Here is a 72,089-nt window from a genome sequence, read left to right as displayed (position 1 = left end):
ACTTTGAGACCCAGTCACTGAAACACCTCTGCAACATCCATGTGCTCTGACACACATGGAGCCTCCAAGAGTTGGTGTGAATCTGGTGGCATCTGCTTGATTTGGTTCATTTCCAGGGGGAAAATGAATTCTGGCCTCATTTGCTACCCTCAAGGCTGGCAGTTCAACCCCACCAGCAGATCTAAAAGAGGAATATGAGGCTGATTGCTCCTGTATAGATCTCAGACACCTATAGAGGAACACTGAGTCAGAATTGACTTAGTGGCAATGAGTTAGTTTTGGGGGGTTAGGGACAATGAATATTTCTAGGTGGCACAAACAGATTGGACTGTTCCCCCGAGGATTGATAAGGTAAACTCAGCCTACATTACTGTGAAAGAATAGATCTGGTTCCACAATCATGATGCTGCAGAAACAATATGGAGCTGTTCTCCTTTATAACCCATGACATAGACACAAGATGGGACTAACTCCATGACACCTAAGCAAAGGGGAAATTGAACATGATGAGCGCATATCATATCTATGTATACATATGGATATTGTGTTGAAAATATAACTAAATCAGAAATAAACATAATTCCCATTAAGAATCACCATGTCTATAATGAACAAGATGTCAGCGTGGCCTATCTAAATTAGTCTGTGAAGAAGCCCTACTGCTCCAGTAGTTAAAGGACTGGCAGCTCCATGAAATGAAAGCAGTTGTGTTCTATGAGGTGGCCATCTGGTAACACACTATTAAAGCCCAGAAACCCCAAGGAGGAGTTTAAGGTGCTGCAGCATCGCTCACAGAATCCACCGTAGTGCAGTGGACAAAACAAGCCTCTTATCAAGAACACGTGGATAAAAGGCTAGAACATTCAAACGTTACCATGCACTGGGGCACAGAGAAAATGGTATCTTATTTCAAATAAGATCCTATCTTATTACATATGAGAGTTATATATCTGGATGTTGCGTTGTATTAGAAATAATATGACACAATTTTTAAAATGAGGAGCTATTAGTAGGACACATTTCTTGTACAGCAAATGCAAACAAATTGAAGAGACAGCTAACTTATGAAAAAATAAATCAAAAGGATAAAAATAATTTACATACTTAGAATTTGGTTACAAGAAGCTGTTATATCCAGGTCTGAAGACTAATCAGGGCCACACCGAAAAGGACCAAATGAAAAGCTTTACTGGAGCTGGCCGCCAGGAAACAGCTAGAGTTCCATACATCCGGGCCCCAAGCGCACTACTCGAACTCTGGTTTATAAAGCAACAAACCCTGGGCAGGTGGGAACACTTTCCGCCTCCAATCACAACTACATCTGCTGACGCGGGGGGATGGAGCAGCTAGTAAACTTCCTGCTGGTATCCAATATGGGCATGGGCAGCAGCCCACTAAAATTTTGAATCTGGTGGGTCTGGGGACCAATGCAGAAATAGCAAGCTTAAGCAATGGAAAAGTAGAGAGGCGAGTGTCAGCAGGTTAGCAAATGAGACTCAAGGTCCTTCAGTCAAAGTGTGCAGCCCTTAGAATGTGGATGTATGTCCACCATTAATGATTTTAAAATCAGTCAGGTGGGGAGAGGGGTGGGGTGTGGGATGGAGACCAAGTCAATTAAACATAAGCAACAAAATACAGAAGCTACATTCAGCTGGTTAATTAATAAACATCAGGATATTTCAAAACATTTTCTGTATCCACTAGGATAAATTATAAATGACATTTAAATTCTCTGTCACTGTGAAAATAACTCATATTTGAAAAAGAGTGCTGACCTTGATGGCATGTGCCACTAAAATATACCAATTCTGACTCATAGTGACCCTACAGGATAGTGTAGAACTGCCCTTTGGATTTTCAACACTGAAACACTACAGGTGAAGAAAATCTATTCTTTCTCCAGATTAATACATAGAAAGACCTGAAAATAAATAAAATAATTGCTGGATTCTATAAATCAAAAGGATGACAAAGGAAACCAAAATTCCCTATTAAAAATTAGTGGAGGCGGGCGGTGGGCGGGGTGAGAAAAAAATTATTGGATATTAAATCTGGGCCAGAAATACTCTAAGAGCCAAGAGGGATGATAAGGGGGTGGTGTCAGGGGTGGAAGAGCGCAGTGTTAGAGAGATGAGCCATTAACACAACCAATCTCTGAGGTGAGGCTTATTAGGGGAAACATCCCCACATGGGATTCTTCACACTCCAAGTAGAAAGGGAGAGCAGCAGCAGACAAATCTCAGGTGCTCTATTAGAGATTAAAGTCTTAGCACCCTGAGAGGTGAAAACTGAGACACAGAGCAGAGATAGAATTCAGCCAGGAATGTGAAGTTAAGAAAGGCTTTTAGGCGGAGAAAGAAATTGCAGGAAGATTCCACAACCCAAGGAGCTAGGTCAAGGAAGTCACGCCTGGCAGTGGGGCAGTGGGACTTGAACAGGGTCCGAGACAAGGAGACATAAGGGGAAGGAGGCTTTTAGTGTGCAGCTGCAAGGCCTTGAGTCAGGATGTGTCTGTGAATAAATCATGTTGGTTTTTTGCAGACCTGCTTCCCAGAATGCTGGGGGAAGAGGCTGTGTGGACCCTGCCAGGAGAGAGAAGCTCCTCGGAATGCTGGAGGCAGGGAGTGCAAAGTCCAGCAGATCATCCTTCTGAAAAGCTGGGGCAAGGGGACTGCAAAGTCCAGCAGGTCATCCTCTTTCTGAGAGGCTGGGGAGGGGGCTGCATGGTCAGGACCCATCCCAAACACTAACTGGGGTCAGTAAAGGGCTATGGATGGCAGTGTAGACTAAGCCCCCATTGAATTCTTTCTGATCAGTAAGCAAAGAGGTGGATTAAATTTGCCCGGGGGCAGAGGAACTTGGAAAGTGGACACCATCCACCTTTCTCCAGCCAATGGGGGGTTCTATAGTCATGAGCCATGCCTTAGCAGTTGAGCCCTGACTGCCTGGCTCAGATGACCCTGGAACAATCTTGTAAAATGCTCTATCTGGCAATGAAGGTGGCTCAGTTGTGGTCCTGTCCCTGCTTCTGTAGTCCCATTGATAACAATGCTGTACTGATGCTCCATCAATCAGAAACGTGTGACCGTTTCCTCTGTTGCAATCTTATTTCATTAGATTCCCGATTTGACTCTTTCCCTGAACTGCACTATGATCTCCTGTGTCTGTGTATTCTCTTCGTCTCTTTTAAGACTTAATAAATGTTCTCCGTAAATTATATTTGAGATTGGAATTCCATTTTACAGTCTAAATCAGAGCACAAGCTAGTCTCCGATGGGCAGAAATGGTTGAGGGACATGCAGTCAAGATCGGGGTAAAAAGGAGATCCTCTCTAAATAGAGCTTAAAGAGAACAAATCTATGAGACAAAGACAACACAAAGACACAGACACATCATCTGGATGAGGGAAGCCACCACCAACAGGAGGTGGAAATGGCTTCCTTGGTTCCCAATTGAGATGTGAGAGGAAGGTGTCCGGGAGGGGCAGGGCAAAGGAAACTGTCACAAAGGCATGATTGGTGGCCAGTCCATCACACTGACAGACATTCCATCCTTAGATAGAGGGCTTACAAGATGGGTCCAGGGCCTTCTGACTAATGCAGTCAGGGAAAGGCTGATAGCATGTGGCTCCTGTCTAGGAGTCCCCTGGACTGTCTCCAGTTTGGTGACCTCTATCAAGGACACACAGACACAGGTAAACCTCCAAGAGAGACTGCCCCTCCCTGGGCTGCCTGGGGAGGTGTAGGTCAGCCACACCCCAAAGCCCTCTGCCTGAGGGCCAGACTACCTACTACCTTGGTTCCTGGGCAGAAAGCATTCAGTGGAGGCTCACTCTATGTGGGGCTCTGCAATCTACATGAGGACTTAATCTATGCAGGGATTTGGAGCAGTCAATTCTCTGGTACCCTTTTGCAAAGCAAGGTGCTCAGAAGTTAAGCTCTAATGCAGACCTCGGTCATCAGTGGGGTGGCCTGATGACTGCAAGGCTGGCCTCTCCTTTTTTTTTTTTTTCTTTAGGTCTTTGTACTTTTAGATATATTTGGTGATTTTTGTGGGATTCACTTTTTTAAATTAATAAATATTTTTATTGGGGCTCATACAACTCTTATCACAATCCATACATACATCAATTGAGCAAAGCAACCGTATACGTTTGTTGCCCTCGTCATTCTTTGTTTTCTTTTTTTACATTTTATTAGGGACTCATACAACTCTTATTACAATCCATACATATACATACATCAATTGTATAAAGCACATCCATACATTCCCCGCCCCAATCATTCTCAAAGCATTCGCTCTCCACTTAAACCCTTTGCATCAAGTCCTTTTTTTTCCCCCTTCCTCCCCGCTCCCCCCTCCCAATGTGCCCTTGGTAATTTATACATCGTTATTTTGTCATATCTTGCCCTATCCGGAGTCTCCCTCCCACACCCCTTCTCTGCCGTCCCTCTTCCAGGGAGGTCACATGTGGACCCCTGTAATCAGCTCCCCCTTTCCAACCCACTGGCCCTCCACTCTCCCAGCATAGCCCCTCACACCCCTGGTCCTGAAGGTATCATCCACCCTGGATTCCCTGTGCCTCCAGCCCCCATATGCACCACTGTACAACCTCTGCCCTATCCAGTCCTGCAAGGTAGAATTCGGATGATGGTAGTTGGTGGGAGGAAGCATCCAGGACCCGGGGGAAAGCTGTGTTCTTCATCGGTACTACCTCGCACCTTCATTGACCCATCTCCTCTCCTGAACCCCTCTGTGAGGGGATCTCCATTGGCCGACACTTGGGCCTTGGGTCTCCACTCTGCACTTCCCCCTTCATTCAATATGATATATATAGAGAGAGAGACACACACATATATACATATACACACATATATCTTTTTTTTTTTTTGCATGATGCCTTTATACCTGGTCCCTTTGTCACCTCGTGATAGCACTGGCCGGTGTGCTTCTGCCATGTGGGCTTTTTTGCTTCTGAGCTAGATTACCGCTTGGCTGGCCTCTCCTTTCAGTAAAAGCCACTCTGGGATTCCCATGCTCTCATGCCCGCAACCTGACATGGAATGGAGCGGTCCCCAGGCAAGACCCCACCCCCAATCACGTCTTTCTGGGGTGAGAGTTGAGGGTGCAGGAAGAGATCTGAGCAAAAAAAGACGCCCGAGTATTCCCAGCCCCAAAGGCTGAGGCCTGTAGCCAGCTCAGAAAGGATTTAACAGGAATTGTCCCAGGGGTCGCAGTGACCTGGAACACTGGCGCACAGGGTGTGGGAACTGTAATTTCCCCAGCAACCCAGACACGGTTGGGGACGCCAGGCCTGCGGGGGATTCCGTGCCTGGGATCAGCCCAGAAACACAGAATCTCACTTACCCTTAGAAACTCATGGATGCTCACTCAGATCCTTCTCACTCAGAGGAAGTGGAGTCAGCAGGAAATTGTTATCACCTGGGGAGGGGGTGGGAAGCGAAGGGGCGGGGCCTGGAGAAAATGAAGGCCACCTGGCGGGAGGGGCCTGACGGTAAGGCTGAGCACTAAGGATCCATTCATAGTAGTTTCTTCTTAGTCTGGAAACCCTGCAGAAACCTGTGCCCTTTGGGTGTCCCTGCTTGCATTTGAAACGCGTTTGCATTTGAATCCCAGCAACACACAAGCCCAGTCAGAAAGACAAACTGTAAAAAAAGTGGTGGGTGGAAGGCATGTTTCCCATGTGGGAATTTCCCCTGAGAGACACTCCAGCGGCTAGGGCCACAGAGACACACACATGACAGAATCTGATGCCATCTGCTCCACTTGACCACCTCTCTCCTGGCTTCCACCTGAACGCCTCTCAACCACCCAACTCAAAGAACAGGCCTAAGCCCTGTAGAATCAAGAGCCACAACGGGGAGACCCTGCACAACCTGCTTCATCCTCAGACAAGGATGTCAGGCTCTGCTCCCTGTGCTACACCACCCAGACCCGAGACTCCTGTCCCTTGATGCATGCCCAGTGAGCAGCAAGATGGGAATTCCTGAAAATGCCACAGTTGTCCAGTTGTCATCTCCTCTTCCTCTCCTTCTCCTCCCCTGCTCTCTCCCTCTCCTCACTGTTAAAGATTTATTTCCCCATAATCTGTGGGTACTGTATGACTCTTTTGATGAAACTTTCCGTGTGAATTAGTGTCTTATTTTCAGCAAGTTCCAGTCAACTAATTGTCCTTCACGGACTGTGTTTCCTTTAATACATTTCATGTGTTGAGGTCTCTCCTAGCTACTTCTGTGTCATTGAGTGTTTTTATCAGGAATGGGTGTTAGATATTGTCAAATGCCTTTTCTGCACCTATTAATATGATCGTATGGTTCTTATCCTTAGTCTGTTTATGTAGTTGGTTACATAATAGTTTTTCTAATACTGAATCATATTTGCGTCCCTGGTAATAATCCCACTGAGTCAAGGTGAAATATGAATTCAAAGTCAAGGATAGGCGCTCTCAAACTCAATTCATCCCAAACTACTCTGATGGATGATCCAATCACTTTTCTAATCCAATAAAGTTATGTAATCATCAAATATGCTACTTTATTGTTAAAACACCAGTATAATATATCCTGTTGTATTATATTTTATAAATAATTTTATCCCATATACTCTGTATTCTTAAAATTTTCTTTTAAAGTTTCTCAGGCATTAAAGTAATAAATAAATAAATAAATAAATTTCCTCATTCCAATCTACTACCCTCGTTCAATTTGTCCTTGATTATTGCTTCATCTTGCAGGTATATATATTAAAACCATGATTTTATATTTTCAATAATTATTCTGGAATGATTATTACTTTACTGCTTATTTAAAGAAGAAGCACTCTAACATTTCAGTACTTATACAAGGGAGGTGGTCGTTAGGGGTCACTCTGAGTTCCAAATCATAGTGACCCCGTGTACCACAGGGAGAAACACTGTCCTGTCCTGGATCATCCTCGGAATTGTTCTTATATTTGAGCCCGTTGTTTTAGCCTTTGCCAATCTAAAAAGTTTTCCTCTTGTTTGCTTCCCCTCTACCAAGCACCACGGTTGCAGTGATTTATCTCTTGTATTTGCCTCTGGTTTGCAAATACACAAACACTCTAAGGTTTTATTTATATGGCATAAGAGAATGCATTTAAAAGAACAATAAAGTCAGAGCTGTCATGTGAATTCTGACTCATAGAACCATAGGGAGCAGAGTAAAAATTCTGTAGGCTTTTGCTTTTGTATTTTATAAACCATAATGTTTCATCTTTACCACAGCAGGTAGTGTCCTTATAAAAATAGTCCAAAACTAGACAGGCGCTGTAGTGGTTAATTTTTGTGGTCTCACACATGGATAAGCTCCACATGGAAGTTAAAGTGTACTTGAGTATCCAAGAGATGAAGAAAATATTCCGTTGGTTTTGTACAAGATTAAAATTGTGTTGTGTGGTATGAGTTGGGGGTGCCAGCCCCCCACAGTAATCACGGGTTAGTAAGCACAATTGTAAGTTTGAGATATAATACTTATATATCTCTTATATTAAAGTCATCAAGAACCAGAGAGATAGAAGAGTCAAATAATGGAGTCAGACGCATTTCATGGTAGCATTGCTCACCTCAGCCCTCCTTGGTGGTCCAGGTGGAGAGGGGGAAGGGAAGGAGGACTAGGGTAAGGGAAATGGGAGGAGAGGGACTGGAGTAGAGAGGCAGAGGGAGACCAGCAAGAGAGACCCATTGCTAACCCAGGCTTATATACCTCCGGCGGGTGTGCAAGCTTACTCATTAGAGTTAAAGGCATGCGTCACTGAGAGGGGCTGCACTATGTTATACAGCAGTGAGGGGAGGTGGTCTAGGGACATACATGCAATAGGAAGAGGAGGGATTGGGGGGAAACATGTGCCAAGATGGGCGGATCCTACATTTAGGATGGTAGCTTAAGTTTGACCTGTTCTCTGGATCTCCATAGGAACCATTATCAGTATGGTGTGAACTCCACCTACAGGAACCAAATAGATGACTGCAGGTGTCCATTGCCCTTAACAGCAGGGAGTGGGGCCCTCTGCAGTCTGGCAACTGATCACTCTCAGGGAGGATGCCTGTGAGCATCTGACTTCCCTCCACATAAACCCCCTCCATTATTTCCTCCCTAAGACTCTCGCTTCAGCTCAAAGGTAAGCCCCAGGGTCTGTTGCTTCTCTAGCCAGGAAGAAGTGAATGTTATTCAGGAAGCAAGTGGCTGAAGCTAGCACACAAAACATTAGGGCTTCCTCCTGGGTTTGCCCAGTCTTGTCACCTGTGCTTAAGGTGACCAGAAGCCCCGCTTTTGGCGGGCAGTCCCAATTTTTAACATTTTTTCCGTGGCACTTTAAAAAAGTCCTGATTTTTGGAAAGAATGCACAACAAACTAGGGAAGGTGCGGGGGAGAACGGGAAGGGAATATACATAATACATAATGCCATTCAAACAGCTGCTGATTTGTTGCCCGTAGATGTGGAAAATATTATTATTAAAATATATTCTTATTGCTATATATACACTGTGCACGTTGAAATGCTTAAAGAATTTTGTGAAACTGCGGAAATCGAATATCAGAAAATACTTGGATACAGTAGAACGTGTTGTTTAGCTCTTTTGCCATCTGTCAAAAGAATTTTGAAAATATACGATCCATCCTTTGAAATCCTACTTTCTATCACAGGATAAATATCATAGAATTTTAGAAGAGTTTTTTTTAAAAGAATCCTCAAAATTTTGGCTAGAGTTTGCACACAACCAAGCAGCTCTTTTTCAAAATGCTATAAAATTTACTGAAGGTGACCAAATTTTGGTAATTGAAGTAGCAAATGGAGTTAATAATTTAAAATTTCAGTGTCAAGAGCAGTTAGAAAATAAATTTCTTCTGTTAACTATCCATAATAGTATAAGCCATTTAGAAGAACAAGGTGCAATAAATCGTGCAGATATCATGAATCACGTTAAAAAGTTCTATAGTTACTGCATTCATTATTTAGAAGAGTGGACGGTACATTACAATGACATTTAACATTTTCATTGGGTTTCATTAAAACAATAATTGGAATGTGCAAAAATCATTCAATCATATTACTCAAAATTTCCCATATAGTAATATTTCTGAAAGCGATCTTTTTAATGAGGTATTATTAAAAATATATTGATAAGGAAAAGGTTAAATATTGGGCATCAGCAAAAATCACAATAGAGAACAAATGGTTAGAAATATTTCCTCATTTTGAAACAAAACATGTTCCATACAATAATGCACTAAAAATTGTGGAATACGTGCTGTCCTTACCAGGAACTAATGCTGCGACTGAATGCATTTTTTCTATGTTAAATAAAGTGTGGACATCAGAAAAATCATAATTAAGTGTTGAGACTTTGAAAGCAATTTCATGTCTGAAATATAATTTTACAAAATCTTGTGAAAAAGTTAATGACTTTTCAAACAAAAACAGCAATTGTGGGGTCCTGGTTTACAACTGCCAGCACCAGCACCATGACAGGCTGTATAAAACCAAAGTCTGGGGCAGGCTTAAGCTCTAATTTCAGATTCCTGGACACTGAGGTAATTCAGTCAGAGAAGGCATCATCTGTCCCATACTGACCAGTAGGGTGCAGCGACCACCACCCCAATTGACCAGTCAAGAAAATACAAGCAAAACTGCTTGCAAACCACCACTGGACAACGCTGATGCCAGAAGTTTTCTCCAATAAATTTAAAGAACAGCAACAGTGGACTGCCACCCATCCTGGCCCCATAAAAGCCCAGGGAACAAAGAACTCAGGGCTGATTCCCTTTTGGATGCTGGGTCCCCACTGCGCTGGGCAGTGGAGGGAGGGAAGCCCTAGTTTGAGCTAGCAAATAAACTCCTTTTTCCACTTTTGCATCTCAACCTGTCTTAATTCTTCCATGGGCCCAAGGTGAGCTTGCGTTCCCTTCCCCAATCCAAAACAATCTACTAAAAAAAAATTCACTCAAATGAGAAATATGCCAAAGAACAAAATAATACTATACATAATTTTAATGTATTATATATTTGTAAATTGTACTTATGTTGAAATTTAAAAAAATATTACAATAATATTTTTGCGTTCTATGCAAATTTTTGTTGCTCCATATAGACCAAATTTTTAATCAAGAGCCCAAAAATACCTCCCCCATTGGTCATCTTATCCATTATTCTGCAAACTGAAAGCAGCACAGCAAAATGCTTAGACAAATAGACCTAAGTTAAGAAGCAGACTAAGACTTAGGACAACAGAAAAGAGGGAAGAACTGTTGATGCTGGTTTTTAACTTGAAATATGCTTTCTTCCAGAGTTGATAATGAACACATTGCCATGGCAGAGAAATTCATACTATTTCAGTGTCCAATAGAAATTCTCCTCTGTCAAAAGTCTTTTAAGTCCATTTTTTTCCGTGGATGCCTGATGATCCCTGACCATTTTTCTTTGTGAGCACAACTTCTGCTTTTTATTTTTTTTAAAGCATTTTATTAGGGGCTCATACAACTCTTATCACAATCCATGCATATACATACATCAAATGTATAAAGCACATCTGTACATTCTTTTCCCTAATCACTCTCAAAGCATTTGCTCTCCACTTAAGCCCTCTGCATAAGGTCCTCCTTTTTTTCCCCTCCCTTCCCACTTGCCCCTCCCTCATGAGCCCTTGATAATCCACAGATTGTTATTTTGTTATATCTTGCCCTATCCGGAGTCTCCCTTCTCCCCCTTCTCTGCCGTCCATCTCCCAGGGATGAGGTCACATGTGGATCCTTTTAATCAGTTCCCCCTTTCCAACCAACTCACTCTCCACTCTCCCAGCCTCACTCCTCACACCCCTGGTCCTGAAGGTATCGTCCACCCTGGATTCCCTGTGCCTCCAGCTCCCATATGCACCAGTGTACAACCTCTGCCCTATCCAGTCCTGCAAGGTAGAATTCAGATCATGGTTGTTGGAGGAGGAAGCATCCAGGATCTGGGGGAAAGCTGTGTTCTTCATCGTTACTACATTGCACCCTGACTGACCTGTCTCCTCTCCTAAACCCCTCTGTGAGGGGATCTCCAGTGGTCGACACTTGGGCCTCAGGTCTCCACTCTGCACTTCCCCCTTCATTCACTATGGTATATATATATACACACACACACACATACATATATACACACACATACATATACATATATATGTGTGTATATATACATATATATACACATATATATACATATATATATATATATATATACAATTTTTTTTGCATGATGCCTTATACCTGGTCCCTTTGGCACCTCGTGATCGCAAAATTCTGCTTTTTCACTGACTGTTTCAATAGCAATGATAAACAATCCTGGCCACAGTAGAGTTTGGGGAGGTAAAAATCTTGTGGGTCATTGACTAACAAGGACAAACCAATGTACATAAGGTATTGAATGGGACATTAGATGAATTCAGATGAAGAAAAAAAAAGACAGTCCATGTGATTACAGGTGAAACAATGAAATAGATCAGAAACCTCCTCAGCTAATTTAATAAGGTGTTCTTTCTCTCTGAATTGCTAATTTTTAACCACTCAATGATGTGTTCAATTGTCACTAAGACAAGGCCCATTTTTATCAGGTGTGTGCCCATTTTTACTTCTGTCTACTTACAACTGTTCTTAAAGGAAAGACAGCCCATTCAATTTTTGTTTGTTTTTAATATGATGTACTTTCTTCCTGAATTGCTAATTAACAAAAGTCTAAGAAGTTCGGAAGCATGCCCTCCACTCACAACTTTTCTGTCAGTTTTTCTTTCTCTCCAGGCTTGTGTGTTGTTGTGATTCAAATGCAAAGGTGTTTCAAATGTAAGCAGGGTCACCCAGAGTGAAGAACTTTTAGCAGAACTTCCAGACTAAGAAGAAACTACTAAGAACGGATCCCTTGCCACTCCAGGCCCTGAGCTTCACTTCCAGGCCCCTCCCTACAGGAGTCTTTCATTACCTCCAGACCCCGCCCCTTGGGAAAGACTCCACCCCTACCCAGGTGAAGCAATTTCCTGCGGAACTCACTTCCTCTGACTGAGGAGTTGCAGCCTGATCGTCCCACGAGGGTGAGTCCCTATGTTTCTATGCTGAACTTAGGCTCGGAGTCCCCTACAGGCCTGGCATCGCCGGCTGTGCCCCAATCCCCACGGATATTACAGTTCCTGCATCCTGTCTGCCCGCTTTCCAGGTCGCCACGACCCGCTGGGATATTTCCAGTTAAATCCTTTCTGAGCTGGTTACAAGCCTTTCTGCCTTCAGTCTTGGGAATATGCCGGTCCCCTTTTCCTGCCCAGAGACCCTCATTCACCCTCACCCCTCACGCAAGAAAGGCGCGATTGAGGGTGGGTTCTTGCCTGGGGGCCGTTCCCTCCTTGTCAATTATCGGGCAGGAGAGCAGGGGACCCCAGAGTGGCCTTTACTGAAAGGAGAGGCCAGCCTTGCAGTCATCAGGCCACTCCCCTATGGCCGAGGTCTGCATTAGAGCTTAACTTCTCAGCACCTTGCTTTGCAAAAGGGCACAGTAGCAGTGACAGCCCTAGATCCCCGCATAGATTTAGTCCTCACATAGATTGCAGAGCCCACACAGAGTAAGCTTCCATTGAGTGCTTTCTATCTAGGAAGCAAGGTTGTAGGTAACATGGCTCTCAGGCAGAGGGCTTTGGAATCCAGGCTGCCAGGGAGGGGCGGTGTTTCTTGTAAGCTTACAGGCCTGTGTGTCCTTGATGGAGATCATCAAACTGGAGACAGTACAGGGGGTCTCCTAGATAGGAGCCACTTCCTATCAGTCTTGCCCTGACTGCAGGGTCAGAAGGCCCTGGACCAATATCAAAGAAGTCTATGTCATTGTGATGTATTGATTGGCCACCAATCATGCTTTTGTGTCAGTTTCCTTTGCCCCGCCCCCCACACCCCCTTTAGCTCACATCTCAATTGTGAACCTGGAAAGCCATTTCTACCTCCTGTTGGTGACTTCCCTCATCCAGATGACATGTTTGTGTCTTTGTGCTGTCTGTATTTCTTAAGATTTAACAAATGTTCCCTTTAAACTATATTTAAAATGGGGTCTCCTTTGTACTCTCAAACATCTGTGTGTGCCTCCTCACTCATATCTACCCATCAGAAACTAGCTTGTGCTCTGTTTTAAACTGCAAAAGGGACTCCAATCTCAAATATAATTTAAGGAGAACATTTATTAAGTCATAATAGATACAAAGAGAATACAAAGGAGATGATTAGTGTAGGTCAAGGAAATATTCAAGTCGAGAATCTAATTGGATAATATTGGAACAAAGGAAACTCACAAGTTCATGATTGGTGGACCATCAATACATCATTGTTATAAGTGGGACTACAGAAGCAGGGACAGGACCATAATTGGGGCATATACACTGTCAGATAAACCACTTTAAAAGACTGGTCCAGGGCCATCAGATGTAGAGAGTTAGGGGTACATTTAAGGAATATAGGACACCTTGGATTGGCTGGAGAATGGTGGAAAAGTTGTCCACTTTCCAAGTTCCTCTGCCTCTGGGCAAATTCAAACTATATCCTTGGTTAATAATCAGAAAGAATTCAATGGAGGCTTAATCTACAGGGAGACCCTTCAATTAGACTTTATGCAGTCACTCCCATCCACAGATCTTCACTAACTGGGGTGCTAAGACTTTCATCTCTAAGACAGCCCCTGAGACTTGTTTCCTAATCTCTGGTGATGCTGCAACTTTCCACTTAGTGTGTGAAGGGTCCCACTTGGGGATCTCTCCCCAAATAAGCGCCACCCATAGATTGATCCTATTATTGGCTCAATTCTCTTTAACACTGCACTCTTCAATCCTACTGTTGTTCTCATGAGTAACTCTTAGAGGACTTACTTCTTCATGAGCAGAGAACCCCAGTGTGCTCTGACAGGGAGTTCCTGGCACTGGACACACAGGGTGTCCATAGGATTGACATGTTTCCAGTTTGTGGTAAAGATACAGCTCCACTTAAAGTGTGTATTCTGAGGTTAATTTGTTGGCTCACACCAAAATATTTTTTTTCTTTTTTATAATTTTTTTATAAATCATTTTATTGGGGCTCATACAACTCTTACTACAATCCATGCATATATCAATTGAGTAAAGCACCGTTATACATTTGTTGCCCTCATCATTCTCAAAATTCGCCTTCCATTTGGATTCCTGGAATCAGCTCATTTTCCCTTTTTCGCCCTCACCTCCCTCCCCGCTCCCCTCTCCCTAATGAACCCTTAATAACTTATAAATTATTATTCTATCCTATATTATACTGTCCGGCATCTCCCCTCACCCACTTTACTGTTGCTCATTCCCCAGAGAGGAGGTTACATGTAGATCCCTGAGATCAGTTCCCCCTTTCTATACCCCCTTCCCTCCCAATGTCGCCACTACCACCGCTGGTCCTGAGGGGTTCATCTGTCCTAGATTTCCTGTGTTTCCAGATCCCTACTGCACAGCTGTGCATCCTCTGGTCTAACTGGGTTTGCAAGGTAAATTTGGGATCATGGTAATTAGAGGGGAGGAAGCATTCAAGAACTAGAGGAAGGTTTTGAATTTCATTGTTTCTACACTTGACCCTGAGTGACTCATCTCCTCCCCACTACCCCTCTGCAAGGGATGTCTAGTTATCTACAGATGGACATTGAGTCCCCATCACACACTCCCCTCATTCACGATATGATTTCCCCCGCCTTTTTTGTTTGAAACCTAGTCCCCCTGGCCCTTCATAATCACATATGTTGGTGTGCTGCTTCCATGTGGGCTTTGCTGTTTCTGGGCTAGATGGCTGCTTTTTTTATTTTAATTTTAATTTTTCAACATTTTATTAGGGGCTCATACAACTCTTATCACAATCCATATATATACATACATCAATTGTATAAAGCACATCCGTACATTCTTTGTCCTAATCCCTCTCAAAGCACTTGCTTTCCACTTAAGCCCTCTGCATCAGGTCCTCGATGGCTGCTTTTTTACTTTCAAGCCTTTAAGTCCCCAGTCGCTATATCTCTCAATAGCCATTGCACCATCAGCCTTTTTCACCAGACTTTCTTATGCACACATTCGTTTTCAGCGTTTATGTGGGGAAGGTGATCACACAATGATGGTTTTTGTTCTTTGGTGTCTGCTACCTGGTCCCTTCAACAACTCGTATTCACTTAGGCTTGTGTGCTTCTTCTTCTCTGTGGGCTTTGTTGCTTCCGAGCTAGATAGCTGCTTGTTTGCCTTCAAGCCTTTAAGACTCCAGATGCTATATCTTTTTGATAGCTGGGCACCATCAGCTTTCTTTACCACATTTACTTATGCACACTTCTGTCTTCAGCGATCATGTCGGGAAGTCATATCAAAATATTTTAGAGTTCTCAGCGCACACTGGTTGAGGGGTACAGAAAATCATTCTCTGACCCTAGGTCTGAGTAAAAGGCCAATGTTAGTTTTGAAAAAAATGATACAATGGTTCCAATGTATGTACCTTTAATTTTCTGCCTCCTGCATCTCTCGTGACCTGAGTGTCCCTTGGAAATGAGGGGAGGGAAAGGGTCGATGACAGAATAACCAGTAATTAATATGCCTTATTTAACATGTGTTTCACTACATCTTTGAGGAAGAAACCAGATGAAATTGGAATTTACAAATTAGTAAATCAGAACAACTGAACCCGCAGGCACCTTGCTTATTGGTTAACACATCCCTGCATATGTCTAATAGCAGAGAAGTCTCCTTGAAGCTAGGACACAGTAAAAGGAAGATCCACAGGAGACCTGTGATATGGACATGATGTTGTTTATCACATGAACATTTATGAACCACTTTATTTTGTCAACTACCATGAATCAGATGCTGCTAATCAGAAACTATTCATGATTGAATAGTTTACTGAAAATGTGTCTGTGGTTCCTGGTTTTGTCTGTCTACCTACCTTAGTTCCTTACATTTAAGTAAAGACACAGAGACGACAGCACCGCATACGTAATTAGCAATGTGAGTTTCTTTTTTTTAAAATCATTTTATTGGGGCTCATACAACACTTATCACAATCCATACATACATCAATTGTGTAAAGCACACTATACATTCGTTGCCTTCATCATTCTCAAAATTTGCCTTCCGCTTGGGTTCCTGGAATCAGCTCCTCATTGTGCTCCTTTCCCTCCCCCTCCCTCCCCCCTTCTTCATGCACCCTTAATAATTTAAATTATTATTTTATCTTATCTTACACTGCCTGGCGTCTCCCTTCCCCCGCTTTTCTGTTGCCTATCCCCCAGAGCGGAGATTATATGTATATCCCTTCCCTCCCGGTATCGCCGCTCTCACCGTTGGTCCTGAGGGGTTCATCTGTCCTAGATTCCCTGTGTTTCCAGATACCATCTGTACCGCTGTGCATCCTCTGGTCTAACCAGGTTTGTAAGGTAGAATTGGGATCATGCTAGTTGGGGGAAGGAAGCATTTAAAAAATAGAGGAAGGTTGGGAGCTTTATTATTGCTACACTGAAACCTGAGTGACTCATCTTCTCCCTACTACCCCTCTGCAAGGGATGTCCAGTTATCCATAGATGGGCATTGCATTGGCTCACCATCATGCCCTCCCCTCATTCACGATATGATTTTTTTTTTCATCCGCCTTTGGTGCTTGAAACCTGGTCTCCTCGGCCCTTCATGATCACACATGTTGGTGTGCTGCTTCCATGTGGGACAATGTGAGTTTCTTGATGGGTTAGATTTGGGTTCAGTTTAGGGTTGCAGAGTGCTAGAGTCAGAGTCTGTACTTATGATGGGAAACTAGGTCCTGGGATTAATGTTCCTGGATCAAGAATAAGAGCCAATGGACAGAAATGGAACCTAAGTGTCAGGAGTTAGATGTTAGTGAACAGATGAAAGGACTTTATGTTTACAATGTGTTCTGCCTAAACTCTTACGTTTTGAGTTACTTAGGGTTCATGTATTACGATATAAAGATGTATAGTTATGGTTTGAATAGTACAGTTTTGGAAGTTGGTTTCTCAATTTGAGACTTCGGGTTATAAATTTAGGATTAAGGTTATAGAATATAGTCTAAGTTGTTTTCCTGAGTTTAAAAATTGGGATAAATGAATTAGGCTAATTTTTTAAAATAAATTGATGGTCACTATCAGGGAATGCTCAGGGTGTTGATAGCCATTCTGGATGGTGAGGGGCTTTTCAGGTAGTTAGAGTTTCAGTGTTTGAGGAGATTATCAGTGTATTGTACGGATGCTTAGCATGTTAAGGTATAAGGGTTAATAGTTTGACAGCTGTTGTTTAGCAGTTAATGATTTGTGAATTAAGTACCAAAAGTTATTTTTGCGCATTGAAATGTAGCCTACAGCGTTTTTATATTTGTTACCTATTTATGGCATATTTTGAATATTTCATGCATACAATCATTAATTTATGATTAGAGAAATTTTTATTAATCTTTGGCAGCCGCATCCCTAAAAATCATAAATCTTATTCTGATTGTTGTAATCTTACTGTACAGTCAATTTTTAACATCAGTGGTGAAAGTGGATATTTTTGTAGTTTTTCTGAGGTAGGGTGATGTTTTTTCTCTTTCCTCTAAGTCTGACATTTTGACCTTTTTAAAAAAAGAATGTTTATTAGTATATTAACATATTGAAATATATTTATTATTTTTTAAATTTATTTTTATTTTAACAATTTATTGGGGCTCATACAATTCTTTTCACAGTTCATACATATACATACATCAATTGTATAAAGCACATCTGTACAGTCTTTGCCCTAATCATTTTTTTCTCTTTTCTTCTTTTACATTTTATTAGGGACTCATACAACTCTTAACACAATCCATACATATACATACATCAATTGTATAAAGCACATCCATACATTCCCTGCCCCAATCATTCTCAAGGCATTTGCTCTCCACTTAAGCCCTTTGCATCAGGTCCTCTTTTTTTTCCCCCCCTCCCTCCCCCTTCCCCCCTCCCTCATATGCCCTTGGTAATTTATACATCGTTATTTTGTCATATCTTGCCCTATCCGGAGTCTCCCTTCCCCCCTTCTCTGCTGTCCCTCTCCCAGGGAAGAGGTCACATGTGGATCCTTGTAATCAGTTCCCCCTTTCCAACCCACTCACCCTCCACTCTCCCAGCATCGTCCCTCACACCCTTGGTCCTGAAGGTATCATCCACCCTGGATTCCCTGTACCTCCAACCCTCATATGCACCAGTGTACAGCCTCTGTCTTATCCAGCCCTGCAAGGTAGAATTCGGATCATGGTAGTTGGGAGGAGGAAGCATCCAGGATCTGGGGGAAAGCTGTGTTCTTCATCGATACTACCTCACACCCTAATTAACCCATCTCCTCTCCTAAACCCCTCTATGAGGGGATCTCCATTGGCCGACACTTTGGCCTTGGGTCTCCACTCTGCACTTCCCCCTTCATTTAATATGATATATATATATATATATATATATATATATACATACACATACATATATACATATACACATACATACACACACTTATATCTTTTTTTTTTGCATGATGCCTTATACCTGGTCCCTTGGGCACCTCGTGATCGCACTGGCCGGTGTGCTTCTTCCATGTGGGCTTATTTGCTTCTGAGCTAGATGGCCGCTTGTTCACCTTCAAGCCTTTAAGACCCCAGACACTATCTCTTTTGATAGCCGGGCACCATCAGCTTTCTTCACCACATTTGCTTATGCACCCATTTGTCTTCAGGGATCCTATCATGGAGGTGTGCAGTCAATGATATGATTTTTTGTTCTTTGATGCCTGGTAACTGATCCCTTTGGGACCACTCGATCACACAGGCTGGTGTGTTCTTCCATGTGGACTTTGTTGCTTCTGAGCTAGATGGCCGCTTGTTTATCTTCAAGCCTTTAAGACCCCAGTCACTATCTCTTTTGATAGCCGGGCACCATCAGCTTTCTTCACCACATTTACTTGTTCACCCGAACTATATTTATTTTATGTTAGATTTGTAAAGGTTTCTTTTCCTGACCATTAAAAGTGTTTGACTTTGTTTAGTATGTTTTGTGTCTATTTAAATAATTGATAATTATCCATTTTTTTGTAATGTAAAAATATTTCTTTACATTAATTGGTATATTACAGTGCTTATTTTATGTTAAATCAACACTAGGACAGCTTTCAATTAATCATGGTATATATTTATTTTAAAGTGTTGTCTGACTCAGTTCCCAATCATTTTAGAACTTTTTCATGTAGATCCATTTCCAATATTGGTCTACAGTTTTCTTGAAGTATCATCCTACCTTGGTATCAGGTTATTACTTTTCTCATCGAAAATGTTAGTACCAACAAAAGATCCTTGAACTAACTACAAGCTGTTCTTTCTTGTTGTATTTTATTTTGTTCTTTTTCAGTGGTTTGTTGTTTTTGTGTTGTTGTATATTGTTGCTTGGTTTTGCTGTGTCTTGTTTTTGCATGTTATTATCTCCACAGGTCTGTCTAAATGAGATAGGTTGGATGAACAAGCTGGAGGAAAAACAACGGGACTGACAGTTCTGGGGAAAATGGGATAGGGGGAGGTGGGGGGTAAGGAAGTGGAATTAACAAACCCAGGGACAAGGGAACGAGTGATCCAATTTGGTAGTAAGGTGGTTGTGGCAGGCCTGGTAGGGCATGATCAAGCGTAATGTAGCAAAGAGGTATTGCTGAAACCCAGGTAGGTACTGACCATGATAGTGGGATGGGAGGAAAGTCAAGGGAAATAGAGGAAAGAGCTGGGAGGCAAAGGGTATTTATAGAGGTCAAGACAAAGACATGTACATATGCAAATATATATGAGGGTGGGGAAATAGATCTATGTGCCTATATTTATAGGTTTAGGATTAAAGTGGCGGAAGGACATTGGGCCTCTACTCAAGTACTCCCTCAATGTAAGAATGCTTCTATTAAATTGACATTCTATTATGCTCACCCTCCTGACACAACCACTGCAGACAAAGCGGGTGAACAAGCAAATGTGGTAAAGAAAGCTTAGGTGCCGGCTATCAAAAGAGGTAGCATCTGGAGTCTTAAAGGCTTGACGATAAACAAGTGGCTATCTAGCTCAGGAGCGACAAAGCCCACATGGAAGAAGCACACCAGGCTGTGCGATCACGAGGTGTCGAAAGATCAGGTTTAAAGCATCATCAGAACAAAAAATCTTACCATAGTGAATGAAGGGGGGAAGTGCAGAGTGGATATCCCCTTGCAGAGGAGCCTAGGGGAAGAGATGAGTCACTCAGGGTGCGATGTAGTATCCATGAAGAATAGAGCTTTCCTCTCGTTCCTAAATGCTTCCCCCCCCACCCCCACTATCATGATCTGAATTCTACCTTGCAAGTCTGGATAGAGCAGAGAATGTACACTGGTGCAGATAGGAGCTGGAGGCACAGGGAATCCAGGGTGGATGATACGTTCAGGACCAGGGGTGTGAGTGGCGATACTGGGAGGGTAGAGGGAGAGTGGGTTAGAAAGAGGGAACCAATTACAAGGATCTACATGTGACCTCCTCCCTGGCAGATGGACAACAGAAAAGGGGAGATGTCTGACAGGACAAGATATGACAAAATAATCATTTATAAATTATCAAGGGCTCATGAGGGAGGGGGGAGTGGGGAGGGAGGGGGAAAAAGGACCTGATGCAAAGGGCTTAAGTGGAGAGCAAATGCTTTGAAAATGATGCGGGCAATGAATGTACAGATGTGCTCTACACAAATAATGTATGTATAGATTGTGATAAGAGTTGTATGAGCCCCTAATAAAACGTTTAAATAAAATGTTAGTAATGTACTCTCACAACCATTGTTATGTTTGTACCCAATAACTTGAACTTAAGTAACAAAACATAAAGTGTTTATTCATATTGTTTGAATACTCTGATATCTAGCTACCAGAATTTTCAACTTTAATCTATCTTACAGTTAGCCTTGAAATTTCTCATGGAATTTAATTTTGATTCAGTGACCTTTTGAGTATCCTGAATCCCATGCAACTTTCATAGATAACTTGCTCTGGCTGGATCTTCTGGACTTGTAGCTGACTCCTCAGTGTAGAGGGATAAATGATTTACACTACTCTTGATAGAAAAATAGGCACTCACACCTGAGTGACTTTATACTGCCCTCACACTGGAGCCCAAGTTTGGGAAATACTCTGTCATAAGACATGCTGGGTGGATCTTAGAGAATTTCCCTCAGTTCACCTCCAGGAGAATTGTGTAAATCAAAAAGGCGCAGGAATTTCTCAGTGATTTTGTCATGGCTTTGTTATACACTCACACACAGGAAACCCATTCCTTCTTTTTTTTTTAAACATTTTATTAGGGGCTCATACAACTCTTATCACAATCCATACATATACATACATCAATTGTATAAAGCACATCTGTACATTCTTTGCCCTAATCCCTCTCAAAGCATTTGCTTTCGACTTAAGCCCTCTGCATCAGGTCCTCTTTTTGTTTTTCCCCTCCCTCCCCACTCCCCTTCCCTCATGAGCCCTTAATAATTTTTTTAACATTTTATTAGGGACTCATACAACTCTTTTTTTTTTTTTTAATGACGGTAGGAAGTTTATTTGCTGGTCACTGTTTGAATATAAGTTACAGAGAACTCTGAAATATGAAGCCCACAAAATCAGCGGGCTGAAGAGGCAGCATGAGCAAGCCATGGCCAGAGCCCTGTATTTCAGCAAAGGGAGGTGAACAGTTACCTGCTGTTTACTTGGACAGTCCTTGTCCTTAAAAAATTGTGCCAATGTCTGCATCTTATTGCACCCAGACCTAATACCAAAACTGCCCGTTTTTCAAAAGCTACAGAATGCATTCAGAGTCACTGTTTGCTTTTCCGTTTTCTCTTTCTCCCTGACTTTGCAGGTGGGGGTTGCGTCTCTTGAATTTCTTCCTTGACATCAACTGCAGGCTGTTTGAGAATGATTTCATGATCTTCGTCGTCATTCAATTCAGCCACTTCAGACTTTCGCCTTTCCAAATATGATGGTGTACAAACTGGCGTGGAGTCCTGGCTATTCATAGAATTCTGAAGATCACTGTTTGAAACATTTTGGTTTTTCTTTTTCGGTAAAACCAATAGAGGAAAACTATAAACTATCCCTTTTTTAGCTAACTTCTTCCTGAGCAATTTTTCTTTGTTCTTAAATCGCTCTCCATGCGTAGCTTTTCCGGAAGTGTTCGTTTCTTATTGTACCGTTTTACTGCTGGATGGGATGGCTTTGAAAATGGAATATCCCAGTCTTTGAAAAGCTCTTCATGGACTTTTTCAGGTGGCATAAAATCACACTTCAAGAGTCTTTCACCAAAAAGGTAGTTGTTCATTGTCTCAGCAACTATCTTGGCAACATCATCTGACTCAAACTCCACAAAGGCATAGCCTTTGCTATTTCCAGTCTTTTTACTTCTGGACAACTTGAGTCTTGAAACAGCACCAAACTGGGAGAAATAAGCCTTGAGCTGGGGTTCAAAAAGGCCTCGCGGTATGTGACCCACATACACAACTCCAGGTGTGAGTTTCTCTTGCTGGGCCGCGCGCCGGCGGACCTGCACCACCTGCTTCTGGAACTTGGCCTGTTCCTGCGGGTTCAGCGACAGCAGAGGCTTAGCGGGGCCATCAAAAGCCGCCATGTCCCAGTCGGCCCTAGTTGTAACGCTCCACCGACTCATACAACTCTTATCACAATCCATACATACATCAATTGTATAAAGCACATCTGTACATTCTTTGCCCTAATCATTTTCTTTTTGTTTCTTTTCTTTTTTTTTACATTTCCTTCTTTTTAATAAGAGAGCGTATGTTCCAGCAAATGTTGCATGAAAGGTTTGGCATCCGTTACCATGGAAATAACTTTTTTTTTTATTTTAACAATTTATTGGGGCTGATACAATTCTTTTCACAGTTCATACATATACATACATCAATTGTATAAAGCACATCTGTACAGTCTTTGCCCTAATCATTTTTTTCTCTTTTCTTCTTTTAGGAAATAACTTTTGTAAACATAACACACTGGTATTTTGTGCATGTCTTGGGTACTGATTAGTGGATTCTGAGGTTGTTGTGTTAGATGTCATTGAGTTGATTCCACATCATAGGGACCCAGTAGACAACAGAAGGAAACACTGCCCTCTCTGCTGCCATACTCACAATTTAGGATGAACCCATTGTTGCCATCATGATGTCAGTCCATTTATTTGGGGATTCCTATTTTTCCCTGCCCTTCTACTTTACCACATACACTATCCTTCTCCAGAGACTGCTCCCTTCTGACAACATTGTCTAGAGTATGTAATATGAACTTTCGCTATCTTTACCTTTAACTAGCTCTCTGAGCTTCCTTCTTCTAAGACAGACTTGTTTGTGCTTTGGAGACCAATGTTATTTCAGTATTCTTTGCCAGCATTATAATTCAGACAAATCGATTCTTCTTCGATCTTTCTTATACAGTGTTCAACTTCCAATACATACGAGGCTATTGACAATACCATGATTTGGGTGAGGTGAACCTAGTCCTCAACATAAGTCCTCTTGTATCTTTTGATCTCTTGACGGTTACTATCACCATTCAGGTTTTTTTGTGTGTCTTTTGCATAAGCTATCAGTATTTCTGAAAGGAATTAAAATTTAGTCAAGTTTAGATTAAGAATGTTGCTAAAGGAGGGGCATGGAAGCCAACCTTACTCTGCAGCCAACCAATTTAAGAACCCTGAGTTGAAGCCTGTCCTTAAGACCTGGTGGAATGGAGAGCCTTATATTCAAGGTATGCTTGATGACTGATATACATGAGAGAGCCTAAAACAACTGTGCTTTTCTCTAGTCGCTTGACTTGCTGATTCATTTCAGAGGAGCACTAGTCTGTACCCTTTATCCTATAACTGCAACCTCACACATCTCTCCTTCAGAAACACCCTGTGGGCTGCAAAAGGGCAGTACCAGTGATGTCCAACTAGCCACTCAGGCTACTGCCTCCCTATTTTATCACACCGTAGCCTCTTCTCAGTACATTCATTTTGTTTTCCTGCCAAACTAGTTTCGCTTAGAGCATGTTTCACAAGCTGAAGCCTATGCACTAGCTTTCCCCCTTCTTCCTTGGAGAATAAGACTATAGATGGGACAGCCAAAATCCAAGCCAATATGCCCTCTCCTACAGTTTGTTTTGTTTGACATCTGTCAGCATTACCTAGAGCTTGGAATCCAGCATCTAGGCAAAGATGACAAAATAGTTGACCAGTCATCTCTTTTCTGGATCCGTCTTATTCTTTTAAGCTTCTGCCTTTACCTTGGATCTTGGCAACCATCTACCTACCCTTTGCCATTCCTTGACTGTAGGCTGCAGTCTTTCTAAAAGGCTTTAAAATTGGACAACCATAATCACAAGAGCTTAAAAGAGTAGCAAATAAGGTTTCCCCTGGCTTATTTTCTTGTTTAGGATATCTCTGTGTTGGCCAAGGTACCTCTGGGTTGTCCTATTGGTGTCCCTCTGTTTCTTGTAGGCCACTTCTACAGCAAGTTTCTCTACTTACCTCACTATTGTGCATAAATGGGTTACCCAATGGTAGACATTTCTTCACACACAGTAGATATTGTAAAGAATACACAGGATGCAAGGGGATTGGGGCGGGTTAAACTTGATGAAAAGCTCAGCATGGATTTGAGTGGCATATGTGAGCACGATTCACCTGGATCACTTTAGCCAAATACATCAAGGGCTGTGGTCTGAGGTGCAGTACAGGTTAGTAAAGAGTGTTCTTCATAAAATACTAATTTCTTCCGTTAGATTGCTGGTGAAATGAAGATATTTAGCTTCAATGGAGCTTGAGAATTTTGAGGTTTTTAATACTTCCATTTAATTCTGAAAATAAATATTGTATATATAGAATGTGGATCCAAAGTTTAAAAGAATATTTGAGAAATTAGTAAAATTGCTCTGTAAAGATAGAGTGGACTCTGTTTAATGCAAACACCCTCAGATTGGAACATGGTTTGATCCCAGGGTGTGGGGGTGGTCACTACTTAGTACGCGGAGTACAGGCTAAGAATCTGCCATGTCTTTCTCAACATTGACTCCTCTTCTGTTTCAGATCAATGATTTGCCACAGAGAAATATGAGCCAATCTAGGGAGCTAGAAATCTGTTACTACTGTCTTGCACATTGAAGTATCACCAGAGAGGATTTCAACTTCTGACTGGTTTGTGAACCAAATCCATTCACTGGACTCCAAACAGGGTGAGCAAATAGCAGTTCATCTTCTCCTCAAGGGCTGCTATAATTAGAATCCACTCGATGGCAGCGAGTTGGGTTTTAGGTTTGGGTTGCTGATGACAGTGACAACTCAATGTCTATTTGCTGTGTCCCTAATTTGATTAAGCCTCCATTAAATTCTATCTGATCATTAACCAAGCAGCTAGGTCATCTTCCCCTGGGGGAAATGCCTTTGAAGTAGATTGCCTGCATTCCTTTCCAGCCAGACCCTCTCCACTTGCCTACCTAGGTGTATCCTTGATGGAGATCAGCTTCCTGAGGACAAACCGGAGGCCATTTTCATGAGTCTTGCCTTGACTTGCTTTGTGTAAAAGCCCTGGACCTATCTTGTAAGTCCCTTTAATAATGTGCATGTCCTAATCATGGTCCCATTCCTGTTGCTGTAGTCCCATCTGTACATGTGATTTATTAATCTGCCGCCAATCATGATCCGTACAATGTCTTTTGTTCTATGTCCTGTTTATTCAGGGTCCCGACTGAATCCTTGTTGTTGTTATCAGTTGTTATTTTGACTTCATGCTATTGGCCTCCCTTAAATATATGTTGTGTGTGCGTGTGTGTGCACATGCGTGCACGTGCCTTTTGTTATCTTTTAAGTATAATAAATGATCTCCTTAAATTATATTTGACATAGGGTTTACTTTTTCTACCCTAGCACACAATTTAGAGTCATACTTGACTCAAGGTACAGTTCTCCTTTCAGACAGAATCTTGACAGACATACCTGCAGGTAAGGTCAGACTCTGCAGCCTCCTGGTCTCTGTCCTGAATGAGCAAATATTACAAAGTTCTTTTAGCACTGCAGATAAATGGTCGCTCCGCCCCTTAGCCTCAGACCAAATGCACTCAGCTCTGTGTGGGTTGGGCAGTCTAGTACCATGAGAGGTACTCAGATGTACACTACTTCACCTACTAACTTCCTGCCCAAAGGCACTGAGCTCTTTTGTTGTGTGACCTCTAATCTCATTGTTCTCTCTCAGTCTCTTTGTTTTGCTACCACCATGTCTCTGTTGCTGTTCCTTCCCATCGCTTTCTCTCTTGTATCATAGCTCTCTGTCTTTTGGATTGAAGAGTTTCAATAAAAGAATTGTGTCCCCCCATCCCTGCAAGCCGCCATGTTTTCTCACTTAGTCTTTCCCCATAAGGAAATGGCCGGGGAGCTCCAAGAAACACAGACGAACTCGGGCTGAGGAGTAAAGGCAATGGGGTAAACCAGAACAGCTCTGTGTAGGGTGGGAAGGCCATGGCGTCCAGTAGTGACTGGCTGTCCGGGGTGAATATCGTGCTGGCGATGGCCTACGGGAACCTGCTGTTTGTACTGCTATTTATTTTTGTGAAAAGGCAAATCATGCATTTTGCAATGAAATCTCGGAGGGGCCCTCATGTCCCTGTGGGACACAATGCCCCCAAGGATCTGAAAGAAGAGATTGATATTCAACTATTCAGAGTTCCAGATTGCAAGTAGGAACCCTGGCTCCTTGCAGATGATGATGCCAGGCTACCACAGCTGGAAACCCAGGGAAATAAAAGGTGCTGCAACTGTCTGTCCAAGAGATAACTCTGGACGCCATTCCTGCCTCTGACATCCCATTTCACAGGGAAGGTAAGCATCCCCATTCCCTAAAGGGCAGAAATTTCCATTCCTACCTGCTTGATCTTTGTAACAAGACTACTCCTTTCAAGGATATGCGCAAGGCCCCCATTGATACCCTGCTGCATGACTATGTGGCAGTCAGCTGTGGGACAGGGGTCTTTTGTCCAGAGTGAGTCCCTGCACTATCAGGAGGCCCTGACTGAGCTGGCCACTGTGGTCCAAGCAGGAAGTGTGAGCTCTCAGTGACCCCACCAGTCAGCAGCCAGAGACCTTACCCAATCTCCTGAAGTCTCCCCACCTACCTTCCAGTCAGAAGAGTAAACCTGCCAAGCATTTCCTCGAATTGAAGAGCTTTAAGGACAGCTATAATACCCTGGGGAGTACTCTGATGGACCTGACAGACTCGCTGGAGATGAGCCAGGACTGGAGTGTGCTTGCCAGGCAATCCTCAGGTTAGCTGGCTGGTGGGCCTGCACCCTTGCCCGACACTCCCGATGTGTGCAGAGATCATGCCTGGAAGACCTTGGGGGATATTTCTGAACAACAATTAAAACTGTTTCCCCCCAACCCCCCCAAAAAAGAATCTTGGATCCAGGCTCTTCTTCTTTGATGGTAGTGAGATCCCAGTTTCTGTTTCTGAAATGGCTCAATAAAACCGAATGTGATGCCCAGTGTGACTAATTCCCATGTTCGGTTTTCAGACATCTTATTTGTGTAGCTACAAGGGTACCAATCTATTGTTGGGCAAGCTGCCCAATCCTCTTAAACCAAAAACCCAAACTCAGTGCTATCGAGTTAACACTGACTCATAGAGAGCTTATAGGGTAGAACTGCCCTGTGAGTTTCAGTCTGTATCTTTTTAGCAGATTAGAGAGCCGTGTTACTCTTGGGAGAAGAAAGCACCATCTTTCTTTCGAGTTTCCAACTGCTGACTTTGGGGTTAGTAGCCCAACAGTAACCACTATGCCACCAGGGCTCCTTTGCTTCATTCACATTGGCGGGCGACAAACCCACGTAAATATTTGAAAGGAGTTAAGGGGCCATAGCTAGAAAGACTGTATGCTTGTATAGGCCAACTAGCAAACTACATTAGGTACTACAAATAATGCTACAGTAAAAGCATTGTTTACCTTGGAATTGAAAATTGCACTCACTGGGGTGGGGGGATGCATACTTCTTACTTCATTTCCCTCTGAATAAAGTTTCAATCTAATATGATACATAAGTGTTTATTTTGGAGCCCTGGTTTTGACATGTATTAAGAGTTGGACTGCTAACCTCATGGTCAGAGGTACCAACCCACTACCTGCTTGTCATGGCTTTAGACTCTCAGAAACTCTGTGCAGCAGTTTTATTGTGACCTATTGGGTTCTTATACATCTAACTCTACATGATGGTGAGTTTTAATGTGTTTCTAAAGTGATTATACAATACTATACAATGTATAGTTCCTCTAGAAATTCACTTTCAGTTTATAATAGCTTCTTATATAGGCCATTTAAAATGTTTCCAGATGCTTTAATTAACATAATCATCTTCGGAGTTCACTGATTTTTCATTCACCTTGAGAGTCACGCAATAAGGAATTGATAGTTCTATATGCTGTCAGGTAGGGATCCAGCTTCCCCCCCTCCCTTCTTTTGGCATGTATATTTGATTGTCCAATCTCTTTCTTATAAAGTCATCTTTTACTCACATGTCTGAAAATTAAGAGTTTTTGATTTATTGGGCATGGTATAAGCATGTTTTCCATCACTCAGTAAGGGCACTGTTAACAGGATTGGGGACTTTGTATTAAGAAGAGGGACAGAACAGTAACAGCATCTGGACCTACAGGCTCTGTATTACTCACATTTTATTCTCTCATCAGCCTGCAAATTGGGTGTCAATAGCAGCACAGAATAAAGAGGAAGAAGTGCCTGGTTTGGGCATTATTATATCTGGGATGTCCCCATGAGAGATTGAAATTTGTGAGCATCGTTAGAGCTGATCCACATAAGACAAACATAGAGCATCCCAGTTGCTGGCAGTGTTATAAGGACCAAAGAAAATGATCAAGGCTCAGGTGCTTCTGATGTGTTTTATCCTTTTCTGTATTTCCTAGTGGAATTGTAGAAGCCTGTATAATACTGATTCCGTTCATTGGAAAAGTGGAAATTTGAAATCATAGAAGTTATAGATAAACTCTGATTCTGATTTCAACATTAGGCAGGAGATTAGGAATATGTATATTGATCATATACATATTGACTATATATTGACATTGAACTAAACTATTGACATTGAACATAATACATCACTGAGAATTGTTTGGATGACATTCTTTCAATTCATTATTATATGGCCAACCCATGAGAATCAATCAAATGACATGCCCTGCCTAGTTTTGGTTTTTTTTAATCATTTTTTGGGGGATCATACAACTCATCAAAATCCATACATACATCTATGTGTCAAGCACATTTGTACATTTGTTGCCATCATCATTCTCAAAACATTTTCTTTCCAATTGAGCCCTGGATATTATATCCTCAATATTTTCCTCCACCTTCACACTTCCTCCGTCACTAACCCTTGATAATATTTAAGTTATTATTATTTTTTCATGTCTTACACTGTCCCATGTTTCCCTTCACCCATTTTTCTGTTGTACATCCCCCAGGGAGGGGCTTATATGTATTTCATTGTGATAGGTTCCCCTTTTTTCCCCTACCTTCCCCTGCCCCTCCTGGTATCTCTACTCTCATTATTGGTCCTGAGGATTTTATCTATCCTTGATTCCCTGTGTTTCCAGCTCCTATCTGTACCAGTGTACATCTTCTGGTCTATCTGAATTTGTAAGGTAGAACTGGCATCATGATAGTGGGGGGGGGGAGGAAAGAGGAAAGAACTCAAAGAAAGTTAGATGTTTCATTGGTGCTATACTGCACCCTGACTGGCTGTTCTCCTTCCCATGACCCTTCTGTAAGGGGATGTCCAGTTGCCTATAGATGGGCTTTCGGTCTCCACTCCACCCTCTCCCTCATTCACAATGATATGATTTTTTTGATCATTTATGCCTGACATCTGATCCCTTCGACACCTCGTGATCAAACAGGTTGATGAGCTTCTTCCATGTAGGCTTTGTTGCTTCTCAGCTACATGTCTGCTTGTTTGTCTTCAAGCCTTTAAGACCCCAGATGCTATATCTTTTTATAGCCAGGCACCATCAGCTTTCTTCACCGCATTTGCTTTTGCACCCGCTTTGCCTTCAGTGGTTGTGTCGGGAAGGTGAGCATCATGGAATGCCTGGTTAATAGAACAAAGTGTTCTTGCATTGAGGGAGTACTTGAGTGGAGGCTCAATGTCCGTCCATTTGCTACCTTAATACGAAAACCTGTAAATAATGCCCATAGATCTATTTCCCCACCATCATATATATATATATATATATATATATATATATATATATATATATATATATATATATATATATATATATATATTTGTACATGCCTGTATTAGGCATCTATCAATGTCCTTTGCCTCCTTTTTCCTTTTTTTATTTTCTTTTACTTTCTTCTTGTTCAACTATCACATTCAGCCTTCATTTGGGTTTTAGTAATTCCTCTCAGTTACATTACCCTTGATCAAGCCCTACTAGGTCTCCTACACCCTCCTCGCATCAATTTTGAATCACTTGTTGTTTCCTTGTCCTTGGATTTGTTAACACCACTTCTTTTCCCTCTGCCTTCCCTTCATCCATGTTCCCCGCCCCCTGGAACAGTTGATCCCTTTGTTTTATCCTCCAGATTGTTTATCCTACCTATCTTTTCTAGAGAGAACTGCAGGGATAATAATATGCACAGAAAACAACATAGCAAAACAAAGCAACAAATGACAATAAAACTATAACAATAAAACCAACAACAACACAAAGAAAAGCTTGTAAATAGTTCATGGTCTGTTTGTTGACCATTAGGAGTGCTTTCCAGTTGAGTCTGATGGGGTTCCATAGCCTGGACCTAAAGTCCACTTTTGGTATTTCCTGGGGACTTCATTGCTCTGTTGCACTTGCTGTCCTGTTGCACGCCCTTAGTGTTTCACCTCAGTGTGGTGGGGTCAGATTGGGTGCAATTCCTGCACTCTTTCCACTATTATTCCCCATAATGCTATGGGTCTGTGAGGGATGGCGTGTCTCCTATTTGGGCTGGCCCTATGGTTCTCTCTGTGCTTTGGCTGCTCTGAGCGGGAATATCACCCTCCAGACTTTGTGAGCCAGCATGTATTCCACTCTCTCTTCCTCTCCCTTCATTTACTTCTGTGTCCCCTGGTCTGATATGTCCCTCCCCCTGAGCTGTAGCATCAGTGCTGTCCTCTGAAGTGAATTCTTCTGCGGGAGGTGAACTGTCCACATAGTTGGGATTGGCGCTGGCCCCTCAGACCTCTATTGGCTCCCTGCTTCATGCTCGTATGTTGCATTCACATCTTGGTACACTGGGTTGAAGTCTGGTCCCTCTTTCTCTGTGGAGATATAAACAATACCCTCCCCTTGGGTGGGTTAGTGCCCTATTCCTCTGCTACCAATGTCTTTTTCATTCTCCCCACCACCCTTTTTAGTTGGCTTCCATATGTATCCCTGGATGATTTGATCTGGCCCGTGCCATACTCCCTGGACCTCATGCCAGGAATGTTTGTATATAGTAGCTTTTTCCTATGACCCTTTTGCACCTTTAAGCTTACCTCAGCAGACGTATGTTGTACTTGTCCTTTTGTGCTTGGCTTTCTCTGCTCAGCATAATTTCCTCCTGTTCTTCCCATGCAGCAATGTCCTTCACGTGTTTATCACTGCTTTTAGGGATGCGTAGTACTCCATTGTATGTATGTACCATAGTGTTTTAATCTATTCATCTGTTGATGGAAATTTGGGTTGTTTCCAACTCCTTGATTATGCCTAGTTTTTAAGGAGAAATAAAATCACCTCTTTAGGACCGTTCAGTATTCCATGGGATTTTTCTCTGATTAAGTCTCCTTAATGCTTCTTTCTGAAGGTGATATGTTACATATTCTCCCAAACGGCCCCATTATCATTAATGCATCTAAAATGGGACTTGTAGCAATTGTAGTTTAAAAAATGGGTGATAGCTTTTCACTTCCTCTAAGTATAGAAGTAGGAGGGAGAATCACCCATCAACATCAGCCCTGATTCATCTGAGGCAGAGTTTAAACAGACCTGTACCTGCCAGTAGTTTTCCAGTTTTGACACCAGTATCTTTCCCACAGTCTTCTGTTACTCAGCTCATTAATTTTTGCAGTGGCCATGTGCAAATTACAGTCCAGAGTCACAGGTACAAATCTTATTCAGTAACAGTTTGTAATTTGTTATCAGAATTAATAGGCTACACATTGGCATTCATATTAAAGAACCATGTAGGCAAATTTGCTCTTCTTCAGGGCAGGCCTGTTCTCTCTGTCCCTTTCAGACATTTAGCCCTTGAAGGTAGGCTCATTTCATCGTTTCTTCTCTCTAGGCTCCTCTCAGCTCCTTAAGGGATATCATCTTCTTGATCTTGCCTGCCTGTCCCATATCTTGGCTGAAAAGCCCTTTCTGGACCTGTTACAATTGGCTCTGTCATGTGTCCCTTCTGCCCTCGGAATTATCTCCATTGGTACTCATGAATATTACAGTGCATTGTGCAGGAGCAGCAGTAGACCAGTCCCTATGAGGTAGAGGTTCAAGGTGTTCCTTGATTTGCTCTGCAGTATCTCACAAAACTAAATAGCCATCAGGTAAATAACTCTTCAGGATGTGGAAGCCTGTGAATCTCAAATGTCAGGCAGCAAACTCTTGGCTCATGGAGTGGAGGAAGCTCCCACATCAGGTCACACAGGCAGCTTACAGTTGCAGGGGTGTCATGGAAATGGCTCCTGAATGTCTGCAAACTGGCAAATCCCTAATCCCTGGGTTCATTCTGAACTATGTGGCTGCAGGGGCTAACAAAACCAAATCAACTGTTCAGATAACAGGCCAGTGTCCCACTGTCTCATCTCAACAATACCTCCAGGCAGTTCTCTCTTTCTTGATATGATGGCTTCTTGGTTCAAACTAGCACCTTCCCTGCTTAGGCCAGATTAGGAGGGTCCCCTTAGAGAGCATGTGATGAAAGAAGGCAGGTGCAAGAGGACCTTTTAGTTAAAGTTAAGTCAATACTGCTCGAAGGTGGCTGAGAAGAATTTGTCCTAAGACTGACAAGAAATGCTTGTCCTAAGGCGGTTTCTAAGAGTTTCCCACACTCAGGAAGGGACATAAACCCTATGAATTTTTTGTTTAGGGATCTGAGTTATAGCTTCTTATTCCTGATCCCAAGTTTTACCTTGTTCATTAATAGTCCACTTTGATCTATGAGTTTTGTGTGGCCATCACAATGGATTATCAAACCCACAAGTGAGACAAAGAGTGGTGTGGGAGGAATGACTTGTGTAAGAATTGACCAAAAATGTTGGAGAGCTGAGCTCTGTTTGACCTCCCCCATCTGTACTGTTCCTGATAGCGGGTGCCACTGAAGGTGCAGAGCCTCGTACGCTGGTGATGCTGCTAGGACTCCACATTCCATTGCACAGTGCACTGTAAACTTGTTTGTTAATATAAACAGGTGTTTATCTACTTTGTGTGACTATAAATCAGCTACTTCTAGCTCATTCGGCTCATTTCACTGGTACTCAAAATTCTAATTTTATGAGTGGGTGGATTACTTTGGTGGTACAGAGAGCCCCAACACCCGAACCTTAGGAGTGGCATTGCAATTGTGGCAAATATTAAAAGACAGAGAGAAGACAGCCGGACACAGGGGCTCTCTTCCCATGCCAGGCCTGAGAGAGTGAATGTATTTTCCAGTGGGCATTCATTCATAGGCACACACCTCATGCAGTTAGCATATACATAGTCAATGTTATATAAGTGAGTGAGTATAATATAAGTGAGTAACTTGACAAGCAAGAAGGTGAGTTACCATCTTGACCTAATGCTGCTTGACTTCAAACCTGCCCTGAGCCCTCCCCAGACATTTGCTACATTTTATGGCTGACTGGCTACAGAACCTGATTATTCTAATTTACAAATAACCTTCAAGCACAGTGAAGCAGCTAGGCAGAGAAATGATTCTTCTACTACTGTGTTTCAACCAAAATAAGACACTGTTTTCTATTTATTTTTCCTCAAGAAGACACACTATGGCTGATTTCCAGGGGATGTCTTATTTTTATTAAGTATGGCACAACAATCTACATTTATTCAAATTTAGTTAAGTTACCTTATTGTGGAACATCAACCCTCAGTGCTGAGTAAAATGGCAGCCACAGCTTTACTTCTTCCCCCTGAAGACACACCATACCTAAAGCAGAGCGCCCTGCTCCTCACTTCACTAAGGAGACTTTTACATTCACTGTCTATGTCTCCCTCTCTGCCTCAGCTTGCAGCACGCACAGAACAACCGGGACCTGACATGGGTGCGATCAGGTTGATGGGACTGCCCACACCCCTCCCATCATCTCCGAGATAGCAGCTGTCATGATGGGGCAGGTGAGAAGGGCTGTCCATCTTCATTAACTCTCTTTGGCGGTATGCTGCATAGCCACGCCTTTCACTATGTCTTATTTTCGGAATATGGCTTATATTGCACAATTACTTAGATATTCTGCTATGGCTTATTTTATGGGTCTGTCTTATTTTTGGAGAAACACAGTATGATAGCTCCTTTAAGACTGCTCCTTCATGGAGGTCTATTGTTGGTTGCACAGTATTTGGCCTGGAAAACGTGTATTTGAAAACATTTCTTTATTAGAACAATGGAGATCTTTCGGAAAATAAGGCTAGTTTTCCATGCCCATGGTTGCAAGTGTAGAAAACAAGGTCAAATGCTTTCTACCAAGTCCTTAGTTTACCACACACTATGGAATGTACTAGCACAGAATAGCTTTTATTGCTGTTTTGCTCTCTTTACTGTAAGATATATATATATATATATATATATATATATATATATATATATTAAATCTGTAGCTTTTTTTAATCTTCAAATGGAAAATATGTCATTCAATAGACTCATCTTACTACAGGAATCACTGACATTCAATGACGTGGCTGTAAAATTCACCCGGGAGGAATGGCAGCTCCTGAACCCTGCTCAGAAGAAGACCCTATATCAGGATGTGATGTCGGAGAACTATTGCAACCTGGTTTCCATTGGTGAGGAGAATTCTCGAGTCATTGGCCTCCTCACTGGCTTTTCCTATCTTAGGTGTTAAATTCTTTGCAGTGTCTGTGGTTTTCTTGAAGAGGTAGATTCTCATTGCATTCTCTGGTACTAAGTTAGTGAGTAAGGTCTTCTACTCTTGCGAGAACACCTTTTACTGTGTTCCTTTGAACATAATTTTCCTAGAAGCACAACAGTCTGCAGGCTTTACAAACCGTAGGTTAAATTTGGTATGTCTAAGATTCTGTAATTTCTTATGAACCGGTAATCTAGTTGTTACCTCAGAAGCTTCCTCTCAATAGGAACAAGGAGAAATGTGGTCGTTTTTAGAGAAAAGCTATAGTGGAAATTTTTCAGGTGCGTGGTCAAAATGCCTTAAGGGGAATTGGCCGGGGAGGTTGATTCAACAGGTAGAAGGCCTCACATCCATCATAGGTGTCGGATAATACATAAAAGTGTGTGCTCCTTCGAATGTGAGACCTCACTTTTCCTACCAGTTGCAAAAAGTATTCCTGTAGCTCTTCTGAAATTAGATTTTTAGATTTCCATTTATTTGATTTAAATTATTATATGTCTGTGTCCATAATTTTCTTTAAGGTTGTCAAACTTTCCCTTTTATATGCTTCTACCTTACTAGGAAAGTCCATCTTGCAAGCCTCTCTCCAAACAGAGAACTTGGAGTACATAATTGTCCCCAGAATACAACACATTCCTCCACTACTGAGCAAGCATGGATCTTGAAATCCCACCATAAATAGGTCTCCATTTGTGTTTCCTTAGCTTTCCCCCTTGGAGTTTCTCTATTTTTGTTATTACTTCATAACTAATTTTGCTACTGTTATGAATTGGGTGACCCCTGTGAAAGGGTCCTTTGATCCCCAAAGGGGTCATAACCCACAGGTTGAGAACCACTACTCGAAAGGTTTTGGTTTCCATTTTCTCATTTTTTTCTCCTCTCCCTTTAAAGTTTGCTTCATTCTAGTGACATAAGTTATTTCTGTTTTCTAATGGAGATGGTCATATTGCCGTCTCTGTTGGAATTGTTTAACAGACATATTTTCCCATAGTTTATTCTTTTTGGTGAAATACATGTGTGACTTCTGTTATTTTAGGTATCTAAGATCATCTTCCCAGCAAGAAAATTGTTATCAACTTAGGATATCCTTTAGCACTGTACCTTCAATTTTTTCTACCTGTAAGATTTTTAAAAATATCATTTTACTGGGGACTCATACAGCTCCTTTCACAAGCCATCCATACATTAATTGTGTAAAGCATATTTGTACATTTTTCACCCTCATCATTCTCAATGCATTTGCTCTCCCCTTAAGCCCTTGGCATCAGCTTCTCATAATTTCCCCTACCTCCCCACTCCTTCCTCCCTCATGAACACTTGATAATTTATAAACTATTATTTTGTCATATTTTACACTGTTTAATGTCTCCCTTCACCCAGTTTTCTGTTGTCCATACCCATATGTAGATCCTTGTAATAGGTTCCCCCTCTCTACTCCACCCTTCATCTGCCTTCCTGGTATTGACACACTGTGGTCCTAAAGGGATCATCCAACCTGGATTCCCTGTGTTTCCAGTTCCTATCTCTACCAGTGTACATCCTCTGATCTAGCTGGATTTGTAAGGTAGAATAGGGATCATGATGGGGGCAGAGGGGGTGGTGGTAGGGAACATTTAGGAACTAGAGGAAAGTTGTATGTTTTGTCTTTGCTACACTGCACCCTGACTGGCTTCTCTCTTCACCACGACCCTTCCTTAAAGGGATGCCCAATTGCCTACAGATGGGCTTTGGGTCTCCACTCTGCACTCCCCCTCATTCACAATGATACGATTTTTTTTTGTTCTGATGATGTCTGATACCTGATCCCTCTGATAACTCGTGATCACACTGGTTGGTGTGCTTCATCCATGTGGGCATTGTTGCTTCTTAGCAAGATGGCTCAGTTTTTTTTTTAATTGCCAGTTCCTCCAATAATTTTGTAAGTGCAATGGACATTATTAACATCCTGCTTTCTTTCTTATTTTCTTTTCATTAAATGCATGTCTGATGCATATTCCTTACTATGCAGTATGCCTTCTTAAGCCCACACCTTCTTAACAGGTCTAAAACCTAAAAGATGCGTTGCTGCTTCTAAAGAACATTTTGGCTCTATATTCCACCACTGATTTTGTTGTTGTTGTTATTGAAACAGTGCAGAGTATATTCAATATTGCTGTCTTTTTAGTATTCTTTTGGTTTCCAGGTGTATGATGTCCATGGTGTCATCCGACAACTTATCTGGTCTTCGGTCATTAGTGTTCAGTCATCAGTGTTCAAATCCTCAAGTTTATTCTTCAGATAGTCTCTACGCTCTGTGATCTAAATCCTTTGGCCAGCTTCAACTTGCATTTGAGGAAATTTTATCAGTCAACTTGTGTGTCATTTCTTTCACTAAAGCCACATTTTCCAATTACTCATATTGTTCCCAAATTTTACATTCATCGCTGCACATGATTGTATCGTTGATCAGTGTCAGGTTGCAAAAGTTATGCAAAATTTTCAATATATATATTTTTAATTATTTTATTTGGAGGTTTTACAGATATCATAAGATTTCATAATTCAGTCACATGGAGCAGTACTGTACAATTGCCACCACAGTTGCAAAACATTTTCTTCTTGAACTCCTTGATATCAGCTCCCCTTTGTTCTGGCCCTCCACCACCCTCAATTTTTTATTGTGGAAAACAGAACCTGGATGAAAGTATAAGGCAGCCTTATCGCTATACTCCTGACCACAGGGCTTGAAAGACTAGTACTAGTGTTAGAAGAAAACCTCCACAAGCCCCAAGGATAAAGCTAGAGCTGATAACGCAAAATCCCCAGATAGAGTTTTCTTCCCAACTACCCTCCCTCCATTAAAGATGTTAGTATACAGCTCCTACAGGTGGCTGACTTCTTGCTTCTCAGCTAAAGATGCCTGGCTTGAAAAGCAATTAGCTTCCTTTTGTTGCTATCACTCAAGGAACCAACTATCCTTTTGTCTCTTAAATGCCTTCTGGAAGGGTCCTAAGGGATGGTTGTGTAATTGAAGGGAAGAAATAAAAAGGCACTCACCTCTTCCAGGATGTCAAGTCTGAGCAGGAGAGAGAATGTTCTTTCACCAATTTACCATATGTACTCATGTATATGCCTAGTTTTTCAGCACTTTTTAATGTAGATGTATGGTAAAATGCAGTTTTTATGATATTTGGATTGGCTTATACTCTAGTATATGTGGTATAATGTCTCGAGCATGCAGCCACACACACACACACACACACACCACAACCACACAAACAGAAACACAGACACCTATGTACCTAACAAGGTAGGCAGTGCCTTTAACCTGGAGGTCCCTGAACTATTTGGGTGAGCAACTTAAGAGCAGTGCTGAGGGCAGATGGGGGGGGGGGCACGGCGGGGAATAACTGTCCCCTGAGCAGAGGCCAATAACAACAGGTCTGCTCTTATAGTTAAAGCTGGTGGCAGCTAGTAACTAGCCATGTGCTTGTATGAGGCATCATTAAAGTCATACTATAATAAGGGGATATTGTGGGGATGATTTTTAATCCAGAGAATGTGACTGGGACTCTTTTCCAACTTACAAATGTGAATGCCTCCCTCTTCCCAGATACTAGGCCTTGCAATCTTCCTTAATTCTGAGAATAAAGAATTTGTCTCCATCCACCCTCTTCTTGGTCCTCAGTTTCCTACAGCCTGATATTTATCATAAAGTGTTCTAAAAGTAATCAGGATATTCCCACATTCATATTTGTCCATTCTGTTGTGTTTGTGCTGTCTGGAGGCTGCCACCCCTTGCGACTATATAAATTCACTATTAAATGAGCTCGCTATCTTATTCTGGCATCGGAGATGAGGTCGCTCTACCCCATTTTGCTGTCTCCTTCATCTTCCTTAATTGCACATCTTCCTTAATTGCTATTTCTAAGGGCTTGTTTGGTTGTGGGGCTAAATCCCACACTTTATGTTTGCTTTAACAGTTGGTGCACAGATTTAAATAACACTTGTGACTTGTCTTACCTGCATGCATGTGAATATTAACCTACCACTGACAGAACTATACTTCAGAGAAGATCTTGCTATGTACTGTTTGATGATGAATATGACACCAGTATTTTGGATTTGTCAATCAATATCAGCCTTATAAACTACTTGATTATCTAATTAAAAATAGCCAGTACGAGTCTATTAAAGTTTAATAAGCCATATACCATCAATATTTAAAGATTCCATTTTGTTTTGACAACTTGCAATTGTTCTTGATAATACTTCATATATCCCGTCTTCCAATTATTAGAGGATATATGCAGCGATTTTTTTTCTCATTTTCAGTCATGACCTGTTAACCACTTAAGGTCCCCAAAGCTCTCCTCCATCACATCATTACTGTTGATTGTACTTTGAGGATTTAGTACTTGTTCAGTGTTATTTCATTGCCATTAAACCTGAGGGGTTCATGTTACAGAAGTAGATCACCAGGTCTTCCTCCCAGTTCCTATTTCTGGAGATTCCACTAAGACCTGTGCACCATGGATGGTCCTGGTTGTATTTGAAACACTGGGTGGCAGTGCTTCTGGCATCATAGCCACCTGCACGCCCCCACAGGACAGCACTGTAAGAGGATTGCTGTAAGCTAGAATACAGGCTCCACAAACATAAAGAATATGTAGCTGTACCATAGTACCTTTCATGTTTACCTGTAAAAATGGTTTTCTCCCAAGTAGAACATTCTGCATTTTTCACATTCCCAGCTTTATCTAGTACTTAGTTGTCTCTCAGTAAAGATTGATGGAATGAATACATCTGTCATCTACCAACTGAAATTAGCAAGCCTTACCACTACTTTGGCCTATTGGTCTCAATGTCTTGTTTGTATTACATTTGTTGTATATTTTCATGGCCTTATTTTTAAAAATACCAAATCTGTGTTCATTCATTAATTTCATATCCAACCTTGTTTCTATAATAACTATTTTTATCATTTGGAATGCTTACATGATTGTATTTCTTCCAGTGGACAATAAACTTTAAGCATAGTGTTTTATTTACATTCATATAAGAGGGTTGCCACTAAAGATTTACCTTGTATCAATGCTTATTTTAAGAGGTCGATTGTAAATCAAGATGATGGAAAGATTCATTGTTCTCTTTTTTTATAGAACTCCAGAAAGATGGTGATCATATGCTCGAATACTTGCAACATGAAAGATATGTGAACAGAAAGGAACAGTGCTATAAATGTAATATATTGGAAAGTATGGTTTCTCAGCACAAAACTAATTTTCCTCTCAAGGAAAATTATGAGATGTTTGGCTTATATGAAGAAATTATAAAATCAGATTTAATCATTCTGGAATTAAATCACAACAGGAGCAACAAAGTACAGAAGTCAGCTGTGCTCAGTGGAGATGAGAAAACTTTTCTCCATGTTGAACAGGAGCAATTTTATAGTGAAATGAGATTCTCTGAGTGTGAACAATCCAGGCTCATGAAGTCCCAGTGGATTCAGCATCAGGAATCGTATGAAATTGGCAAACCACACCCAGGTGATAAACGTGGGACGGCCTTCATTGAAGAGTCTTTGCTCTATGAGCACCAGATCATTGATACACTAGATAAGACCTACAGATGCAGATATTGTGGGCAAAAATTCAATAAAATGTTCAAACTTAATGAACATTATCAGAAAGCTCACGAATTGCAAAAGCTATATAAATGCTTAGATTGTGGCAAATGTTATCACAGTAAATCATACCTCAAGAAACATCAGAAAACTCATGCGGCACAGACTCTCTGTGTGTGCAATGAATGTGGGAAAGGCTTCACCAGGAAGAGTCTTCTCACTGCTCATCAGCGAATTCATACTGGGGAGAAACCCCATGTATGTGGTGAATGTGGCAAAGGCTTTATCACGAAGACTACTCTCACTGTTCATCAGCAAACTCATACTGGGGAGAAACCCCATGTATGTGGTGAATGTGGCAAAGGCTTCATTCAGAAAAACCTTCTCAAAATGCATCTACGAACTCATACAGGAGAAAAACCCTATGTATGTCGTGAGTGTGGTAAAGCTTTCAGCTGGAAGAAATCCCTTTTAGGACATCAGGCATTTCACACAGGAGAAAAACCCCATGTATGTGGTGAATGTTGAAAAGCTTTTATCTGGAAGAATGATCTCACTGATCATCAGCGAACTCATACTGGAGAGAAACCCCATGTATGTGGTGAATGTGGAAAAGCTTTTATTGGGAAGAAGAACCTCACTGATCATCGGCGAACTCATACTGGAAAGAGACCTCATCTATGTGGTGAATGTGGCAAAGCCTTTCTCAGGAAGGCTGCTCTCACTGTTCACCAGCTAATTCATACTGGAGAGAAACCTCATGTATGTAGTGAAGGTGGAAAAGGCTTCACTCAGAAAGCAAATCTCAAAGCTCATCTACAAACTCATACTGGAGAGAAACCCCATGTATGTGGTGAATGTGGAAAAGGCTTTCTCCGGAAGAAGGGCCTCAGTGTTCATCAGGGAATTCATACTGGAGAGAAACCCCATGTACATAGTGAATGTGGCAAAAGCTTCATTCAGAAAGGAGATCTCAAAGCTCATCTATGAATTCACACAGGAACCAAAACCCATGTATGTGGTGAATGTGGAAAAGACTTTCTTAGGAAGAATAAGCCCATTGTTCATCAGCAAACATCCTGGAGAGAGAGAAATCCCATGTATGTAGTGAATGTGGCAAAGGCTTCATTCAAAAAGCACATCTCAAAACTCATCTATGAATTCAAACCGGAGAAAAACCTTTCATGTGGTGAATGTGATGCCTTAGTAGGTACATCAGAGATTTCACCAAGGAAAGAAGCCCTTTCCATGAATTATTTGTGGGAAATCTTATATGTGGAAGTTAGGTCTTGTTAAACATGAGAAAAATTCACAAGAAAACCTTTCATTGGAGTTAGTGTGACAAAGCTTTCAAAACAAAGGTAGAGGTTAGGTGGTAGAGTTTGGCCTGGGCCAAGCATGGGAACAGACAATTGTGACTTAGCATATCAAGACCCATGTTCTGCATTGCTGTCTCTCTACTGACATGGCTCACTGTTTCAGAGAGAGGGCCTTCCAGACATCCACAGGGTGCATGGATATCTCATTGTTCTTCTCTTTCAAAGAGATGAACCTGGTGTTTCTGGATCAGAGGTGTACCAACTAGTAGAGTATCCACACAGATGACAGTTTTTTGTGCACCACCTGCATGCTCTTTGTTACCCAGCCCCACCCACCAGAGACAGCACAGAAGTACAGTAAAATAAGAAGCAAGAAAATAGAAGATGTATGGGAACACTTAGTCCAGAGGATGAATTGACCACAGCGACTCTCATCCTCTACAACCCTGAGACCAGAAAAACTAGATGGATCACAAAAGGGTTCTAAGTCGAGTGGGAGATGAAAGTGGAACAAAACACAAAATCATAAAATAGTTCAGGCTTACTGGTCTGATGGAGACTTGGGATCCGCAAATTATGGGCTTTAGTGACTCTTCACTCCGGGACCTGTACTCACTCCTCTGCTTCAGCTTTCAGCCAAACAATATACTGGCTTGGAGGGGAAGGATAACATCTGAGAATAACATACATTCCCTAGAATAATCAACTCTGCACAGCCAAATGGACAGCATTTGCTTAGGGATCAAACTCTTAAAAGCAAGAAGGAACAGGAAAGAAGGATGAAGAGTATAAAAACATAAGGAGGGTGGAAGTGGGAAGAAGGCTGGTATATCTTGGAATACAATCAATGTATGAATTGTTGAATGGAAAACCATTTTACTCTGTAATGTTTTAAATCATAAAAAGTTAAAAAAAAAAACGAAGAACTCATGTCTCATCAACTATTTCATGTAGGATAGTTACCATGTAGCTGTAATGAATGTGGATAGCAAACTTTTACTTGTGTTTCTAAGTTTTCTTTATATAAAGACACAAAATTGAAAAGTGTTAAGTTCAGTTAAGATGGGAAACTCCACAGGGAGCCATGTGACATCACATACCTGTGATCTCTTGCATAAGGAGAGATCTGGCCAGTAGTTACTTTGCAAATACTCTTTTGGTTTCTCTCAATGTATCAGTAAACTGCATTGGGATTTTAACCGATGTAGTTCTGATTGGCCTTTGTCTCGAAAGGATTCATCTGCCAAAAGAGGATTTGTAAAGCAGAGAAACCATATGAATACAGGGAATGTGGCAGTGTATATGCATTTAGTGACTGGAAGTGTCTCCAGCATCCAATTACATTTTCTTTGATGTTCCTCAAAGTCCATAAGATAAACTCTGATGCACTAATTGGACAGAAGGGTTGAACAAAATGTCTGCCACATTGTATGACTGCAAATGTAAATCCTGCAGGAAATCATGAATACAGAGACTAGGAAAGCCTGATAAACATACTGTTTGCTTACGTACATTGATATCAAGACCAATATCTGATTTTACATTTGCTCTCTCTCTTGACCCATGTTAACTACGTTAACTGGAGAAATACTGTGACCATAGAGCAGGAATGTGAATGTTCTCATTCTCACGCAGAATTCTTTGGAAGGTGGATAATCGCAGATGCAGTTAAGTTAAAATATAACCCTTTATCCTTTGAGTTCCTTTTTGACCCATTTAAAATCTATTGTAGTTTTTAATATTCCTCTTGGATTGAGCTTTATCTCTTTTACTTTCTTGTTTTTTTTAAATATATTTCTCTCTATGAATTCCATGATAACTAATTGCTGGATCATATGGGATTTCAAGTTCTGATTGTTTGTAGTGCCTCATTGTGTTCCACAGTGGCTGTATGTGTTTATAAGTCCACCAGTAGTATATATGAATCCCAATCCCTCCAGATCCTCTCCACCATTTGATTTCCTTCTTTGGTTTGGGCTGGCATTGTAGGGGTTAAGCACGATCTCGTGGTTTGAATTTGCATCTTCCTAAAGGCTAGTGATTGTGAACATTTTTTGTTTGTTATTCACAGGTACTTCATTTTTGGTGAACTGTTCGTTCATATATTTTTCCCATTTTTTCATTGGGTCTCTTGTTATTTTCTTGTTGAGATGATATAGAGTTCTGTATATATATGTTTTTAAAGGATATTTTTTTAATTTTATTTTTTAAAATCATTCTATTGAGGCTCATACAACATGTAACACAATCCACGCATACATCCAACTATCATGATCCCAGTTCTACCTTGCAAGTCCTGATGGACTGGAGGATGTATAATGGTACAGATGGGAACCGGAAACACACAGGGAATACAGAGTTCTGTATATTTTTGCAATTAGCCCTTTGTCCGATGTGTCATTGGTTAAAAAAAAACAAAACAATTCCCAATACATGGGCTCTCATTTCATTTTTTTGTTATTTAAAATCATTTTATTGGGGACTTGGACAACTCATCACAGTCCATATACACATCTATTTTGTCAAATATATTTGTACATTTGTTGCCCTCATTCATTCTCAAAACATTTGCTTTCTACTTAAGCTCTTGGTATCTGGGCCTCATACACCCCTCCTTCCCCACTCCCCCTCCCTCATGAACCCTGGGTAATTTATAAGTTATTAATATTTTATTATATCCTACAATGCCCGATGTCTCCCTTGACCCACTTTTATGTTGTCCACCCCCCAGAGAGGAGGTTATTTGCATATCCTTGTAATCGGTACCCCCTTTGTATCCCACCTTCCCTCCACCCTCCAGTATCACCACACTCAGCACTGGTCCTGAAGGGTTCATCTGTCCTGGATACCTTGTGTTCCCAGTTCCTATCTGCATCAGTGTACATCCTCTGGTTTAGCCAGGTTTGTAAGTTAGAACTGGGATCATGATAGTGCTTAGGGGTTGGGGTGGGGTGGGGGTGGCGGGGGAGAAGGAAACATTTAAGAATTAGAAGAAAGTTGTGTGTTTCTTTGATGCTACACTCTACCCTAATGGCTTATCTCCTCCCCGTGACCCCTCTGCAAAGGGATGTCCAGTTGCCTACAGATGGGCCTTGGGTCCACACTCCCCCTCATTCACAATGATAGGATTTTTTTTGTTCTTTGGTGCTTGATATCTGATCCCTTAAACACCACTTGATCACACAGACTGGTGTGCTTCTTCCATGTAGGCTTTGTTGCTTCTGGGCTAGATGGTCACTTGTTTACCTTCAAGCCTTTAAGACCCCAGATGCTGTATCTTGATAGCTGGGCATCATCAGCTTTCTTCACTACACTTGCTTGTGCACACATTTGTCTTCCACACTTGTGTCATGCAAATGAGAATCACAGTAATAGAACACAGTGTTTTTATGTTGAGGGAATCCTTGAGTGGAGGCCCAATGTCCATCTGCTACCTTAATATTAAAACTATACATATATGCACATGGATCTCTTTCTCCATCATCATATATAAATATATTGACATATATACATGCCTGTGTTTAGGTCTCTATAAATGCCCTTTGCCTCCTTGTTCTTTCCTCTGTTTCTTTTTGCTTTGCTCTTGTCTCACAATCATGCTCAGCCTTCATTTTGGTTTCAGTAATTCCTCTCGGTTCCATTGCCCTTGATCACACCCTCCCAGGCTTCCTACAACCTCTGTTGCCACTGATTTTGAATCACTCATTCCCTTGTCCCTGGGTTGGTTAACACCCCCACTTCCTTTCCCCACCTTACCATCTCCCATGTCCTCCCAGAACCATCAGTCCTGTTTTCTTCTCCACATTGTTTATCCAGCCTATCTTATCTTGATAGACCTGCAGAGATAATATGCACATAAAAACAGGACAGCGCCAAACAAAGCAATATAGAACAACAGCAGTAACAAAAAAACCAATGACACAAAGAATCAAAAACCATTAAAAAAAAAAAGAAAAGTCTGTAAATGGCCTAAGATCTGTTTGTTGACCTTTAGGAGTGTGTACCTGTCAGGTCTGATGGGGTGCCACGCCCTGGCCTCAAAGTGTATTCTTTTTATATCCCCTTGGGATAAGTTTGCTCTGTACACCCTTAGTGTTTTGCTTTGGTGGGGTCAGCTCAAGCACAAATCCTACCCTGTGTCTTCAGTGTTGTCCCATGTGGGGCTATGGGTCCACGCGGGTGTCATGTTTCAGGATGGAGCAGGTCATAAGGTCCTCTCTGTGCAATGGCTCCTCTGAGCAGGGCTATTATCCTCAGGGCTTGGTGGTCCAGGTTGTGCTCCACTCCCTCCCCCTTCATTTGCTTCTGCTTCCTTCTGAGCATGGCAGGGCAGTTTATTTCCCCCATCAAAATGTCTATTCATTCTCTGTGGCACACCCTTCCAGGGTGGGGGTCAGGCTGGTTTTGGTTGGGGCAAACCCTATACAAGTCTTTTTTATGGATTCCCCCACCTGTTACATTGCCCCCCTGGTTGGGCGCATCATCTTGGTTTCCGTATGCACATTACGATTCTGTGGGGACACAACCAATACTCTCCCCTCGGGTGGGTTAGTGCCCTGTTCCGCCCATGTCATCATCTCACTTTCTCCCCACCCATATTCTCCTGCCTCCTTTCCCCTTCTTTATGTTGGACTCACATGTACCTTCCTGGGTTTTGTCTGATCTCCTCCCAACTACCTATAATCCCACCCATGTATTGAGAGATAAGTGTCTATTCTATTCCTGCAGTGCTGATTGTACTTACCTCAGGGGCCTCATACCTGTCTTTTTGAGATTGACTTACCTCACTTAACATGATTCCTTCCAACTCTTCCTATGAAACGCCATGTTTCATGTGATTGTGCTTTTCAGTGCTGTATCATACTCCATAGTTTGTGCCAGAGTTTACTAATCCCCTCGTCTATCAATGGAAACTTAGGCTGTTTCTATGTCTTTGCGATTGTGAATTGTGCTACAATAAACATTGGAGTGCAGATGACTGGTTGTGTTTTCTTTGTTACCTCCTCTGGGTATATGCCCAGTAGAGGGATGACTGGGTCATAAAGTTGATCAATTTCCATTTTCTTTAAGTATCTCCAGATTGCTTTTCACAGAGGCTGTACATATCTACATGACCACCAGCAATGGAAGAGGGTTCCTGTTTCACCACAACCCCTCCAACACTTGTTGCTCTCTGGTTTCGGCTAGGCTTGGGAGTGTCAGGTGCTATCTCATGGTTTTAATTTGCATTTCTCTTACGGCTAATGAATGGGAACACTCTCATATGCTTGTTGGCCCTTATGGATTTCTTCCCTAGTGAAAGTTCTTTTCAGTTATTTTGCCCACTTCCATAGGGGGTTAACTGTTTTCCTCTTTTTGCAGGTCATGAAGGTGTAGATTTTAGTAATGAGCTCTTTGTCCTATATGTCTTTACTAAATTCCTCTCCCAGTCTGTGGGTTGTTTTGTCACCCTCTTGGTGAAGTCTTTTGAGGCACACAGGGTTTTATTTTTATTAAATCCCATTTGTCAATTTCCAGTTCACCTGTGTGTGTGCCCTTCCCTATTGCAGTGAGCCTAAGCATTCCCAGGACCAATGATGGTTTGCCCCGATTCCCTCTTTGATGGTCCTGATGGTTTGGTGTTTTTCTTCTAGGTCCATGATCTACCTTGAGTTTAGTCTTGTGCAGGAGGTGAGGTAAACATCTTGTTTCATTTTTCTACATGTGGATGTCTATTTTTTCCAGCATCACTTGTTAAAAAGGCATACACTTCCCACTTGCTGGTTTGGGACCCTTGTCGAAGATCAATTTTATATGTGCTGATGGTTTTATTCCTGGGCTTTTTATTCTTTTCGACTGGTCTGAGTAGCTGCCATTGTACCAGTTCCATGCTGTTTTGACCACTGTAGCTGTGTAATACATATTAAAATCAGGTAAGGTGAGTCCTCTAACTTTGTCCTTCTTGAGGAGTTCTCTACTAATTCTGGGCTTCTTCCCTTTCCATATGAACATAGTGATTGGTTTTTCCAATTCATTGAAGAAGGTTGTTGGTATTTGAATCAAAATAATATTGAGCTTGTAAAGTGCCTTGGGTAAGATTGTCTCTTTACTATGTTGAGCCTTCCAATCCATGAGCTTGGGATGTTCTTCTATTTGTGGAGGTCGCTTTTGGTTTCCTGTAGTGGTATTTTGTAATTTTCCATGTATAGTTCTTTAGGATGTTTTGTTACATATAGTCCTAGGTCTTTCAGTTTGTTCTTGGCTATTGTGAAGGGTACTGCCTTCCTGATTTCCTCTTCCATGGCCCTGTCTGATGTGTATAGCAATTCTACCAACTTCTCTTTGTCGATCTTGTATCCTGCCACTTTTCCATATTCTTCTATTGCTGTAAGTACTCCCATTGTGGGACTTTTGGGGTTTCAATACAGGATCATGTCATTTGTAAATAGCGGTGGTTTCACCTCCTCTTCTCACATTTGGATCCCTTCTGCTGTCTTATGTTGTTAGCTAGAACCTCCAGTACGATATTGAATAGAAGTGGGGACAAGGAACATCCTAGTCTTGTACCATTTTTCAGTGGGATTGTTTTTGTCTTTTCTCCATTAACTATGATATTAGCTGTTAGCTTTTCTTAGACAGCTTGTATCAGCTTGAGGAATTTATCTTCCATTTCTATCTTTGTGAGTGTCTTAATTAGGAATGGGTGTTGGATGTTGTCAAATGCTTTTTCTGCATCTATGGATATTATATGGTTTTTTTTACCTTGTTTTTCTTGATGTGGTATATAATATTGATGGTTTTTCACATGTTAAACCATCCCTGCATCCCTGGGATGAATCTTACCTGTTTGTGGTAGATGATATGTTTATATACTTTTGTATTCTATTAGCCAATATTTTGTTAAGGATTTTTCCATCTGTGTTCATTAGAGATATTGGTCTGTAATTCTCTATACCTGTGGGTTCTTTGCCCTGTTTGGGTATCAAAGTTATGCTGGCTTCGTAGAATAAGTTTGGGAGTTTGTCATTCTTTTCTATGCTTTGGAATACTTTATGGGGGATCAGAGTCAACTCTTAGTGGAATTCTTGGTAAAATTCTGTTGTGAAGCCATCTGGCCCAGAGAATTTTTTTGTTGGTAGCTTCTTTTTTTTGTGTTTTTTTTTTACAGGGTTTGAAGTCCTCTTTAACCATTGGTGGGAACACTTTACAGCATAAGTAAAAACTCGAGGAAAATAAATACATCAGCTCCTAGGAGAGTGGACGCAGTGTGGATGGCGTGGGGTGGGCTGGCAGGTGGGGCGGGTGCAGATGCACGATGCAGAGCAGACACGACAGGAGACTTGGGGGAGGGCAGTGAGAGTCTTAAGTGTCCTAGTGCATGTCCTGGCTGTCGGTCCAGGCGATCTTGCAGGGGGGAGCTGAGCTCTCACCCTCCAGGTCCACTTGCTCCTGATCTCGCTTCTTGGCTGCGTTCTTTTAGTCCCATTGCTGGTGCAGGTAGCGCAGGAGGATATTGGTTTTTTCAGTCACAATGATTTGTTCAGATGGGTACTCCCGAGTAGGCAGGTAGACTGAGGGGCGTCTGTTCTATGGGAGACCAAGAAGAGTCGGATAAGAAGCTGGGTCCCCACACTCTGAAACAAGGTAGGCAACCCAACATTGCTCTCCGGAGAGGCTGAGCGAGGCTTTGCACTCAGAGTCAGCATGGAATCGGCAAAAATATCTTTTGTTGTAGAAGGGAAATCCTTTCAGAAAATGGGCCATCTTCTGTAGCCGCTGTTGCTGCCACTGCCGCCTCCTCTGCTGCTGCCGCCACCGCCGCAGGTGCCACCACAGCCGCCTTCTCAGCCGCCGCCTCGCAGTAACTCGTTGGTAGCTTCTTGATGACCCTTTCTGTTTCTCTTGCTATGGCTTTGTTGAGGTTCTTGATCTCTGTCTGAGATAATCTAGGGAGGGACTCTTTTTTCAAGTAGCTATCCATGTCTTCCACATTTCTGAATTTATTAGAATACAGATCTTCATAGTACTTTGTGATTGTCCTTTTAATCTCATTGGGGTCTGTTGTAATTAATCCTGTTTCATCCCTCATCCTGGCTATTGATGTTTGCTCCTTTCTGTCCTTTGTCCGATTCGCCAGTGGTCTGTCAATTCTGTCGATCCTTTCATAGAATCAGCTTTTAGCTGCATTTATTTTTTACATTGTTCTCTTCTCTTCCCACTGGTTTAACTCTTCCCTGATTTTTATTATTTCTTTTCTTTTGCTATTGGAGGGGTTGTCCTGCTGACTCTGTTTTAGTTGCTGGAGGTTTGGTGATAACATGCCTGTCATAAGTCTCTCTTCTTTTTATCATATATGTGTTGAATGATATCAATCTACCTCAGATAACTGCCTTCGTAGAATCCCATAGGTTTTTATATTCTTGTTCTCATACATTTCTAGAAACTTCCTAATATCCTCTCTTATCTGGGCCTGTACCCATTCATGTCGCAGTAGATTATTTTTCATCCTCCATTTGATTGCCCTTGCTTTTCTGGACGTCCTTTTATTAATCTCCAGCTTTATATCATGGTGACATGAGAAAGATGTCTAAATAATATCTGTGTTTGAATTTACTCAAGATTTACTTGTGTCCCAGCATATGGTCTATTCTTGAAAATGATCCATGTGGGCTTGAGAAGAATCTTTTCTTTCTTTTTTTTTTGCGTTTGGATGGAAAACTCTATAAATGTCTATCAGGCCCAGTTGCGTAATTACATTTTTTTTGGCCTAATTGCATTGTTTAGGTCTATAGCCTCTTTGCTGAGCTTCTTTCCCAGTAATCGGTCTTTCTCTGATAGCGGAGTGTTAAAGTCAACTACTATGATTATTGAATCCGTGATTTAGTTTTATATCTTTTTAGTAGTTTCTTTAAAGCAATTTGCCACTCCACTGTTGGGCGCATAGATATTCAATATGCTAACTCGTTCTTGGTTTAGCATTGTGTGGTGTTCCTTCTTGTCTCTTTTAATGGTTTGAACCTGGAGGTCCATGTTGTCTGAGATTAAGATTGCCACCCCTGCTTTTTTTAAAGTGCCATTATCCTGGTATACATTCCGCGAGCCCTTTGTTCTTAGTTTATTTTGTCTGTGCACTTAAGATGTGTCTGTTGCAGGCAATAGATTTGATAGATTATGTCCTTTGAGCCAGTTCTCCAGTCTTTTTCTTTTAATGTATGAATCGAGTCCATTGGTTTTCAGAGTTATTATCACAATCTGTGAATTCATTGTTGTCATACCCTGTCTTGTGTTTTGAATGTTCTCCTATCTCCCTTCATATTAGTGTGCTGTGTTTGTGTGGGGAGTTTCTAACTTGTCTTCTTTTTCTCTGAAGTCCTGTTGTCTTGGCAATTGTTCCTGGCACATTGGCTTCTGGGTAGAGATGGGCTATATGGTGGTCTCCTGCTTGTTCTTGGTGGAGGTTGATCCTTTGGCCACAGTGAGTCAGTCAGTATCTTCCACAAAGTTGAGTGCCTTGCAGCATATTCTTTCCTTGTCCTGGAAGACCCTTATCTCCCTTTATATCCAATGGATAATTTTACCATGTGGGGAGAGGGGAACTGCAGGAAAGGGAAGTACAGAAACCACAGCCAGTTTGGCAATCAGGAGGGCTTGAGGATAGTACACATCTTTCAGTGGATAAGCAGGGAAGGGTTGGGACTCAACATTCCCTTTCAGAAAGCAGTTTATGGAAGCTAAGATAAGTGTTAATCTTCTTAACTTTGTGAAGTAGGGTGGAATGGAGTATGGGACAAAGGGCACATTCTTAGAACAGGAGGATATTGACATTTGGGTAGTAATACAATGTGAAGGGACAAAACTGGGTGTGGAGGAGAAAGAGGTTACATACTTTAGTGATGAAAGAGGCCTGGACAGCATTTTCAAAATTCTAAAATGGGGGCACATGAGTCAAGCTTCAGAGAAGTTCTTAAGCACTGCACGCGAACCAAATGGCTGGTGATTCACCCAGAAGGCCTTGGAAGTCAGGCTTAGTGAATTAGTTCTCAAAGGTCTCAGCCTTTAAAATAGAAATGCATTTCTGCCCTGGGCACAATGGGACACAGTGAATCAAAATCACCCCCATGGATACTAAAACAGTACTAGATTTGTTTTGTTTAATTGCTATGAGCATATAGAAACCCTGGGTGCACGGTGGGTGGGGCATTGACCACCTGAAATCCAGCTTCTTGGAAGAATAATTAAAGGGTCTGCCGCCAAATAATTTACAATCCAGACCCTACAATGCTCCTATGAGTTAGAATTGACTCAGTGACTGCGCTTATGGCCTAATTGTATGATTTGAGTGAAAGAGAATGCTTCCTCCCATTTTGTGGAGCTGATTAACAGCCCCAAACTGAAAATATTTCACAGGAAATGAAATGTTGTTTTTCCCCCCACAAAACTTTAACCACTGAGTGAAAACAAACAACAAAAAAAGGGACAGCAAACAAATTGTCAAAGTCATTCCCTCTGTCCTGGGTTTCTGGCTTTTTCAGGACGTGATTTTTCACTGTTTCTTCCATAGTCATAGGAGGCAGTGTCCTCATACTACAGTCTGATACTCTGAAGATATGATGTGTTTACTGAAATGACCATGGAGGAGACAGTTCCTTCTGAAAGTCCTCAAGGAGGTGCATTGATACAGCTACAGCAACACTAGCCACTAATATAGCAGATGTTGTTTTCATTATGCTGTATAATTGTGAGGTGACTGGTAGTCAGTTTTGATTCACTGTGAACCTATATACAATAGTTATAAATGATGCTTGGAGTTAGATTTGGTCAGTCATACTCAAGGTGTACTAACCCCCCAATATTCTTAAATGTGGAATGATGGTAGAAAATATGATCCCAAGGAAAATACAATCCAATTTGCTGGTGTTGTGTTCTGTTAATCGGTAAACAAGAATAAAAATGTGCAGGTTAAAATTCTAACTACTTTGTTATTTTTTTGTTTGTTTCCCTGACTCTATGACTAAGAGATGGCATGGAGAAGATCCCATTCCAAATCTTATCTAGTGCCCGATTGAAAAGCTCAACAGATAAATGGAGGCTTTTCTTCCAAGATGGCTTTGTCTTAAGTCTGGCATGCTGTCTTGGCTGTAAGCTAGGAATGCATACAGGGCTGAGGGCCTGGACCTCATTCTAGAACCTGGATCTCTCCTTTGGACTGAGAATCCTTCCATCTTGGTTCCTGAGTGTCTCCTGAAAGTCATGAGATAAAGTGAAAGTTATATTAAAAATTGTTGATTTTCATTTATATTTAAATATAAATTACAAAATAAAAATTTTTAGATTAGTATGGTCTACAACAGTGGTTCTCAACCTGTGAGTCTCGACCCCTTTGGGCATTGAAGTACCCTTTCACAGGGGTCACTTGATTCATAACAGTAGCAAAATTACAGTTAGGAAGTAACAATGAAAATAATTTCATGGTTGGTTGTGTCACCCCAACATCAGGAACTGTATTAAAGGGTTGGAGAATTAGCACAGTGGACAACCACTGGTCTGCAAGATCTGATACCTTATAAATACTTTGGGGCACTATACAATCAATACCACAAGGGAAACTGTAGACAAGAGTTTTAATGGAGAAAAACACCTGTCTTTGCTTCAAGCACTGGAGCACACTACTCCAGGACTCCCAACTGTGTCCTCAGAAGCCCATCACCTCTTCTGTCCAGACTCACAGTGGCTGAGGATGGCAGCAGGACTTCTGCAAGCTAGCTTTGGAGACCCACCTGACAACTGTGATGAGCAGTTGTGACTTGAGGATACAATTGTGCTATTGCTGGTCTATCCAGGACTCAGCAAATTTTAGGGAAATGTTCACCATCCTATATCCTCTCCTCCCAATACCAGTTATTGGGGACAGATTTGCATCAGGGCTGACAGATCCTTCAGCTTCGCCTTCTTCCCGCTGCATGATGTGCCTCCATGTGTGGCCTTCTGCTCTTTGGAAATAGAAGAACGTTTACTTATATTACAATGAAATGTTTCAAATTCACTGTTTGATAAAAACTCACACTTCCCGGAAAGTCCTCAAGGAAAATAGTAAGATAGTGTGGAAGCCCCAGTCACTGACAGAAAGCCAGCTTTTAACTCCTCTCTGATCTGTCTGCTGGAACTGAGGCCTGGGGCTAGGAGTCCTGAGCACACACTGAAGGAAGGTGTGCATATTGAATGATTCCCTTTACTGTGTCTGTTTCTATGATCCAAGGCTGTGTCCTTAAGTTTGAGCCTGACGATTTGAATATGGGGAATGTTCTTGCCATTGTCTCTGGGGACTGCAATTCAGCCATTCATGGAGTGTATGTAGGATTTAGTATTAACATTAATACCAGTAACTGAGAGGAACTGCAGGCCCTTCCTTGGCACTGGACGATGTAGTCCATGCCATACTTGCTGGTGCTGAATGCAGAGGCAGGTCAAGAGAGTCTGAGATAGGCCCTCTTCTGCCTCAAGCCTTCCCCAGACTCTATCAGCTGCACCTTTCCCTGGACATCTGAAAACAAAGACATTCTTCCCAGGAAACTATAATACATATCCATTGTTTATCTCTCTTTTCATCATCATCTTTTCCTTCTTAAAATTGTAACTGGGAAATCTCAGGCCATCCAACTTCACTGTGACTTGTGTATATTCATACCTGTTTAGTGAATGGGGAGACCTGTGCAGCCCATGGCTGTGACCTCTCCTAGAGTTGAAGGGTTGGCCTAGGCTGGTTTTCATCATCTAAGTAATACATCTTCTTGTCTATCCATGTTATAAGAGAGATAATTGAGGGCCAGATATGACTATTCTGAAGGAAGTAGTAGGCAATTATAATATTTGGAAATATATAAAATTTCCTATTATACAAGCTTACTGGTGAAACCTCATAGAGACTAGGAGAAACATGGGAAACCATAAGGATTTTTACCAGACTATAACCCCTCTCATCCATAAGAAATAAATGCCTATGTGTACAAGCAAATGACACCAAAACAGGAAGTTGTGGTCACATGTGGTAAACTACTGCAGTTGGTGGTGGGGTGGGCAGTGGAGGCTGAGATTAGGGATAAAAAAATAGAAGCTATATCCTAGAAGAGGGTCAGACATGTTTCCTGGGTCCATGATTGCCCCTGAGGGAGAAACATGCATGCTTATAAGACCACACCTCAGAAATAGGTTCAAAATTCCCCCTTAAGAAGAATGCAAAAAATAGAAGGATGCAAAATCAGATTAGATTAATTATCCCACCCTCAAGCAAAGCTCCATTACATAACAAACATTAATCAAATATAATAACTCCTGGATTTCACCTGAGAACTCTGCAATGTCAGGTGAAGGGTTTTTGGTTCTTTTATTTTGAGGGATATGTGTGTGTGGGGGGGGGGGTACGGGAGAGTCCAAAGTCAAGAACTTCAACATGGATACTCACAGAATTGAACCTCTAATACCATTCTCTCTGATGCTCTTGACTTTACCATTTGAAATCCTTGGGTCATACTCTGAAGTCTGTGACTTTGGGATAGCAGTCACCTACGCCTCCCATACCAAGGAGTTTCAGCTTTAAGTTAAATGGAATAGTTCCATTCCTTTAATAATTGTAGGAGACTATTAAGTACGGGTAATGCTGAGATGCTTCTGGGTGGCTGAAGCTATTTGGTCTTTCACATTTCCTGTTAAGTGACAAAACGTTCCCATTCAAGGTGGAGTCTCAACTAAAGAAGTATTATTTCTTTTAAGATGTACAACTGAGCAAGTAATAAACAATATATTAGCATTAATAAGTCATGTCACAACAATGCCTCGGGTTTCATAGTAAATAATTACATAATCTGAACAGGTTTCAGGCTCTTCTTTATGTTTTTGCTGATAGTGATATAATATACTATTTGCCCTTTTGAGATTGACTAATTTCACTCAGCATAAGGTTCTGTAGGTCTATATCATGATGATTTTAGACATGTATAGCGCACACATAAAATAATGTCTTAGAAAGATTTGATGGAAATTATTTCTTGTTATGTGATCATGATACACAGATCACAGCCCTGTCCATATATTTCATATACCATAAGGTATTTATTATACAAATGATTTCAGACCATATTTATGCCCATTTACTTAGCTTAGTTCACTTATTTTTTTATGTGGGCATAAACCCATAAGCTTTTATCTAGCCAGCATAAATTGATTTTAATGCTCAACATCTTAGAACATGAACACATATATACAAACACTTTATTTATTTTTATAAAGAAAGCTATTATTCAGGTTAAAAAACAAAAATAGAGGAGAAAAAAGGCATTCATATTCTTAACATCATGAATCACAATAACAAACATGGCCATTCTGTAAACTTTTCTCCGAAACAATTGTAAACATAGTAACATTAAAAACAGCAACAACAAACATCATATTCTGAGAGAGGGAGAGTTTCCATTAGGAAGAAAAAAGACCAAGGTCTTAATTTCATTGGAGTAGAAGCCTTGGATGACATTTAAACTTTGTAAACATTAGCCTGAAACATTTAATAAATAGTTTGACATTTCTTGTGCTAAAGTGAATAGGATCTCCCAGGATTATAGACTTAAGATAATACTTGTTTATAGCAGAACATTCTTTCAAGATGTAGATAATAAATAGAGATTTCCTTCTCTTCCCTGGATGTGGCTAGAGTAGTCACTGCTCAAATGCAGCCTCTCCTAACTCTAAGCAGAACAAAAGAATTGAAAGTCTAGATATAAATTCATAAAATCCCATACCCACCTGATACAAGCCAGAACAAGTCTGAAATTATGATCAGAACCACCTCTCTTGCTTTGATTAAGCATGAAGTCTTCAATCTGGAGAATAACATAAAATATTTAGCTGAAAGTGCTGGTGAAAACCTTCTGCAGCAAGGGAATGAACAACTTGGAAGAAAAGGTACTTTGTCCCATACACAAGGACAGGCATAGCTGCTAGCCCAGTACCTTTTGAGGAGGAAAGGAACCATTAGAAAGCCATAGCTCAGATCCAGGTTCAGGATGCCTGCCTAAGAATGAGCTTCAGTCGAAAGACAAGAGAAATGCCGCTTGGTCCAAACCCTGCCACAAACATGACCACCATCAAGTAAAAGTAACAAGAAAGTGCATTGGGGAAGTTAAAATCTAGTTTCTCTCTAGGGAGAGTACAAGTGAAGACAAAACCAAACTTCAAATTAAAAAATGAAATTTTATGGAGGAATCTGATACCTTTGATATTTTTAGTGAAAACTAATTTTAACTCTGATGGACATTGCATGTAGTTAATTACAAATGGAACATGCCTATATTTTCACAAATCTTGACAATAAAGGTCTAGCAGGAGTTAGGTTATAATCAGTTTGCAAGGGAAAACATCATACATAACACAATATTCTGATATGTACTGTCTTTGAACGTTCCCCTCTATCCATAAAAAGTAATGGAAAGGGGGGTGGGGAAAAAAGTAATGGAAAATACAAAAGAATAAGAAAAGGGTCATAATTGATACAACGTCAACATGTTATTCACACTTGGCACAGAGATGGGTACTATAAAGTTAAATATGAATCTCTAAATCTGGTGATTATGTTAAAAATCTAAATATGTTATAATTTTCTTAAATCTAAATTTAAGGAAATGTCATTAAATGTGTTATAAATAGTATGATAAATAAGGTCACAAAGAAGATGCTCTAATAAAAGAAAATCATAAAGCAAGAATTAATTTTTGGAGACAATTATATTACAAAATAAGGAGCACTTCTAAACAATAATGTAAAATATGTTTAAGGAAAACAAAGAATACACAGACAAGAGCGTAATGGAGCAGAGTGCAGCTCAGACCGCTTTCTTCCCCTGGAGTTCTGGAGTCACACTGCCGTCTCCCAGCCTCCTTTCACAGGATTCACAGCAATGACCTGCGCAGCAATGGAGCTCAGTGTTCAATGAATGTGACGATGAAAGAGGTCACTGGGGACATGCACTCAGGACATCAGAGTGGGAATATAGTCTGCACTCTCACCACTCCATAGCATACCGACCCACAGCTGGTTATAGAGAATCTAGAGACAGAACAAGTGAGCACAATATCTATGAGTTTTACAAGTCCTGGTCCAACCCCTGCAGCTGTACCTGGAGAGAGTGGGGCATGTGCTCAGATAAAGCATCCCCAAAACTTCAGGTTTCAATCCCTGAGCTACTCACCTGAAATCTACCTCCAAGGAGAGAAAGAAAGTGACATATTTTTAGGAATGAGTTTCATGATTCCCAGGAACTTTATCCAAAGAGAGTAAGACCTAAATTTAAATAAATATGTCATGAGACTCTATCTGGTGGACTAGGTGGAGATTGGCTGTGAGAGGTACCTTTGTAATGCAGTTAGGGGTTCATCTGGAATGAGAATGTTGACTGTTTCCACAAAGAAAATAATGCTGTCCATGATTTCTCCATTCACCCTGACCAAAGTCCTGTTCTTCCAGGCCACGAAAAGTGATGAGGAAGATGGTTGAGGAGAGACACATGGCTTAGCATTGACGACTTCAGGAATCAAAGCAGTGGTCCTCTAGTCTCAAGGACTTTGATATTTATAAGAAACTCACATGAAATCCAAGGACATTTAACTTGTAAGATACACACTTTCTCTTCTGTATTAAATTATAGTAACATTATTAGATATTCACAAGTATGAAGATCGGCTGACTCTAGTGATTTCAGTAAATTCCGCCAAAATTGGCCCCAATTCAATGATTACTATAAATAGGAGTGGCTTTTGCGAGTCACTAAAAAGGAAGATATTTTCTTCAACAACTACACTCCTATGTGTACTCAAGAGTCATCCCAGTGGGGAAAGAGTACATGTAACACTAAATCAATTTATTTATGATCTAGGAAGACATTTCTTTTTTTTCTTATTCTTTTATTTACTTTTCATAAATCATTTTATGGGCTCTTAGAGTTCTCATAACAATCCATGCATCAGTTATATCAAGCACATTGGTGCATATGCTGCCATCATCCTTTTCTTTCCTTTCTTTTTTTCCCATTTATTTATTTATTTTTGCCATCATCCTTTTCAAAACGTTTTCTTTCTACTTTTTTTTTAACAATTTATTGGGGCTCATACAATTCTTATCACAATTCATACATATACATACATCAATTGTATAAAGCACATCTGTACAGTCTTTGCCCTAATCATTTTTTTCTCCTCTTTTCTTTTTTTACATTTTATTAGGGACTCATACAACTCTTATCACAATCCATACATATACATACATCAATTGTATAAAGCACATCCATATATTCCCTGCCCCAATCATTCTCAAGGCATTTGCTCTCCACTTAAGCCCCTTGCATCAGGTCCTCTTTTTTTTTCCCCTCCCTCCCCTTTTCCCCCTCCCTCATGTGCCCTTGGTAATTTATACATCGTTATTTTGTCATATCTTGCCCTATCTGGAATCTCCCTTCCCCCCTTCTCTGCTGTCCCTCTCCCAGGGAAGAGGTCACATGTGGATCCTTGTAATCAGTTCCCCCTTTCCAACCCACTCACCCTCCACTCTCCCAGCATCGTCCCTCACACCCTTGGTCCTGAAGGTATCATCCACCCTGGATTCCCTGTACCTCCAGCCCTCATATGTACCAGTGTACAGCCTCTGTCCTATCCAGCCCTGCAAGGTAGAATTCGGATCATGGTAGTTGGGGGGAGGAAGCATCCAGGATCTGGGGGAAAGCTGTGTTCTTCATCGGTACTACCTCGCACCCTAATTAACCCATCTCCTCTCCTAAACCCCTCTATGAGGGGATCTCCATTGGCCGACACTTGGGCCTTGAGTCTCCACTCTGCACTTCCCCCTTCATTTAATATTATATATATATATATATATATATACACACATATACACATACATACACACACTTATATCTTTTTTTTGCTGCATGATGCCTTATACCTGGTCCCTTGGCACCTCGGGATCGCACTGGCCGGTGTGCTTCCATGTGGGCTTTTTTGCTTCTGAGCTAGATGGCCGCTTGTTCACCTTCAAGCCTTTAAGACCCCAGACACTGTCTCTTTTGATAGCCGGGCACCATCAGCTTTCTTCACCACATTTGCTTGTTCACCCACTTTGGCTCCAGCCGTTGTGTCGGGAGAGTGAGCATCATAGAGTTCCAATTTACTAAAAGAAGGTATTCATGCATTGAGGGAGTGTTTGAGTAGAGGCCCAAGGTCTAGGAAGACATTTCTTATCCACAAAGTCATCAATAATGTTATTTACACCTGAGCTCACATTTTATACCAAATCTTTATGAAATATCTGACATTCCTCACCGAAGGATGTGTGTCACTAGATAGTGGGAAAGTTACTGATATCATACAACAAATTAGTAACAAGCTCACCAGAATTGGGGTTTTAACAGGAGAAATGTGGATCCTCTGTGTGAAACCAAAACAGTGTGCTGATAGTCTGTGGGACTGTGAAAGTTAAGATACAACATCTGACATTAAGAACTGAATAATCCCATTTGACCCTAGAGATCTCCCTGTATCCTGAATTTTCACAAATAAGTTAGTGTGTTTCTGGACCACCATGGGCTACAGGTTCTGTAGGACAGACCGATACAGATACAAGATATTAGCACACAGATAATAAAATACAATTGGTGAGTTTATGTATTTTTAGATGGGATTCCAGAACACACACACACACACACACACACACACATACACACACATGCGTGCAAGTAATAGACCACCAAGGTTAGGGAAAAACAGCAAACGCAAAAATCAGCAATAAGAACAAAAATTGTTTCATTTGAAGAAATAACTCAATATAAAATAAACTGACTGCCTAGCTTTTAACTAAATCATTAGCTAGATGATTGCCAGTTACCTCACAAATTGTGAGGGGGAAACATACTGTTAGATTTTCAGACAATAGTCAAGCACTTAAGAGATACCTTTACCCAGGCACCATTTTTCCCGGAGTCTGATTGGCCAGCATTTTTTCAGCGTCATGAGAACTCTGATGCAGGGACCCCTGGCAGAGTAATTTCTTCTCCATAGTAGGACAGAATATATTATTCTGATACAATATAGCTTTTGAATTTACAGATATCAGGAGTAGACACAGAAGTAATATTTTTAAATTAGAGAAAGATTTAGAAGAATCCATATATAACCATAGGAAACCAACCCTGAAGCTCCTGCTGCACCTGCTTCTGGATCTGAGTCCTGTGCTCTGTGGGTCCTGAGCGCCCCCTGGAGACCAGTCTCCTCCCACCAGAGGAGGTTTGTGTCTGGGCTCTCACTGACTTCCCCTCACAGTGTCTCTTGCACAGTAATACGTGGCCTTGTCCTCGGGTTTCAGACTGTCCATTTGGAGATTGAGTGTTGTGGTAGTCACCTAATCTCGTGTCAATTTAAAGATTAAGAATGTAGGGTTGGAGTCTAGGCTGTCAATCTGGAGATAACCAATGAGACTTCTATGGGCATGGCCTTACCCTGAGAATTCTGGGAAATCTGGTACTTCCTCCTTGAGATGGAAGACACTCTCTCTGCCACTCCCTGGGAGACATTGCAGAAGACAAGCCACATGGACGCAATCAGACCTTGAAATCTGGAAAGGCTACAGAGAGACCCCTGTCAGCACTGAGATGCTTACCAGGCCACTGGTCCCAAAGACTTTCTACCCACTGGCTTGTGACCGTCCTGCATTTGGCTTCATTGCATGAATTAGTACCCAGGGTGGGTGTTGGGTCAATGTATTCTGAGAGTCCCCTGATGACAGCATCCCATCACATACAGGAGAGGTGTTTCCTGGGCTTACACTGTCTTCCAACTTCTGTGGGTCGCACATCAACATTTTCTCTGGCCCTAAGCATTCAGACTATTGTCAGGAGTGTTACCTGGAGTTGTCTCTGCAGGTTTCCTGCCATGGGCAGTAGAGCTACCATAGTGGTCAGTGCAGCAGTTCTAGCTGACCAGGCACTGCAGTCCTTATCCAGGCTCATGTCCTCACTTCTTTCTTCACTTGGTCCAGCGCTGATGGGTCCTTAGCATGCCTGCAGGTCAGCTTTCTCCCTGAGGTTCATCTTATGTTTGACCTCACACTGACTCTCCCTCGCTGTGAACAGTTTTGGATGTAGAGAGTGCTACAAGTTTCAAGCACTATGAATTGGTTCCAGTGTCAGGAAATGTGATATATATATATATATATATATATATATATATATATATATATATATATATATATATATACTGAGATTGAGAGATATTCCACAATAAAATACTGATTTTCAAAAATCTGGCTGAAAGACAATGGGGCATTGAACAGAGTTTAGACTGTTTTCTTTCCAGAGGAAGGGGAAAAGTACTTAAATCAGAATTCTATTCAAAAAAATTGAAACAAGAAATCAATAGAGTAATTTATTCCATGGTAAAGTGTGGAAGTGTTAAGTCGGAGTTCTTTCATCAATTTCTGTTAAGTGTGACAGAAAATTAACAGATGTTGTTAATCGTTGAAACAATGATAAATCTCATGCCACTGAATTATGCATGAAAAGAATGTTGAAAATATTTTTGAATATATATGTACCATGAGAAAAACAAATTTAAAATAAATGACAGATATATTTGTTCACACATAGTCAGAAACTGATGGGAATCTTGTGGGTACAACAACATTTCAAAATGCACTTTAAAATATTGAAAAGGAAAGGGGCTTTTGATATAAGTCAGAACCTTGAAATATGAAAAGTATTATCAATGGAAAAAGTAAAGTCTATATTCAATATATTATTTGTTTCAGTGCACTAAAATCACTCTTAAAACACGAGCACTAGCCATACATTATTGTATAATTGTAGCACATGAAAAAGTGAAGAGATTCACCAAAGGACAAGGGATGGGAAAGTAAAATTGGAAACTGAGGAAGCAGGTAGTCTAAGTTCTGCACTGTTTTTATCAGAGTTTATAAGAGACCCAGATGTTTTTAGGCCCAGATATGGGAGCCTGGCTTCTTCAACGTGAGGACCTTGCAGGTTGGCTATTTTTCCCAGGGCTTCTGGACACAAAACCATCCTTTAGCAGCTGGTGACCTACAACACACTCTGCTTCTGCTGAACACACGCTAACATTCCTCAAACAGATTGTCATGCACATTACATGGAATATACAAAACAACAACAAAACTGACTCACTTCCTTCCAGGAGATTTCAGTTCATAGAACAGCCCTGTTTCCTTACGTTTGCTGGTGAGGAGAGTACAGTGTTCCTCAACTGCAGTGCAAAGAAGGGATGTGTGCAAACCACCATCCCTGCCCTGGTCCCAGAGTGAAACCGCTGACTGTGGGGACGGTGCCCACTCCTGATGATGAGCTGGCTCTGTCTCTCCTCTGTGTGAGCAAACTGCTGCTGCATCCAATGCCTGTGTGTAAGCTTTGCTTTTGCTGGTGACCTCAGACACTGGTTTAACGGAAATATGCTGTTGGGATGACCTTACACTACAAAAGAAGGGAAAAATACAACTGGAAGGAATAATAAGTTTATTTTCATAAATCTATCTATTAAATTGAAACATAAACAGTAAATATATGTATATGAAATGAACTGAAATGAAAACCATTAACATGTTAATAAGGATATTATAAATAATATAATAAATTATTCCACAGAATATATGGCATTGTTAAAATAAAAACACCAAATAGGAAATTCTATGGAGACCAGGTTAATAGAAAAAGTAGAGCAGTTCTTGATAATAATATTAAAAATGATAAAGCAAAACACAGACTATGCAGAAAACAAATGAATGGAGGTAAAAACCAAAATAAGATATATTAAGAAATTTGATAGTCATAATCCACAAAAGCCAAATGAATTCTGAGTCATAGTAACCCTGTGTAACAAAGTATAACTGCTCCTAAGAGTTTGAGACACTGTAAATCTTCTTTAATAAAGAAATTAGCAAATTTTATTATGAAATATATTTAAGATAATATTATTTAATATTAGATCTCTTTTTCATGTGCAACATTATTTCATAAAAAGTATTTTTTAAATATTCAAAATAAAAAAATATTTTAAAACATTTGGTCAAGAACTAAGATCCTTTAACATTTTTCCAACATTTTATTAGGACCTAGCCCATTCATCATACCATTCTATAGTTCATTCATATCAAACAGTTTTGTACAATTGCTACCACAATCAACTTCAAAACACTGCCTTCTTTCTTGAACTCCTTTATATCAACTTCCCTTTACTCCCCACTACCTTGCCATAGCCCCTAGGAACCCTTATTCTAGTAATTGCCTCCGGAGATTCACCCATCCTGGGTTTCACAAATTGAAAAACAGAAAGAGACATAACAAGGAGTCAAAAAAATGCTACCAACAATGACAAAATGAAACAGAAACCCCTATATAAAAAAAGCACAACACAGAAAATATTCAAAACCAGACAAGCACAAAGTGTATCAAAAGGGAGATCAAATGATAAGTTTTAACCATTCAAGTCAGATTTATCATTTTATTCTTCTATAGATGTCTCTCCAATACTCTGTTCACCAGGTTATTTCCATTCCTCAATTATGGTTAGAGGGGAATCACAGGAGGCTTATTCCCTGTGTAGCTCCTGTAAGGGAGTTTTGAGCTTCCACTGTCGTCTGCAGCCTTCTGCACACCAGAATCTCACAATTGAAGCTCTGATACTTCCCTCTCCATGGATTTGATTGTATAATTTACAGTTCTTGTAAATCTTTTTAGAGCCTCAACTTTCTTCCTTGGACTGGCTAGTGGTTTTCAACTGCTAACCTAGCCATTAGCATTCCAAATGTAAAATCCACTACACTACCAGGGAAAGTGGATATGTACATGATCTTTATTTGTATATATCATTTATTACTTATTTATTACATTTTCTCCCCTGATTTTTAATAACCATATAATTGTAAATTAATTAGGAATTATATATTTATTGAATTTTAAATGTTAAAATTTTAACCGTTTCTGAATTTTAAAAAATAGCATAATATATATTTCTTTCGTAATTACACCTGGTTGACCAAAATTAAACTCAATTTTCTGCACCTCACTTCATCAGACATGTTGTTAAGTGCTTTTGAGTCGGTTTTGCTCATAATGGCTCTGTGTACTATAGAACAAATACATAAACTTGCAAGTTTGAACCATCCCCTCTTGATCCGAACTTTGAGACCTCTTTGGCAGCCACTCTGGGTGCGCATCTGATTCAGGGTATTTCTCTATCTTGCTGACACTCTACACAGAGTGGTCCTCCTGAACACATGTGCAAAATGTGCGTGAAATCCTCCCTGTTCTCAATTCTAAAGAGCATTCTGAGCTATTAGTCTGTGATTTCGTCCACTTGGAACACAATTGCTGTTTTTTGGAATCAAAGCTGTCCTTCAACTGTGAGTTCCCGTCATCATGACTCCGGTGAATGACCTGACTAATGACTCCACCGACCAGGCAGGTCATTCAATTCATCTGTCCCAGTGTCAGGGACCCTTCTGCGCCTGGAACCCTTGTTTCTGCATCAAGGGAGCCAATGAGCAGCAAGCATCACTAAGGACATATCACAAGTTTAGGCCCCAGAGTCACCGAAATTATTTTCTCAGAGAAGAATAGTCAATCACGAACCACAGTGCAGAGGGAGCGATGCAGAGAGACACCTTGTGAGACACCTGACCCTGGGCTGTAATAGAGCAATGAGCTCAGGACTGTTAAAACCATGCATTACACGCATGAATCTGTACCTGCCTGTATTTCGTTGTCAACAGATTTTGAGTGACAGAATGAGAATGCCGTGATAATGTGTCTCTCAAGAAGGAAACAGGTCAGATAGGATGATCATGAAGGGTAAGAATCTCTTTAATATTGTTCTGCAAACAGAGAATGATAGTCCCTCCTTTAAAGTCTGCAGCTAGGAGAAATTTTAGAGGAAGAAGAAGAAGAAGAAAAACTGTCCCTGGGGCGACAGACAGGAAAGGAAGCCTTAATTCCAACAGGAAAAGCAGGAAATCCTCCCTATCATCCATCTCTGCCTGTCTAGGGCTGTGTGTCTGTGCTTAGTGGGTCCTGCGCGCCCCCTGCTGCCCAATGTGTTCCCTGCAGGGGAGGTTTATGTCTGGGCTCACACTGACTTCCCCTGACTGTGCTCCTTGCACAGTAATACATGGCCATGTCCTCCGCAGTCACTGAGCTCAGCTGCAGGGAGAACTGATTCTTCGATGTGTCTCTGGTGATGGAGAGTCGGCTTTGGAAGGACGGGTTATAATATGTACCACCATTGGAATATATCCGTCCCATCCACTGCAGCCCCTTCCCCGAGGTCTGACGGATCCAGCTTGAGTAGTAACCACTGCTGCTGATGGAGAAACCAGAGACAGTGCAGGTGAGGGACAGCTTCTGGGAGGGTTTCACCAGTCCTGGACCCGACTCCTCAAGCTGCACCTGGGACAGGACACCTGTAAATGAAAACAATTGCTCTCTTTTAGTCATTTGCAGTCACAATCATCCCCATAGATTTCCCCATTGATGTCTCAGACCCTCACCTTGGGGAACTGTCACCAGGCACAGGAGAATCCATAGCAATAGCATCTTTAGACCGCAGCTGTGCTTTCCCAAGAGACCCACAGCCCTATCAAAAGAGAACTGATAGTCTTCAGTGCTCAGGGGGGGATTTTAACCTAGTGCCTGGTGATTGATTTGCATATCAGGGAGCCCTGTCCTTATAAAAAGAGAATGATGGTGAACAAACTCCCATTTTCCTCAGACCCAATTGAAGGTAACTCTGTTGGAATCTTATGCATGTTAGTCTATAATTAGAGATCATTTGGCCTAAGATGTGTGTGGGAAAAGTCAAAGGAAAGCCCAGGATTTCTGAGCTCACTGTTTCTCCTTCCAGCCCCTCATAGCCCCTGGCCTTCCTTGGGCTCCTATAGGTCCTGTGCCCCAGAGAGTAGACAAGATATAGTGTGTTGAAAGCATCAGGTGGACCCCAGAGTATCTTCATTACCCCACACTCTGCCAACACCTTTTCTTCTTTACACCCTAGCAGTTTCTTATCAACCTCCCCAATGTCTTCGGGGGTTTTCTTTGGTCCACTGTCATCACCAACTCCAGCACTCCTACAAATAACACAGACACCACCTCCAAGCTCCTGATAGCTGAGGTCAATCTTGATATAAATAAAGAGATTCAAGGGTCCATGGAGTCAGTGAGGAGGTTTCCAACTTGAGAATTGGGGCTCTATGAAAGAAAAGTTTCAACTCTGTGACTAAAAAGTCTGGGTTTTACTTTAACTCTGGGTTAAAATAAGATCCATCTAGGCAACCAGTCCTCAAAAGTTAGTGAACCCCACAGACACTGTTTTCAATGTCCCTTTCTCAGGGGACTCTGGTGCATCTAAAATGTGAGCATTGCCAACCCAATTCAGCCTCTTCACTTTTAACCTGGGTCCAGACTTCTGATAACTGCTCCAGGATCTAAACCTCGAATTGATTCTCTAGATTCTAAGATTCACTCATTTTATAACCTGTTATAAAATTGACTTGGGAAGCAGTAGCACTCTTTGTAAACACGCAGTTAAAACACTCGAATCCCATTCAGAGTCCTTCCTCATTTCTCTCCCTCAAAGAAAAATTTATTGCCCCCTAGATTAGGGTTGACCACACTCATTTTTTTCTGATTGGTTATAATATTTTTAATTTATACATAGATATATATATATTTAAGCAGTATGAAAATTCAAGAATAAGGTTGCGACCCAGAATTTGCAGAGGGGACTCAGTCACCGCTTTCCAACGAAGAACCATAGGTTTCACCAAAATCCAAGGATACAATCACAGGACACTCACATTGCTCACTTAGAGATCATTGAGCTAGTTTCATTCTCCAATGCAGACTGATATGGTATCACTTAATCATGGTCATTTCAGCCAACTCCACACTCACAGCCTCTGTTGCTACTTGTTAGCTGAGCAGTGTAAGTTTCACACTCTGACGTAGCTGCACACGAGTCCAAGTCACCGTCCTGTCTGAATGTGACTGCCATGGTCATTTCATGACGGTGGTTTCTCTGGGACTTATTCTGTGCCATTTGATGGCATTATCCCTTTGTATATAACGTCCCTATCAGGTCTACTAAACTTATCCTGAATGAATTCATGAGTACTCACTGAACTGTGAAGGACCAACATTTTGAACTCTAAACTCAGTTGAACTGGAATTGTTTTCCAGTGTCCCAACCATGGGATGAGATTTGTCAGTCATTTAATCAAGGTGAATTAAGTACCTCAATGTTCTAAATGTGGAAATGATAGAAAATATGACTCCAGGGAAAAACCAATCCAATTTGCTCAAGTTGTGCTATGTTAATTGGTAAACAAGAATAAAACATTGTTGGTTAAAATTATATCTAGTTTATTATTGTTTGCTTTCTTTTTAAATTTCTGACTCTATGACTAAAAGATGGCATAGAGAAGAAGGTCGCATTCCAGATCTTATCTAGTGCCCGACTGAAAATCTCACCAGATGGATGAAGTCTCTTCTTCCAACATGGCTTTGTCTTAAGTCTGACTAGCTTCCCTGGCTTAAACTAGGAATGCATACAGGACTGAGGGCCAGGACCTTGTTCTAGAACCTGGAGCTATCTTTTGGATGGAATTTCCTCACAACATGGTGCCTGAGTGTCTCCTGAAAATCAATAAAGTTAAAGTTGCATTTAATTTTATTGATTTTCATTTCTATTTAAATTAAAATTAGGAAATAAAGTTATTTAAATGAACATACTATATAAAACCTGACCTATTATAAATACTTTGGTGGGCTATACCATCTACACCACAAGGGAAACCGTACAGAAGAGTTTTACTCAAGAGAAAACATCTATCCTTGCTTCAAACACAGGAGCACACTACTCCAGGAGCCCCAAATGTGTCCTCTGAAGCCCATCCCCTCTTCTGTCCTGACTCTCAGTCAGTGGCTGAGGATGCCAGCAGGACTTAGGCTGGTTAGATTTTAGACGCACATGACAACTGTGATGAACAATTTTGGCTTGAGGATAACAATATGCTTTTGCTGGTATACCCTAGACTGAGTAAATTTTAGAGAAATCTTAACCGTCTGTATCCTCTCCTCCCAATACCAGTTACTTGGGACAGGTTTGCATCAGGGCTGACAGGTTCTTCAGCTTTGCCTTGTTCCCGCTGCATGATGTGCTTTCATGTGTGGCCTTCTTCTCTTTGTAAAGTAAAGGACATTTCCTCATGTTACAATGACATATTTCAAACTCAATGTTTGATACAAGCCCACACTTGCAAAGAAGTCCTCAAGGGAAATGGTAAGATAGAGAGGAAGCCCCAGACACTGCAGGAAGCCAGCTTTTAACTCCTCTCTGCTCTGTCTGCTGGAACTGAGCCCTGGGGCTGAGGGTCCTGAGCACTCACTGAAGTCCAGTCTCTCCCTGTAGGGAGGTTTGCATACAGATGCTTAATGATGCCCTTTACTGCGTCTTTGATACTCTGATCCAAGGGTGTATGCTTAACTTTGAGCCTGACCATTTGAATATGGGGAATGTACTTGTCATTGTCTCTGGGGACTGCAGTTCAGCTATGCATCGAGTGTATGTAGGATTTAGTACCAGCATTAGTACCAGAAACTGAGAAGTAATGCAAGCCCTTCCCTGGCACTGGATGATGCAATTCATGTTGGAATTGTTGGTGTTGACTTCAGAGACAGGTCAACAGAGTCTGAGCGAGGCCCTTATCTGCCTCAAGTCTCTCCCAGGTTCTACCAGCTGCACTTTGCCCTGGACATCTGTAAACACAAAGACATCCTCCCCAGGAAACCATCCACATATCCATTGTTTATTTCTCTTGTTCATCATATTCTTTTCATTGCTAAAATTGAAACTAGGGAATCTGGCCAGCAAACTCCATTGTTAGTTGAGTATAATCATAGCTGTTTGGTGAATGAAGAGACCTGGGCAACCCATGGCTATGACCTCTCTCCTAGAGTTGAGGGTTGGCCTAGGCTGGTTTTCATCAGCAGAGTACTGCACCCTCTTGTGTATCCATCTATTAGAATGATGACTGAGGGGCAGATATTCTGTCGTGAGGAAAGTAGTGGGCATTTATAATATTTGGAAATATAAATGATTTCCTATTATACAAGTTTACTGGTGAAACCTCATAGAGACTTAAGAGGAACATGGGGAACCATAAGGATTTTATCAGAATATAATCCCTCTCATCCATAAGATATAGATGCCTAAGTATACAAGCAAATGACGCCAAAACAGGAAGTTATGGTCACAGGTGGTAGACTACTGCAGCTGGGGGTGGGTGGTGGAGTACAGGGAGACAGAGAGAGACAGAGACAGAAGGAGAAATAGAGAGAGGGAGAGAGAAAGAGAGAGACAGAGACAGAAGGAGAAATAGAGAGATGGAGAGAGAGAGGGAGAGAGAAAAAGAGAGACAGAGACAGAAGGAGAAATAGAGAAAGGGAGAGAAAGAGGGAGAGAGAGACAGAGACAGAAGGAGAAGTAGAGAGGGAGAGAGAAAGAGAGAGACAGAGACAGAAGGAGAAATAGAAAGAGGGAGAGAGAGAGAGAGAGAGAGAGAGAGAGAGAGAGAGAGAGAGAGAGAGAGAGAGAAGCTATTTCCTAGAAGGGGGTCAGCCATTTTTCCTGGGTCCATGGTTGCCCCTGAGGACATACTTGCAAGACCACACCTCAGAAATAGGTTCAAAACGCCCCCCTTAAGAAGGATGCCAGTTCTCCCTCAGAGCAGCTAATCCACACAGAAGACCTTATGGCTGCCCCCCCTATGATATACGACATTCCTCACTGACTCAGAGACCTACAGGGGACAACACTGGAGACACAGTGTGGAAATTCCACCCGATCTGATCCCACCACACTGAGGCAAAACACTAAGGGAATTCAACAGAACAGTAAGGGGAACAGAGCAACAAAGTCCCCAGGGAATACCAACTATAGACTTCGGGGACAGGGCTTGGCGCCCCATCAGACTCATCCAGAAAACACTCCTAAAGGCCAACAAACAGTCCTTGAACTAAGTAAAAGTTTTTCTTTCTTGTAGTTGTGTTTTGTTTTTGTCATTGACTTGTTGTTGTTGTTTTGTTTTGTTGCTTGCTTTTGCTCTGTCTTGTTTTTGTGCATGTTATTATCTCCGCAGGTCTATCTAAATAAAATAGGCTGGATAAACAATCTGGAGGAAAAAAACAATGGGACCAACAGATCTGGGGGACATGGGAGAGGAGGAGGTGGGGGGAAAGGTAGGAGTGTTAACAAACTCAGAGACAAGGGAACAACAAGTGATCCAAATCGGTGGTGAGGAGGGTGTAGGGGCCCTGGGGGTGGGGGGTGGGGGGCACAATCAAGGATAATGTAACAAAGAGGAATTACTGAAACCCAAATGAAGAACGAGCATGACACTGGAATAAGAAGAAAGTCAAAAGAAAAAAAGGAAAGAGCTAAGAGGCAAAGGGCATTTATAGAGGTCTAAATAAAGGCATGTACATATGTAAATATATTTATATATGATGATGGGGAAATGGATCTATGTGCATATATTTATAGGTTTAGTATTAAGGTAGCAGATGGACATTGGGTCTCCATTCAAGTAGTCCCTCAATGGAAGAATACTTTGTTCTATTAAACTGGCATTCTATGATGCTCACCTTCCCAACACAATCACTGAAGACAAAGCTGGTGAATAAGCAAATGTAGTGAAGAAAGCTGATGGTGCCCGGCTCTTGAAAGATATAGCATTTATGGTCTTAAAGGCTTGAAAGTAAACAAGTGGCCATCTAGCTCGAAAGCAACAAAGACCATGTGGGAGAAGAACACTAGCCTGTGCAATCAGAGGTTT

General features: G+C 41.3%; 1 protein-coding gene and 2 pseudogenes across 1 annotated transcript; 1 reads left to right on the top strand and 2 right to left on the bottom strand.

Moving 5' to 3' along the window:
• Positions 1 to 21,763: 21,763 nt before the first annotated feature.
• On the bottom strand, positions 21,764 to 22,731 carry LOC142443302 (MKI67 FHA domain-interacting nucleolar phosphoprotein-like). The gene is given in 2 exon segments (XM_075544756.1): positions 21,764 to 22,232; positions 22,235 to 22,731. Coding segments are annotated over 2 exon segments (807 nt in total). The 5' UTR covers positions 22,707 to 22,731; the 3' UTR covers positions 21,764 to 21,897.
• Positions 22,732 to 26,585: 3,854 nt separating this feature from the next.
• On the top strand, positions 26,586 to 27,109 carry LOC142443175 (protein C1orf43 homolog; annotated as a pseudogene).
• A 22,399-nt stretch (positions 27,110 to 49,508) lies between these two features.
• On the bottom strand, positions 49,509 to 49,910 carry LOC142443301 (DET1- and DDB1-associated protein 1-like; annotated as a pseudogene).
• Positions 49,911 to 72,089: the final 22,179 nt, after the last annotated feature.

This window comes from Tenrec ecaudatus, chromosome 3 (assembly GCF_050624435.1).
Source record: "Tenrec ecaudatus isolate mTenEca1 chromosome 3, mTenEca1.hap1, whole genome shotgun sequence".
NCBI classification, from domain to species: Eukaryota; Metazoa; Chordata; class Mammalia; order Afrosoricida; family Tenrecidae; genus Tenrec; species Tenrec ecaudatus.
Note: the sequence above shows the minus strand (reverse complement) of the source record. Positions and strands in the feature narration are given on the sequence as shown.